Here is a 72,089-nt window from a genome sequence, read left to right as displayed (position 1 = left end):
ACCCAGTTCTAGATCAGGACTAGAGCATGTCCCTGATGGATCAGTTCTCGGATGTGAGAATCGGAGAAATGTTCAGAACTCTGAGCCTGACCTTTCTACTGTGGATGTGGAGGAAGTTGATCGTGACACAGAAGAGGCCATGCCGCCTGATGGAGTCTCTGGAGAGATTGTTCAGCCTGTAACCGAAACAACCCACCAAGTCAGAACTAGGGCTGGCAGATTTGTAAATCCAGTTAATAGACTGATTCAAATTATGACCCAGAAAACCCTCCTACGTAGCCCTTCGCTCAGCCTTCTCAGGTTCAAAGCTTCCTAAGTGTGAGATGAAAATTTCCTATCTGTTGTTATTCATCTGGGGTATAATATAAGTGGTGATCAATTCAAGTATCTATTTAGTAGTGTTTATGGCACTTCTTTTGCGGGCAGACACTTGAGAGTCTGGCCAACTTTCTTTTGTCGCTCTGCCAGTTTGTTGGGTAACATGTATGTTTTAGACTAGTTTTGTGAAGTTCAGGGGGGTGAATGTAGCCTGTTGAGAAAATATTATTTTATTTTATTTGATCATATTTTATTTTTAAAATTTTTTATATTTTAACTTCCCAAAACTATTTTTCTAATTATTTTAAGTCAATTAATTTCACTGAGTGTTGGATTACTGCACGGGTCATGTATTGTTGTGAGTGGGAACCATGCATTGTAGTGTTTGTTCGTATGGGACGCTTGTCTGTGTTGCGCACTATTCCTATTGGGAATATGTGAGTTGCGTCAGCCTCAGAGCGCGAGTGGACGCTGACGAGGCCAAAGTTCATGAAATATGAAAACGAAATGTGTTCTGCGTTTGTTTTACAAATGTATTTTTGTGCATTGATCAATTTTTGCGAGTTTTATGCAACTCTTGCCTGACGCACATGGAGCTAATTAACTCCACAGGTTTGTGCACAGTGTTAATGGAAGAATTTAGCGCAACTGATGTTTCACTGGTCAAGTGTCCCATGTTTTTCCAGGTATGTTAACTCATAAAACTCTTAACTTATAAAATTATAAAATTTGTGTAATTTGGTTTATAATGTTATGGACTAAATTTGAATATATTATAAATACTATTTTTCTATCCCCTTTTTCTATAATGCATTTAATTGCTTTGCATTTGTGTAATGCACTGATTTCACTTCTATAGTGTCATTGTGAATGTGTGTGATGCTTTGGGAGAATGTTTACATTAATTTTATGCATCATTCATTGTAAATAATACAAATTGAGACAACAATTGACACAGTGATATATTATGTCATTTTATTATGAATTTTTATTTTATGGGTTTAAATGCATTACTCAATGTTAAACATTGTTGTAACATCAGCCTCAGAGCGCGAGTGGACGCTGACGAGGCAGGACGCATTTTTTTTCTCTCTCCCTTCTTCCAGTCATAGTTGTGTTAATGGAAGAATTTAGCGCAACTGATGTTTCACTGATCAAGTGTCCCATGTTTTTCCAGATCAATAAATACTGTTTCGGAGCTGGCCTGTTGTTTTCAGAGTAACTTCCTTATGTACAGAATGAGATCTGCTACACATACTAACCTGAATGCTACCCTTATGGACTCTTTACCTGTCTCCAGTGTATCTCCTAGTCTCTGTGTTCTCCAGTCCTCTGTGAGTGTGTCTGTGCAGTCTCTGTTCCAAGTCTCCTGGTCTTTGTTGAATCTGGTGTAAAGATCAAGTTCAGTAATCCTGTCTTGATATATCCTCTGTCTGGTAACCTCCTCTGTTCAACGTCTCTCTTGATCTTCACACCAGGTTTGATGAAGGCAGTCAAGTATCACTGTCTTGATATATTCTGTCCCTCTATGTTCAATAGTATGGTATTAGTTTGCCAGTGCATTTCTTTATTTTCCCACTAGGGGTCAGTATCTCCTTTTAGTGTTTTTTTGGGGGGTTTTGCATGCGCTATGACGGCGCTCTGTTGGTGATGTGTTGAGCCAGCAGGCAAAAAGTTTGTTACACGCAGTGTGAGAAAATGTCTGGAGGTGTTGACACGCTACACTCCTCTCAGACCCCTTATATCTTTGGGAAGCTTTGACATGCCATAATCTGTAAGTAATAAATGGCCAATTTTGTTTTTCTAAATGTTCTGTTACTTAAGAGGTTATTTTGACTCTTACAAGCAAAAAGATGTTTGTTATCGATCTAATGTTGCTAGCTTCTGTTTGGCATGTGGTTGCACAGTTTCTTATAAGTCAATGTCAGCATTGCTTTTAACACAACCTAGGTCGTCAGGTTGTTCATACGGGTTGTCAAAGTAAAACAAAGTAACGTTAGCTTTTGTTTTCCTGTGTAGCTTTAACCAAGGCTTGCTGAGTTCACGTTCTACTAAATTTAGCTAAAAAGAAACCAATGCATAACTTTCTTTTACAGTAGCAGTAAATGCATTTTCGGATTATAAATGTCAAACAGTATTTTGAACTGCCTGTTAACTTTGTGTACTAAAACTGCAATTGAGTGCAGCATATTCTGCAACCTCATGGTGGCAAACAAGTATTTAAAATGTAATCTTGTGATTCTTATATCTTGAATTCTCATCACTTCCAGCATTTAAATCCGCAGCAATGTGTCTTGGTTTGTTAAATAAATTTTCCTTGTATGTTTACAGTTTTACAAAATCAGAAAAGAGAGGTCTTCAGTAAAGGCTCTAAGAAGAAAACTGTGTCCTGTCATTCATGGAGCCACACCTTCTCTTACTGCATCTTTAGCTCGCTGCATAGGCTGAGTAGCCACACACTCAACCGAGGGCAGAAGATGATATATACTCTGTCTGGAAACTTCATCTAAATACTCACCTGTTCACTGCTCTGGTTTTCTCAATAAACATCGTAATCTTTACCTGTGTCTCCGACCTCCTGTGTAACGTAACAATATGTGACCCAGAAGGGCGATATGTTGTCAACATATCCTTTAATAATAAAATGCTGACCGTCGCTAATATATATATGGACCAAACACCGATGACCCCCAATTTTTTCATAACTTCTCAATAGCCAACCTTTCTCATTCAGGTATAATAATCGGAGGAGATTTTAATACAGTTATCGATCCAACTCAAGACAAATCAAATACACCATCGCATTTTAAACCATGGCAATCCACAGAAATCATAAAACAGTACATGGCTGACCTAGGTCTTGGCGATAGCTGGAGACTTACAAACCCAACCTCACAAGAATACACATTTTTCAGCAGTTCACAAGTCATACTCGCATATTGATTATTTTTCAACATGTAACTCCCTCGTGCCAGACATTTTAAATACAACAATTTAATCCTATTATTAATTCTGACCATGCTCCAATCATTATAACTATCAATAATACGGTGGTTACAAAAAATCATTTATATCTCGAATATATCTCTACTCAAAGATAAAGAGTTTAATGAATATTTTGACAACGAATGGGCAATTTTCATGGAAACAAATAATATACCAGGCACCTCTGCAGTAATTCTCTGGGAGACAGCTAAAGTTGCATTAAGAGGAAAGATTAAATCATATTCTGCATATAAACACAAAAAGGAACAAAAAATAGAAAAAGACCTAGAAAATAAAATACATATGTTACACAATAGTTACTTTCATAATCCTAATGGACAGATTTTAAAGGAGATTAATAAAACAAAAGTTGATTATGAAAATATAAATAAACGGATAGAATTTCAAAAACAATGTCTAAGATATACACACTTTGAACATAATAAATCAGGTAAATACTTAGCCAACTTATATGTAATAGAGAAAAAACAACAATTATGAACACAGAAGGGAAGGCACTTCACACCTTACAAGACATCAACAACACCTTTCGAACATTCTATAAACATTTGTACAGTAATAATAAAAACCCAAAAATCAATACTAATTTATTCCTTAACAACATAACTCTACCCAGTTTAACCTCGACACAAAGAGAAGCATTAGATAAATCTCTATCAGAAATTGAATATAAGCAGGCTCTTGAATCATTATCAAACAATAAAGCTCCAGGTTTAGATGGATACCCACCAGAATTTTATAAACACTTTTGGTCAACTATATCACCACTTTTCATGCAAAAGACAGCAGAAATTAAAAAAAAAAACATTTTCTATTCCGGCTCTTATGAATACAGCACTAATTACAGTACTACTCAAACCAAATAAAGACCTGACTCAATGTTCTAGTTATTGCCCGTTATCTCTTATCAATACAGATTTAAAAATAATAAGTAAAGCTTTGGCCAATCGTATGGAATCAGTAATTTCATCCCTTATCCATCCCCGACCAAACCGGTTTCATTAAAGGACGGCAATCATCAAACAATACTTGACGATTATTCAATATAATGCATCTATGTGTTATGACAGAGACACCGGAGGCAGAAATAAAAGCAATGTTGCAGTTTATTGAAATGATCAGCAGAGAAACAGGTGAGTAGACTGATGAATACGATGATCTTGAAGGAGAATGAGAGTTAATACTGTCCTTTACTTTATGATGCAGGAGACACTGGGAGGAGACGCTGGAGCTGGCAGACGAACACACTCACACACAGGCAGGTAAGCACACGAGGACACCAGGAGACGATGGAGACGAGGGAGATAATGGAGACAGGTAAGTATCACTTTGGAGTCCTTGAAGGTAAGCGTACAACAGGTTGTATCACAAACGAGACCGGACGATGAGTGTGTGTGAGTGTGTGGTATTTATCCTGTAGCTGATGACTGCGGTGATGATGTGCAGGTGGCGGTGATTAGTAGGCTGGTGATTGAGTGCGTGGGTAAGGGAGTAAGGTGGAACCTGACGTGTCTGTGACAGTACCCCCCCTCCCACGGCCCGCTCCAGAGGGCCTGGACCCCGACGTCGTGGTGGTCGTCCTCGAGGTCGTGGGGCAGGTCTGTCTGGGTGGTTGGTGTGGAAGGTCTGTAACAGAGCAGGATCAAGGATATCATTCTTGGGAACCCATGAGCGTTCTTCGGGACCGTAGCCCTCCCAGTCCACCAGATACTCTAAAAGACCACCACGGCGCCTGGAGTCCAGAATCTCACGTACAACGTAGGCTGTTCCATCATCCAGAATGAGTGGAAGGGGGGGCTCGACGGCTGCCACGTCAGGTTCTGTGGAAGGAAGAACAGAAGGGTGGTGAGGTTTTAATAGTGAAACATGGAAAGTTGGGTGAATTCTCTTGTATTGTGCTGGGAGTTGTAACCGGTAAGTGACAGGGTTGATCTGTTGAAGGATGGTGAACGGGCCAATGAAGCGGGGACTCAGCTTCTTGCAGGGCAGGCGCATCTTGATGTCTCTGGTGGACAGCCAGACCTTCTGCCCTGGTTGGTAGTTTGGAGCGTGGGAGCGCCGAAGGTCAGCTGTCGTCTTGCGCCTGCGCAGGGCTCTCTGCAGCTGGTGGTGAGCTGAGTCCCATACCCTCTCGCTCTCCCGGAACCAGTAGTCGACAGCCGGAACGTTGGAGGGTTCCCCGTCCCAGGGGAACAGTGGGGGCTGGAAGCCGAGCACGCATTGGAAAGATGTTAATCCTGTTGTGGCTTGACGGAGGGAGTTTTGGGCGTACTCGGCCCAGCCCAGGTACTGGTTCCAGGAGTCCTGGTGGCCGTGACAGAAGGTACGCAGGAAGCGGCCAATCTCCTGGATCTTCCGTTCCGTCTGACCATTCGACTGAGGATGGTATCCAGACGACAGACTGACGGTCACACCCAGGAGGGAGAAGAAAGCCTTCCAGACCCGCGAGACGAATTGTGGTCCTCTGTCTGAGACTATGTCTTCGGGGATTCCGTAGTGACGGAAGACATGGTTGAACATTAACTCTGCTGTGGCCATAGCTGTTGGTAGACCCTCCAGGGGAATAAGACGGCAGGCTTTAGAGAAGCGGTCTACGACGACCAGAATGCAGGTGTTACCATCAGACTCGGGGAGATCAGTGACAAAATCTACTCCCAGGTGTGACCAGGATCTCTCAGGAACGGGCAGAGGATGGAGCTTGCCGGTGGGAAGATGGCGTGGGCTCTTGGAGATGGTGCACTCCCTGCAGCCCTGCGCGTACCTCCTGACATCGTTGGCCATGTTTGGCCACCAGAAGCGCTGTTTGAGCAGCGAGAGGGTTTCATTGACCCCCGGGTGACCAGTGCTAAGTGAAGTGTGAACGGAGTGCAGAAATGGAGTGCGTCGTGTCCTGGTGATGTAGCGCAAGCCCTGGGACAACCCGGCGGAGTGCGTGAGGAGGCATTGGAGGAGGGTACGGTCTCTTCTGACCATTCGATGGGGTTGACGAAAATAGATTCAGGCAGGATGGTTTCGGGTTCTTCGTTCTTTTCTTCTGGAGCGTGGAGACGAGAGAGAGCATCGGCTTTCAGGTTCTTTGAGCCAGGTCGGTATGAGATGGTGAAATGGAATCTTGAGAAGAACATCGCCCAGCGGGCTTGGCGAGGGCTGAGTCGTTTGGCGGCTTTCAGATATTCGAGGTTCTTGTGGTCGGTGAGAACTTGAAAAGGATGATTGGCCCCCTCCAACCAATGCCTCCATTCCTCAAGGGCGAGTTTCACAGCCAGGAGTTCACGGTCCCCAATGTCATAGTTCACCTCCGCCGGGTTGAGCTTGCGGGAGAAGGCGCATGGATGGAGCATACTTGGATTCCCCTGCTGCTGCGACAGGACCGCTCCCACTCCTGTGGTGGAGGCATCCACCTCCACGACGAATGGTAGGTCCGGGTTGGGGTGGACGAGGAGGGGAGCGGTGGTGAAGGCTTTCTTGAGGGTTTCAAAAGCTTCTGTGGCAGGTTGGGACCAGGACAGAGACTTGGGCTGCTTACGGAGGAGGTTGGTGAGTGGGCTGACGATAGTACTGTAGTTCTTGATGAATCGACGGTAGAAATTGGAGAAACCAAGGAATCGTTGGAGTTCTTTTACGGTGCTTGGAGCTGGCCAGTTCTGGATGGCCGATACCTTCCCCTCGTCCATCCGGATGCCACTGTGATCAATCACATATCCCAGGAAGTGAACAGAGGGCTGGTGGAAAGAGCACTTCTCTGCTTTCAGGAACAGATGGTATTGCCGTAAGCGTTGGAGGACCTCCGCAACGTGGTGGCGATGTTCGGCCAAGCTCCGGGAGTAAATAAGGATGTCATCGATATATACCAACACGAACTTGTGGAGAAACTCCCGGAGAACCTCATAGATGAAATCCTGGAATACGGAGGGGACGTTGACCAGGCCATACGGCATCACGAGGTATTCGTATTCGCAAGCCTCCGTCCTTCTTGGCCACGAAGAAGCTTGAAGCAGCAGGGGAAGTAGACGGGCAGATGTATCCTTGGTTAAGGGCCTCTTTGATGTATTCCTCCATGGCCTTCTCCTCCGGCACAGATAGGGGGTAGATGCGTCCCCTAGGCACTGGCTCACCCGGTAACAGATCAATAGCGCAGTCCCATGGCCGGTGTGGAGGAAGCTTGGAGGCGCGTTGCGGGCAGAAGACGTCGCTGAAGGGGGCGTAGTCGGGAGGTATGTCGACGGAGCGTTTTTCCACAGGGCTCTCGATGGAGGTAGCGTTGATGGAGAGGTTCTTGGAGGGAGGAGATCTTGGAACAGGAAGGTCTGGAAAACAGCTGGAGAAACAGTGGTCGCCCCACTTCAGGACTTCGCCCGTGCGCCAGGAGATGGTGGGATTATGGAGCTCCAGCCACGGGCGCCCTAGAACCATGTCAGCGGTGGACTCCTCCAGAACCAGCAGATGGATGAGTTCTTGATGGAAGATACCCACTTGTAGTTGAAGGGGTCCAGCGACATGGCGAACCGTCTTACGGCTCAGGGGTTTGCCCGTGATGGAGTTGATCTGATAGTGAGTCGGGGACGGCGAGGTCTTGAGCCCGAGGTGTCGACAGAGGGCGCCGGAGATGAAGTTTCCTGCTGACCCTGAATCGAGGAGTGCCACCACTGGAATGGAAACATCAGCAGCAGTAAGGTTTACGATTGTAGTGAGTGGTTTCCTTGTTTTAAATTATACAATTTCTCACCAGTTGTTGAATCAGTTAGGGGTTTTCCGAAAACTTCTCTGAAGTGAGAAACGAAAGCAGCATAGGATTTTATAACTGGTCCTTTCTGAGCCCAGAGAGAATCCGCCCATTGGAGGGCCTTACCTTGCAGTTGGGAAATCACGAACGCTATTTTCGCCGTGTCGGTAGGATAGAAGTGCGGCTGCATCTCCAGGACCGACTCACACTGAAGGAGGAATCCACTGCAGTCCTCCGCCGATCCTGAGAAGGGCGCCGGTTTGGCCATGGGACTGGCGGTGAACACAGGAGAAGCAACGGTGGTGGTGGATGCGGAAGCAGCCGCGGCGGTGGATACAGGTGACGGTGACGGTGGTTGTGGAGTGAGTGCTCGTCGTAATGCGTCCACGAGCTCTTGGAACGGGTCGTGATGGCTCATGCTGATCGATAGTTGTTATGGTCCGGTCTTCTGTTATGACAGAGACACCGGAGGCAGAGATAAAAGCAATGTTGCAGTTTATTTAAATGATCAGCAGAGAAACAGGTGAGTAGACTGATGAATACAATGATCTTGAAGGAGAATGAGAGTTAATACTGTCCTTTACTTTATGATGCAGGAGACACTGGGAGGAGACGCTGGAGCTAGCAGACGAACACACTCACACACAGGCAGGTAAGCACACGAGGAGACCAGGAGACGATGGAGACGAGGGAGATAATGGAGACAGGTAAGTATCACTTTGGAGTCCTTGAAGGTAAGCGTACAACAGGTTGTATCACAAACGAGACCGGACGATGAGTGTGTGTGAGTGTGTGGTATTTATCCTGTAGCTGATGACTGCGGTGATGATGTGCAGGTGGCGGTGATTAGTAGGCTGGTGATTGAGTGCGTGGGTAAGGGAGTGAGGTGGAACCTGACGTGTATGTGACACTATGTAAACAAAATAGGAAAAAAAACAATAATTGTATCATTGGACACAGGATATGTTTTTGATAAAGTCAACTTGTACTTCCTTCAAACAACACTTAAAAAATTTGGGTTCGGAGAATCCTTTATACACTGGATTAAAACATTATATAATATACCTTTAGCATCTGTCATAACAAACGGTATAATATCACCACCATTCCAGCTTCAGCGCAGGACTTGACAAGGGTGTCCCTTATCTCCATTACTTTTCGCTTTATTTATAGAACCTCTGGCCACTGCAATAAGACAGAATGACAATATCTCCGGAGTTTTATCAAACAACACGAATCATAAAATCTCCTTATATGCGGATGACAAATTATTTTTTCTTCAAAATCCCAAAACATCACTTTCAGAAATAATTAACATCATCAATAAATACTCTAACATTTCAGACTATTCCATAAACTGGACTAAATCAACAATTTTACGACTGAACATGAATTCACAGGACACCAGTATACAGGACACATCATTTACAATAAACAATATTACATATTTAGGAATAAACATTTCTCCAAACCTCGCAGACTTATTTAACCTTAATTTTACCTCACTGTTAAAAACAATAGAAGATGACTTAACTCGATGGACCACTTTCCATTTTAGGTCGAATCGCAACAGTTAAAATGTGTATACTACCTAAAGTCCATTATTTATTCACCATGACTCCTGTACAACCAAACAAAAAATGGTTTACATAATTAAATCAAATAATAAGTAAATTTTACTGGAAAAACAAGAATCCGAAAATAAGCTTACAAAAACTTAAAAAAAATAAAGCTCAAGGCAGTCTAGCAGCACCAAATTTTCAACAGTATTATTTAGCTTCACAATTACAATATATTTGTAAATGAATCAAAAACGATACTACCCAAAACCCATGGCTAGAGTTAGAACAAGCAGAATGTAAGGAAATACTCATCTCAGATCTTCCATCACTCACAAGTAAAATCAAACAACAAAATCTCCTCAAGAATTTGATGATTAAAACAACTCTCACTGCTTGGTGGAAAATTAATACATTGATAAATCACAAGCTAGTACCACACATCAACTCACCTATATGGAATAATCCAGATTTTACAATGAATCATATGCCATTTTACAATACCAAATGGAAAGAGAAAGGCATCACATATATACATCACTTGTTCTCTGGTAACACCTTTATCACTTTTTCAGAATTAATGCGATCTTATATTATGAATATATGATACCTGACTATATAGTTGTATTGTATGCGATAATATATCTTATGTGTATATCTATATGTATGTGTGTGTGTATGTTGTTAGATTTTGCTGTATTTGGCCGTGCAGTTGTTTGGGTGGCTCGCCAATGTATTAGATTTCTCTAATACATAAAATAAGTAAGCTTGACCAGAGTTCTTGTGGGGAGAAGAATTTATTGAAGGTAGTAGTGTAGCACAGTTCTTCAGCAGCGATGTTAGCATGTCAGCCTTCAAAACATCTTAACCCAAAGTTCTGTCTGTGGGACAGAACTTTATACATGACATCAAAACGGCTACAAACAATAGAACACTGTTAGGACCTCCCACAGGAGATCGATCTACCCTGCGATCTACAGCAATGCTGTTTGTTTGTCATTCACACCCATCAGTTTCTGTGGGCCATACGTCTGTATGGGCCATTTGGTTCACACCTTTACAAACTTTACAAACAGTTGATTGCATCTGAGGCGTGGTCCCAATGTAAATGCATCTAAAATAAGATAAGGAAAATACACAATCTATCAATTTGTATGTGTGTATATATATATATGTATGTGTGTGGGGGGTTTATGTACATATACTATGTGTATATATTAAAGGGATAGTTCACCTAAAAATGAAAATTTGATGTTTATCTGCTTACCCCCAGGGCATCCAAGATGTAGGTGACTTTTTTTCTTCAGTCGAACGCAAATTATGATTTTTAACTGCAACCGCTGCCGTCTGTCAGTCAAATAATAGGAGTGATTGGGAACTTGAACAATAAGAGTCGAAAAAACTTCCATAGACAAATCCAAATTAAACCCTGCGGCTCGTGACGACACATTGATGTCCTAAGACACGAAACGATCGGTTTGTGCAAGAAACCGAACAGTATTTATATCATTTTTTACCTCTAATACACCACTATGTCCAACTCCGTTCAGCTTCCGGTTTGTGAGGTCTGATCATGCTCTGACAACGGAAGTGATGTCTCGCACTCATTGAAGTATATGGGCGAGACATCACTTCCGTCAGCAAAGCGGGTTTTTTGACCTCACTAACAGGATGCTGAACGGAGTTGGACATAGTGGTGTATTAGAGGTAAAAAATGATATAAATACTGTTCGTTTTCTCACACATATATATATATGTATGTGTGTGTGTATGTATGTATATGTATATATATATATATATATATATATATATATATATATATATATATATATATATATATATATAATATATATCTATATATATGTGTGTATGTAGGTATCTGTATATGTATGTATATATATATATATATATATATATATATATATATATATATATATATTTTAAAGTACTTTAGTACTTTAATTACTATGATTAAGATAATTGGTCTTAGTTGTGGCAGATAGTTGGTCGAACTATCGATACTTTAATTTTTTATAGAATAATTGGGCCTCTTCGATATCTTCATCAATAATGAAAACAATTCCATAATCATTATGAATTTTTAATAATTTACATAACATATAAGCAAACTCTGGGTTTGGCGGCCACTCTGTTTCTGTCAGTGGGCCTGACTGGCACATCCGGTTGACACAGGCACTATCAATTTATGGCTTGTTTTTTTTTTTCTTTCTTTTTTTTTACATTGCCTGCCTCCTCCTTTCGCCACCTGCCAGTGTTCTGGGTCCTGGCTAGGGCACACCGCAGTTATACCCAAAGAATATAATTTAAAATGGCTCAACTGATACATTGAACACCAGGAATTCACATAAGAATAGTCAGTTGTTGGGTCACACCCAGACTAGGTGAGCCTTGTCTGGAGGTGCCCGACACTGGCACGAGAGTCTGGTATGTCCAGGGGTATGAAGGAGAGAAGGCGAATCAGAGGCGGTTCTGATGGTTGTATGGACGGGCCTAGCGATTTTGCTTGCCGCCGGGGATGGAGTGGCTTCTGAACCTAGCAGGGTATGGATTCGTCTGTAATCATTTCACAGACTAGTCCAGTCATTATTATTATCATTAATATTATTGTCATTATTATTATTATTATTATCATCATCACTACCAATGCTACTGCCATTACTTCCAATCCAGCACCGACGGCTACTGCAACGACTATTATTATTATTATTATTATTTAGTTATTTATTATTAATACTTTCTTCCTCCCTACAACAATACATGGAAAGCTAAACAGTAATTACTAATACAGTTCATGAAATTGACTTAACTGATCTTTGTACATGTACCTGCTGAAACTACTACAACCATATATCTGTAGCCTACTCTTTGTCTCTCTCTTCCTGTCTTCTTCTGTATTTGTATATGTATAGAACTGTCACTGCTTTTTTCTTCTGTAACTGTCTTCTTGCTTAATAAAAAAAAAAAAAAAAGTAACAAATTTGCATCGGTAAAAAACGATTTGTTTATATATAATTATTAGTACTATACACTATGCACTATACTTTTATTATTTAGAAAGTGATCAATAATTTGTGACCAATATTTTATATGTAGATTGATTTCTCCTCTCTAAACTGTTTATAAAACTTACATACATACTGTTACAAAACTTTAATACTCTAACATGAAATGCTAAATAAAAGATAAAGTTTCCTCAGCATGCTTTTGGATGAAAGATTAATGTGTTTATATTAATATGGTTTCTATCATAAAGAATAAACACAGTAATGTAAAGGATTAAACTGAATGTGTTCTCTGTTACAGTTCAGTCCAGCAGAAGAGATCAAACCTAGAGTCCAGCTGTGTGTCTATGAAGAGTGACAGATCTATGGATCACCCAGAAACAAAGTTTAAGAGTGGAGACAAACAGCCTGATCTCAGGTACTCAGAATAACATTTCTATAAAAGATGTGATAAAGATTGATATTCAATTTAATTCAATTCAGTTTTATTTATAAAGCACATTTAAAATCAGCCTGAGCTGGCCAAAGTGCTTGTAGTAATGTTCGTTGTAAGGAAGGAAGAGGACAGGGTCGGCTTGACTACTGACTGCTTTTATTATAAAGTGACAACAAAACAAAAGGTGTGCAGACAGGCACAATGCAGTCATATAAAGCAAAAAAAGTAAATCCACAGGCAGAGCCTCAGGCATCCAGACGTGTAGCAGCCAGTAGTCCTTCTCTCTCTCCCACGCTCCTGTTTCTTCTGGCGTTAAATACTCTCTCCACGCCAATTACTGAAACAAGAGACAGGTGTTTGTTATTTGCGCTTAATCCACTCACTCACCATGCAAGGCAAGGCAATTTTATTTGTATAGCACATTTCATACACAATGGTAATTCAAAGTGCTTTACATAAAGAAGAAGAATAAAAATAGAACATAAGGAATAGAAATAACAGTAAAAACAGATAATTTTGCTATTTGGATTTAAAATGCATTAAAAGTCAGAATCATGATGATACATAAAAGATATAAAAATACATTAAAAATGAAATAAAAACAGGAAAAGAATTTAAAGACTAAAAAGATAATACGTATAAAATAAAGTGCATACAGTTCGGACATAGCACAGTGCTCAATCAGTAAATGCATAGGTAAAAAGATGTGTTTTGAGTCTGGATTTGAATGTGGCTACTGTTGGAGCACACCTGATCTCTTCTGGAAGCTGGTTCCAGCTGCGGCTGGCGTAACAGCTAAAAGCAGACTCTCCCTGCTTTGAGTGAGCCCTTGGTATTTTTAAGTGAGTTGATCCTGATGATCTGAGTGATCTGTTAGGTTTATATTCTATGAGCATATCTGCAATGTATTGAGGTCCTAGGCCATTGAGTGATTTATAAACGAGCAACAGTACTTTAAAATCAATTCTAAATGCAACTGGAAGCCAGTGCAAGGACCTGAGGACCGGTGTGATGTGTTCATGTTTTCGGGTTCTGCTCAGAATCCTGGCAGCAGCATTCTGTACGAGCTGCAGCTGTCTTATGGTCTTTTTGGGAAGACCAGTGAGGAGTCCATTACAATAATCCACCCTGCTGGTGATGAAAGCATGAACAAGTTTCTCTAAGTCTTGACTGGAGACAAAGCATCTAATTCTTGCAATATTTTTGAGATGATAATATGCTGATTTAGTTATTGTCTTTACATGGCTACTGAAACTCAGGTCTGACTCCAAAATCACACCAAGATTCCTGACTTGATTTTTAGTTGTTTGACCCCTAGAGTGAAGGTACATGTTCACTTTGAGAACTTCATCTTTGTTTCCAAACACAATGACTTCAGTTTTGTCTTTGTTTAACTGAAGGAAGTTTAGGCACATCCCATTTTTAATTTCATCAATGCATTGACACAGGGAGTCAATGGGGCTGTAGTCGTTAGGTGATAGGGCTAGGTAAATCTGGGTGTCATCTGCATAGCTGTGATATGCAATTTGGTTCTTTCTCATTATTTGGCTCAGTGGCAGCATATATAGGTTGAACAGGAGGGGTGCAAGTATTGAACCTTGAGGGACTCCGCATGTCATGGATGTCCACTCAGACTTATGGTCACCGATACTCACATAATAACCTCTCCCTTCTAAGTATGACCTGAACCATTTAAGGACCATCCCAGAAAGCCCAACCCAGTTTTCGAGCCTGTCAAGAAGAATGTTGTGATCGACAGTGTCAAACGCAGCACTGAGGTCGAGTAGAACCAGCACTGATAATTTACCTGTATCTGTGTTTAGGCGAATATCATTTATTATCTTTATGAGTGCTGTTTCTGTGCTGTGATGCGGTCGGAAACCAGATTGAAAGTTTCAAAGTATCCATTCAAGCTTAAGAACTTGTTCAGCTGATTGAAAACAACTTTTTCAATGATCTTGCCTATGAAAGGAAGATTTGAGATTGGCCTGTAGTTGCTCAATATGGTGTTATCCAGATTGCTCTTTTTCAGGAGGGGCTTGACAACTGCAGTTTTCAGGGATTTTGGAAAAGTCCCAGAGAGAAGTGAGGCATTTACCACTTCTAGGAGATCTGCTTCTAAACAGTTTAATACTCTTTTGAAAAAAGATGTGGGAAGTGTGTCAAGGGCGCAGGTTGATGTTTTAAGGTGCTGTACTGTTTCTTCCAAAATATTACCATCAATTGCTTCGAAATCAGACATAATAGCTGCTTTCTGAGGTTGTGATCTGATCTGTTTTACCCCAGTGCAGCTCAAGGATGTGCTGATCGCCTTTCTGATATTATTAATTTTCTCAGAGAAGAAGGAAGCAAACTCACTACATTTGCTGTCTGAGAGCATTTCACTGGGAATCTGACTTGGGGGGGTTTGTTAGTCTCTCTACTGTAGCAAAAAGAGTGCGGGTGTTGTTTAAGTTTCTGTTTATAATATTTGAGAAGAAGGTCTGTCTAGCTTTGCCTAATTCCACATTGAAAGCGTGAAGAATATCTTTATAGATGTTATAATGGATTTCAAGTTTTGTCTTTCGCCACATGCGCTCAGCTTTTCTGCCTGCCGCGTCTCCTGCCACTCTCTCCTGCTGCAGACTTCGCTGACCCACGCCCCCTTTCAACATTGCTGTACATAGAGTTAAACGAAAAGGAGAAAGAAGAACATAAATATAAAAGAACACATACAAATTATCAACAATTAAAAGCACAAGAAAAGAGATGTGTTTTAAGCAAAAATTCAGCAAACATAGAGGCAGTTCTGACTGATGGTGGCAAGCTATTCCACAGCTTAGGGCCCGCTACTGCGAAAGCTCGGTCTCCCCTGCGTTGCAGACGAGATCGTGGTACCAACAAACGATGACCATTTTGGGATCTAAGTGATCTTGAAGGATTGTACATAATAATCAAATCAGATAGATATTTAGGAGCTAAATTATTGAGAGCTTTGTAAACGAATAGCAAAATCTTGTAGTCTATACGGTATCGTACTGGCAGCCAGTGTAGAGAACGTAGGATTGGTGTAATATGGTCATGTTTGTGGCTACCTGTGAGTAGATGGGCTGCCGCATTTTGGACCATTTGAAGGCAAGAGATGGAAGAGAGAGGTAACCCAGAATACAGAGAGTTACAGTAATAGAGTCAAGTTGAGATAAAAGCGTGAATAACTGTTTCCAAACTTTTCCTGCTTAAGAAAGGTTTGACTTTAGCTAATTTGCGAATATGATAAAAACTAGTACTAACTATAGTGTTGATTTGTTTGTCTAATTAAATACCATTATCTAGGTGAAATCCTAGATCTTTAACATCAGAGGTAAAATAAGATGTGAGGGTACCAAGGTTGATAGAGTTTTCATCTGGGTGCTCTTTTGGCCCAAATTGAATGATTTGGGTCTTGTCATCATTAAGTAACATAAAATTATTTGTAAGCCATAATTTGAGTTCATGCAGGCAAGCTTCTAATCTCTTGTATGCCGAGTTATCTTTACGTTTATTAGGTATATAAAGTTGTGTATCGTCCGCATAGCAGTGATACGAGACCCCAAATTTATGCATAATTGATCCCAGGGGTAACATATACAGCAAAATTAATAACGGTGCTAAGATCGATCCTTGGGGTACACCACAGGTGACGTGAGCCACTGAGTACTTGAAAAACAGTGGACACCTAAATTGACTGTGAATCTTCTGTTTGACAAAAAAGATTGGAACCATTTCAACACTGTACCAGTGATACCAATCGAGTATTCAAGCCGAGATAAAAGAATCTTGTGGTCTACAAAATCAAAAGCAGAGCTCAAATCTAAAAGCACTAAGGCCATGGTATCACCAGCATCTGTGGCCATTAAAATATCATTAAGAACTTTTAAAAGAGCCGACTCAGTGCTATGAAGGGTTTTAAAGCTGGATTGTAAAATATCAGGGATGGAGTTGATTTACAGTTAGGTCCTCAATCTTCCTCTACATCTTTTTCAAGAATTTTGGATAAAAATGGCTGTAGTAAACTTAAGTTCGTAGTGGGGAAGGAAGTGGTCAGGGACGACGAACAACTGCTGACTGAGTCTTTATTGAATGTCAACAGAAGGACTGTGCAACGCACAACAAACGAAAATAAACAATCCACAAAGGGCTTCACTCCAGGTTCGGCATACGCTATCCACAAGGGCTTCACTCCACGAACCTCGACTCGACTCAGTCAACAGTTCCCCTCTCTCTCACACCCTCCTGCTTCTCACGGCGTTTTGTCCTGTCTCCGCGCCAATCACTGGAATGAGAAACAGGTGTTCGTGATTTGTATTCAACCCACTCACTTACCACGCGTCTCCCGCTATTCTCTCCAGTTGCAGACCTCGCTGAACCATGCCCCCCTCGCCACAATGGCAAATTAGAGATGGGTCTATAATTTGCATATATTGCAGAGTCAAGTACTGTTTTTTTTTGAGGATAGGAGTCACAGCAGCTAGTTTAAAACATGCTGGAACTGTTTCGGTGACTAAACAATTATTAATGATGCGCAAGATGTCTGGGACGACTATATCGAAGATCTGTTTTAAGAAGCGAGAAGGGAGAATGTCATGAGGGGAAAAAGTAGGTTTCAATTTTGAAGTGATTTCACTACATGTCTGAAGGGAGATCAATTCAAATTCACTCCACTGTGAACTGGAAAAGGAGGGATCAGGTAGGCCTGCAGGCAGTATCGAAGTAAAAACTTGTGCTCTAGTAGTGTTGGTTTTGTCTAAGAAGAAGTTAAGAATTTTCACAATCAAAAGAAGAGATCACAGATGGAGTCTTATAGGGCTGTGTATCACCAACAATGTCACGATACAATACGCATCACGATACTAAAGCCACGATACGATACGTATCACGATATGGTTCAATTTGGAATTTAAATTTCTTTTGAGCAGAGTTTAGTAACAGTAATATGTGTTTATTGAATAACCAGTGTTATAACAGTTGTGATAACTGAAAAACAATTTTGTTTCTGTCATTAAAAAAAAAACAATGTTTTAAATGAAATATAAAAAAAATTGTCACAAAAAAAGCTTAGAATGACTTTTCCTTTTGCTTTTAAAGTCACTGCCTCAGTAACTGATATGACAATTATAGTGACACTGAAGCATATCAACAAAGCTCAATGACTAAATAAAATTTAAAAAATATTCCATAAATATTCCTTTTAAACACCTATTTAACAATTTGGTCTTAAATGCTGGAATGTGCACCAAACAAAGTCATAACGATTACATCTTCAGATTTTTATGCAGAAACAACAATTGATCGACATGCACACTTTCTAACCACTGTAAACAATTACTTAGAGCGAGACCAAAAGCACGATCAATGTTGCGCGCGTTCACCTGCTTGTAAACGAAGTTTAGCTTGGCTATGCCAGCACTTCATCTTGAACACTAGGTGGCGGTAATACTCCTAAGGAGTGAGCAGCCAGTAACAAGTAGTAGTAGAAGAAGACCGTCGTCAGTTTAGTTCTCGCGCATGCGTCATGGAGCTACGTCAGAGGCCTACAAGAGAGAAAATGAATAGTTGAATAAAGTGTTTTTTTCGCACGAAAAGTATTATCGTCGCTTGAGAAACGTACTGTTGACTATTTAAACATTTTCTTCACTGACTTTCTGGACGGACAAGTTTGGGCCCCCTTAAAGCCAATGGAGGAGTATTCCACCGCTCATATTTAATCACAAAAATATTAATTTGTGATCCGAAGATGAAAGAAAGACTTACATGGTTGTATCAACATGAGGGTGAGTAATTACTGACAGAATTTTCATTTTTGGGTGAACTAACCCTTTAAGGTCAAATCTTCAATCCATACCAGTTAAAAACAAATCTGTGTACACACCTGTGATTCAACCACAATACTTTAATGAAAGCATGAATTCTTGTTTCAGGTAAAATGTAGGACTTTTTTTGTTGTTTAATTTTAGGTGCTGCACATCACACATCACTCAAACACATGATTAATCACTGAAACATTTCAGAACCTAATTATCTGTCCCATAATATAAATAGCAAACAAATAGTCAATTTTGTAATTTATGGCAATTTACTTCTCGAAGTTTTATAATAATCTGTTATTTTAATTTTACAGCCATGACTCTAAGCCTGCTGAAGTCCTCAACACATTGAGATCAAATCTGAGGAAGAAGTTTGAGTGTTTGTATGAGGGAATATCAAAGCAGGAAAACCCAACACTCCTGAATGAGATCTACACAGAGCTCTACATCACAGAGAGTGAAAGTGGAGAGATCAGTAATGAGCATGAGGTGAGACAGATTGAGACACAGTCCAGGAGAGCAGAAACAGAGGACACACCGATCAAATGCAGTGACATCTTTAGACCTTTACCTGGACAAGACAAACCCATCAGAACTGTGCTGACAAAGGGAGTCGCTGGCTTTGGAAAAACAGTCTCTGTGCAGAAGTTCATCCTGGACTGGGCTGAAGGGAAAGTGAATCAGGACGTCCAGCTCATATTTCCACTTCCTTTCAGAGAGCTCAACTTGATGAAGGACAAAACACTCAGTCTTTCAGATCTTCTTCATGTCTTTTTCCCTGAAACAAAAGAAATGGAAATATCCAGTGACAAATATAAAGTGTTGTTCATCTTTGATGGTCTGGATGAGTGTCGTCTGTCTCTGGATTTTCAGAGCGATGTGAGGTTGTGTGATGTGACTGAATCAGCCTCAGTGGTTGTGCTGCTGACGAACCTCTTTGTGGGGAATCTGCTTCCCTCTGCTCTCATCTGGATCACCTCCAGACCAGCAGCAGCTGATCTCGTCCCCTCTGAGTGTGTCCATCGAGTGACAGAGGTACGAGGCTTCAGTGACCCACAGAAGGAGGAATACTTCAGGAAGAGAATCAGTGATCAGCGTCTGGCCAAAAGGATCATCTCACACCTGAAGTCATCAAGGAGCCTCTTTATTATGTGTCACATCCCAGTGTTCTGCTGGATCTCAGCCACTGTTCTAGAGAAGATGTTGAGTGAAGCAGAGAGTGGAGAGATTCCCAAGACTCTCACTCAAATGTACACACACTTCCTGCTCATTCAGACCAACATCAAACACGAGAAGGACTTTGAGAAGAAAGTGAAAGATGAAGACATGATCCTCAAACTGGGGGAACTGGCTTATCAGCAGCTTGTGAAAGGAAACCTGATCTTCTATGAGGAAGACCTGAGAGAGTGTGGCATTGATGTGACAGAAGCATCAGTGTACTCAGGATTGTGCACTCAGATCTTCAGAGAGGAGTTGGGCTTGTATCAGGAGAAAGTCTTCTGCTTTGTTCATCTGAGCATTCAGGAACATCTAGCAGCTCTATATGTGCACCTCTTTTTTATAAAGAACTATTCACAGGTTTTGACTAGTGTGTCCTCTGACCTCTTTTTCACATATACTTTATCTGACTTACATCAGAAGGCTGTGAATGAGGCTCTACAGAGTAAAAATGGACATCTGGATCTTTTCCTGCGGTTTCTTCTGGGTCTGTCAGTAAAATCTCATCAGATTCTCCTACAAGGACTAATTAAACAGACAAGAAGCCGATCTGACAGCAATGAGGAAACCATTGAGTTCATCAAGATGAAGATCAGGACCATTGACTCTCCAGAGAAATCCATCAATCTGTTCCACTGTCTGAATGAACTGGGTGATCATTCACTAGTGGAGGAAATACAACAGTATCTGAAATCTGGAAGAATAAAGGAAGCCAAACTCTCTTCATCTCAGTGGTCAGCTGTAGTTTTTGTGTTGTTGACATCAGAGAAGATGCTGGATGTGTTTGATCTTAATGATTTTGTTGAAAGAAACAATAAAACTGAAAAACTAAAGGTTTTTCAGAAGCTGCTGCCTGTGATGAAAGAATCCAGATCAGTTCAGTAAGTATCACTGAGAACAATCACTTCACTGTTTAAACATTAAGAAAATAAAAGTTCATAAATCTTCAGTGCTGCAGAAGTTGTCCAGAGTTTAGTGGTCAGTATTTTGATGTGTTTTCTAAACCGTGACAATGTAAAATTCCTTCAGACATTCAAACAATGTCCGAGAATTTGCATATGTATAAATGATTAATGATTAAATATGAAGAGCCAATCAAGCCAAAATTCATTCTGGCACTCTCACACACATACATTCTCCTTTCAGACACATACATTCTACTCTCACATATATATATATATATATATATATATATATATATATATATATATATATATATATATATATATATATATATATATATATATTCTCCTCTCACACACATACATTCTCCTTTCACATACATATATATATATATTCTCCTCTCACATACATATACATATTCTACTCTCACACATGCATGTCTGAAGAAAATATGTATGTGTGAGAGTTGAATGTATGTGTGTGAGAGAGAGTATGATGGAAACGGAAGGCAGGTCAGGCGCGATCCTCACGTGATGTTCAGCTTCTCAGCGCTGCCCCGCCCCGCCGACTTGATGCATTTTGTCTAAGAAATACAGGTTTGTGTATGTTTTATTTCATCTATAAAATCGTTGCTGTGCTGTAAATCATTTTATTTAATGCAAAGCAAACTACAGGGATGCGATGTCAGTTAACGAGTGTCGCATCCGTCTTTCGGATGAAGGAAACACTTGATGCCTTGCGTAAAATTATCAATTTATTCCCAAAGATACTGAATAAATACTTTGGATATTGAAATATGTTCTCAGAACTGTGCACTGATTGTTTATGGGCAGGTTATGGAAGCAGCCAAAGCATCTTTCGGCAACGAGTGAGACGGAGGGCGGTGGTCTGAAATGAGTTCCGCCGCCGAACGCAAGCCCATCTCCGGCAGGAGAAGCAGCATCGTTACGGTGGAAACGGGACGCGACTTTTGATTACACATGAATAACCTTTAGACCTAAATGTATAATTTTTACTTCTAATACTCTAATGTTTGTTAAATATATTTTTAGGCATGGTACAAACTATATAAAATAAGCTGTATTAAGAACTGTATCGAAAATAAAGCTGTCATAAACCAGTGGTTGTGTGACCGCAGTATTTTACACATGTTTAGATCAGTGATTCCAAACCGGGGGTACGAAAAAGATTTAGATTTTGCTTGGTTTGTTTATTCCTGTCGCTGGGACATTCTAAAACACATAACTTGTACAGAAAAGCAGATGAGCCTAGAATATGAACGCAACACGTTTAATTACATGTTAAGCATTTTCCTCCCATAAAGAAAACGCTTAACGAGAATTAGACAGTGGATGTTAGACAGTGACAATAAAAGACCAAACTTAGTCAACACTATACTAATAAAGAATACTATATAGAATAATTGTTTTGTGCAGAATTTGATCTTTGATCACTCAGTAAGCTACATTAAGCGACATTAAGCTTTTTCTTTATAACGGTTTTCTATGGGAGGAAAACGTGTAATTTAACGAATTGCGATCTATAATCTGCTTTGCTGTACATGTATGGTATATTAGTATGATGTTTACTTGGTTTGGTCATTTAATATCACTGTCTTAGTACAATAAGCCATGTTCTAAGGGAGGAAAATTCAAATTCTGGGCTCAACTGCTTTTCTGTAGTAGACTTTATTAGTATGATGTTTAGCTACTAAGTTTGGTCTGTTAATATCACTTAGTACATTGAGCGTTTTAATGTCCCCTGTCGCTTAAGTGTAGACTTGCTGAGTGCATTCAGTCGCCCCAGCTTCACCCCAACCTGGCGCGTTAATCGCTGTAAATGTGTCTATTTACAACATGATTTTGCAGCATTGAGTATTGTAGCCAAGCACATGCTTTACTGTTGAAAATAATGGCCAATCAGAATTGTTTGTTAAACTCAGCTCAATATCCCTCAAAACATTTAATAAGTTTCTTTTTAGTGCCAGTTTAATAAGTCCTATGCTCACAAATCCTCTCATAAAAAGCATAGTAGACACATTGTAATTTAAAGATTTGAAAGACTTTGACTTTTCCTACTTTAGTGCATAAAGTGCTTAACTTTATAAGCCAATAAGTGCTTATCTACCGCCATCTACTGGTTATAGTGGCAGCCTATTTTTCGTGTCTTTATTTTAAAATAAAAGTGTTTGTTTTCAATCAAATGTTGGGTTTCCTACATCTTGAAACTTTCAGTTTTACAAATGGGGACAATCTCTGAAGGATGAATAAATATTTTTTTTTTTTTTGTCATCATATTCAAAATAACATTTGAAGTGCTGGTATGTCCAATTACATTTACAATTACATTGTGTTTCTTATTTAAAATTTCCCAATATCTTCAAGTCTGAATTGTAATCAATAAAACTGGTTCATTGGTAAATTAGGTAATTGTTACAACTGCATTAAAATATAAACGCCGCATTTTTGTTTAGTGTCAATAAAGGGGTACTTGAGCCTTATTGATGGAGTTGTGGGGGTATTTGAGGCTAAAAAGGTTGGGAACCACTGGTTTAGATAATTTAATCTGTAAGTATGCTACTAAATAAACTATATCATAGAAAAAAATAATTAATAAAATCAACCCTTTATGCTGGGTAGAATTAGCCCAACCTGTGTTCTGTCCTATGTTTACCCAGCCCTTGGGCAAAAAACAACCCAAAATTTACACATGAAAATGTGAAAGGAGAATGTAAGTGTGTAAGAGAGTAGAAATGTATGTATGTGAAAGGAGAATATATGTATGTGAGAGTAGAAATGTATGTGTGTGAAAGAAGAATGTATGTATGTGAGAATAAAAGTGTATGTGTGTGTGTGAAAGGAGAATGTATGTGTGTGAGAGTGCCAGAATGAATTATGGCTTGTACGGCCCCTCATAATTAAACATTTACCTGAACTTTAGCTTCAAGTTTATTAAAAATTTACATTTTAATTTTACTGTGAGATGAACAATTAAGTTGCTAAGAATTGAAAGTTGTTGGACAGCTATTTGATAGTGTAAACTTTTTATTATGCTATTTGATTTTCATCTCTCTTCAGGTTGAGTGATTGTGGCATCACAGATGAAGGTTGTGCTGCTCTGACTTCAGCTCTGAGATCAAACCCCTCACACCTGAGAGAACTGGATCTGACTGGGAATAAAATAGGAGAATCAGTGAATCTGCTGTCTGACGTACTACAGGATCCTCACTGTAAACTGAAGATACTGTGGTAAGATCATATTTGACTCTCACATGATTTACAATGTAAAGTATATTTGAAGAGTTCAGCTTCTTTTTGCTCTGCTCCTCAGTAACATGATACCACAGGACTGAGAGTCGCACTGAAATACACACTTTTTACACACAATCAATGTTTCAATCACATGACTTTAAACAGATTCAGGCTCAATACAAATGAGAAGTGAAGAACATGCTGGACTCATTCTCACTGTTCATCATGTTCATCTTTCTGCACTGACTTTCTAAAGTATTGTTTTAATTTTGTAAAATCAGACACACACACAGCTTTGTGACATTTTAGAGCTCAGTGATTTCTCACAAATATTGACTTGTGCTTTAAGTTTGTACTTTCTCTTTAATAAAGGATTCACTGCTAAACTGATCTGAGAGTGAAGAGTGTGTCATTGTTCTCTACAGGTTGAGTAAGTGTGGTGTCACAGATGAAGGTTGTGCTGCTCTGACTTCAGCTCTGAGATCAAACCCCTCACACCTGAGAGGACTGGATCTGTCTGGGAATAAAATAGGAAAATCAGTGAATCTGCTGTCTGATGTACTACAGGATCCTCACTGTAAACTGGAGATACTGAGGTAAGATCATCTCTCTGATATTCACACGTCTTTGTCCTCAGTAAAACATGTCCTTTAATGTAAATTCTAAAACTAAATTCAATTTGTAAAATAAATCCTCACTAAACACACTAAATCTCAGCACTGATGATTAATACTCCTTCACCTGCTCTTCTCTTTTAATTTTCATCTTATGTTCTTCTTGTTCTGAAATCATCTGAGCTCATTGTGTTCTCATAGATGTTATAAAGCACAGTATGAATTTAACTGTGAAATACAGTGTAGAGCTGTAGCCTGGAGGTAAATGGGTGATGATCTGGAGGAACATGATCTCAATGCATGTGAAGGCAATAGTTCTTACTTTGTACATTAAGACACAAGACATGACACAATTATGCGTTTGATCACAAGAGTTAATAAATGATATGTAATGGAAATACATGGATCCTGCGAAACAAATGTCCTCCTGTATGAGTGTATTAGAGGAGGAAGAGACTGTTTCTCCAGTCAGAACCGTCCTTATATCACTATAACAATATCTCACATTTAGCTCTTTGTGTTTGTTCAGTCCTGAAGCACATGACAGTTTCAGTATGTGGCAATGCTTGTCATCATATCTCCTCTCCTGATCTGAGACCAGAGTGAATAACAAACTACAGACACTTGAACTACAATTCAAACTGTGTCATTGTTCTCTACAGGTTGAACGATTGTGGTGTCACAGATGAAGGTTGTGCTGCTCTGGCTTCAGCTCTGAGATCAAACCCCTCACACCTGAGACTACTAGATCTGTTATGGAATAAACTGGGAGAATCAGAAGTGAAGTTGCTCTCTGATCTGAAGAATGATCCACATTATAAACTCAAGACATTATACTTTTGTGAGTATTTTTTAATTTAAAAGCCTTTAAACTGACCCAAGTTCAGTAACAGCCTCTTACAGTGTCTCTGTGTGTAAGTGATTAAAAGTTGTTTATCATTTACTGTTATTAATCTATTAGCAGTTTTTCATTCATATCTCTGGCTGTAATATGAATAAATTAATATCTCTGTTGTGTTTTTTCTGAAATGATCTCGTGATGTGATGTGACACAGTAATGTCTCATACTCACATGTGACTGTCTGTGTGTTTTATTGTAGGACTCTCAGTATTTAGACGTCAGTTCAGTTTCCTCAGGATCAGCTGATGGTAGATAAGGAGCCGCTACAGAGATGAAGAAACAGAGACACACAGCGATCACACTGACATGTGTGTGACTTCACACCGGTTTCTTGTTTTTTTTTAGATAATGGCCCAAGAATATGAGTGCTGAAAATAGCAATTGATTACAATGTAGATGGTGTAACACTTAATTTAAACTGCAAACAAGTAATGCATTCTCTGTAAAGCTGCTTTGAAACGATACGTATTGTGAAAAGCGCTATACAAATAAATGTAATTTGAATTGAATTAATGCAAAGTGACAAAACTGAATCATTCCATTTTCATCAAGCCATAGACATGCTGTAAATAAGAGATGTATTGTGCAGTACTTTATTAAAATGGTAGAATATGATTTATTAATATACTGTAACTGAACTTTATTTCACCTTGAGTAATTTTAAGAACACTTTTACGAGTTTTCCTTTGAGAAAATCAAGAGTCTTTCTAAGAGACAGATGTGTAAATGTGTCTACCAGCAGAAGGTCACAAAGATTATGCAAATAATTTCACTGAAAATGTTTGTCTGTAAAATAATTGTATTTACCTATTCTTGTATGCGATAATCTATTAAAGTTTCCATATAAATCTTATTGTTTTACTGCCTCTGAACACATTTAATTACTGATTGCAATGTTGAATCATATTTCTCTTGATGGAAAGTGTTTCTGAAGTGAACATCAGAAATCAGTGATGAGAGTTACTTTCAGTTCCACACTTTATATTAAAACGAGAAGAACTGCCTTCTGTCAAAGAATCTGAACCAGAATATTTCTGATAAAGAGTATTAATAATGTTCTTAAACTGCTCACCACAACCATAAAGATTCAAATCACAGGATGGACTGTCAAATGCTTTATAAAAGTCGAGGAAAAAATGGAATTGATTAGAATAGATGTGATCAGGTACCAAATAAGAGCTTTACAGGGTTTTTCTAAAGCTTCTGGGAAATATGTATTAATGACTTTAAGTGATTGATGTCACTAATGTCCCTTTAGTGCGAAACATCTTTTAGATGCAGATTAATTAGTTTATTGTATTTTTTCTGCAGTATAAGAGTTCAGCAGAAGGTGTTCTTACATGTTTTCCAAAGCATGTTGTTCTTAGGTCAGGGCCTGATATAAGACTGATGTTCCTCATTTACCAGCAACAGAAAAAAACAATATTTTGCAGATGATACTTTTCAAGCAATTTTTTTTTTTTTTTTTTTGAGAAATGACACACAAGAAGATGGAAGATATTTATTTTATTTTAGTAAAATTTTTCATTAATAAGTGTCTGAAGTGAAAAACACGGTTATCTGTGTTCGGTTTAAATTAATAGAAGATCCTTAATTTAAAGCTGCAGTAGGGAGTTTTTAGAAAACGTTGACTTAGCCTGAAAATTTGAACAAGCACAACTCACAGGTCACTCCCCCTTGCTCTCTGCTGCACTACAGCCCTCCCTCCACAGCTCCTCCCCCATCACAACGGAGCCTGCCGTGAACGCGCAAGCTAGTAAGCAAGCAGGGCCACGGATGACGGCGGATAAACAGTTATGGCACATTCACTGATACGGACGAAACATCAACAATATGATTTACATTGACTATGGCCTGCCAATACTTTGACTACAAACTTGGTCCTCAAAACATTACGTATTTTGCAATACATGTAATGTAACTATATGACGTTGCACTATTTCTATAAGTAATAAATAGCTAGTAAGATAATATAACGGTAACTAAACGTTACAGTATTCAAGTAATTATTCTATCGATATGTAATGCTAAATAAGGTTTGCTAGTACATTATTTTTTCAGCAACATGACAAGCCAGTGAATTAGTAGGTTTCAATAGTTGCTTTGCACAGTGCATGACATTTTATCTGTACGTTATGCGGCTAGAGTTTTGACACCGAGTCAATGGGCTCCGACGAGGAATTCACACCCACAGCGACTTCGAGGAGTCAACAGGCGGGGAGAAGAGGAAGCATCAGGCAGGGGACGGGCAGGCCTGTTTTGAAATTATCTTAGTTGTGTAGTTCTTAAAAAATGAAACAAATCAAGCAGGGATACTTACTTGTCAAGCAGAAATGTGGCTGACTCTGCATCAGTTTTTAATCCTTTCAGGACATGTAGCTCCCTCCACCTCGGAAAAGCCGCTCCGTTATTTACCCTCGTTTTATTTCGGGCTCTATCTAATTCTTTCTTTTTGGCTTTTTTATCATCGTCATCTGTCTTTATCCGTTTACCCGTCTTTATTTTATGAGCAGGTGCCTCTCGAGGAATTGGCAGTTTAGATTGTTTTTCCGCCATAAGCAAACCTGCAGCACACCGGTAATCTTGAATTTGAATGCCTGTACGCGCTCTGCATGAGAGGGGTGTGATCAGCGCGCACGAGAGCTTGATTGACACTGCTAAGACACTCCTCCTGGATCTGATTGGTTGTTTCTTACCAGGAGCGGTGTATTTCTGCAAATGGCAATAGGACCACTGGGAGGAGCCAGAGGAGCTTGATTTTTTCACAGATTATCTGTCTCATATTCTACTGTCAGGACATAATGACAGGTTTAACAAATATGTAAAAAAAATACATTTTTACAAAAGTTATCTACTGCAGCTTTAATACAACACACCTTTGGCTCTTGACAAAACACTTTCATTTTCCTTTTTTTATCTACACCAACTTTTGGAACAAACCATTCCAGCTTCAGATCATGTAATTTTTAATCACTCAAAAGCATTGTTTTGTATGAAGGTAAAACAGTATAAGAGCATCTAACAAATAAACTAAAAATAAAGCCTAATTATTTTAATTATAATACTATGAATGCAAATATCATAATAAAATAATAATGGCTGACCATGGAGTATGTGTCCTTTGTATGTATATTTATATATATTTTTATTTAAATATGTATCATCCAGAGGTGATGGACTCTTCCTGATACATTTAGACAGGGAAAGTTGAGAAAAGTGTGCACTGCTGTTGCTGAAGGGTTTTAGATGTTTTTAAAGCAGATTGATAAAGATTGATTACTTGGATGACCGTAATTCTGTTTACATAGTTTTAAACTATTTTGGTGGCTTCGTAAATTGACTACATTAATCTGAAAATAGCAGTTATCACACTTTATTTGTATTTTCAATGATTTAAAAAGGGAAATATTCATCACTTATTCACTTTATCTTTAAAATGATGTCACTTGAATGAGCATTGGAGCTCGTGTCAAGACTGTGAGTTGGACAAACCTGTTGAAAACCAGATCTTAGACAGAGGCAGAGAAACTCCAGCTGTTTGGATGTGCCTGAAATGCGGCCACAGATTAAGTGATCAGGTGACTAAAGACACATTGCTACTGGCCAGCCACACATAAACATTGTTCTGATCCTCATCAGGGCTGCTGGAGATCAGAGAATCATGAGAAGCAGAAGATCAGCTCCAAACATGATGACAGTCTCAAACGACAGAAAGCAGCAGCGCAGGAAGATCTGGTGTCGTGTGCATCAGGATCTCAGTAATCTGAACATGTTTCTTCAATGCAGTCGTGCAGCTACAGAGTCAGAGTTTGAGACGCTAGTCAAGTCAAGTCAAGTCAAATTTATTTATATAGCGCTTTTACAATTGGTAATTGTTCAAAACAGCTTTACATATTAGAAGCACAGAAAAAAGAGAAGTGGTTAAAAATAAGCTGTACACACAAGCGTGGTAATATGTAACATATACAAGATGGTGCTACATTAAGCCAATGTCGGCTGACTCCCAGGGGTGGAAAAAACCCCCTAGGAGAAAAACCCAGCGTGCGAACACTGGGAAAAAAGTCCTAGGAGGGAAATAACCCCTTGGAAGATATATATAATATATGTAAATGGATATGGAGATCAAAATCTGAATTATACATTTTGTTATAGAGATTAAAATAGATTATATCTAAATATATGTAAGCGGATACGGGGATTAAAAATCTGAATTATAGATGCAGCCAGAACTGGATCTGTAGGCCCATTGTCTCCTGGGCTACGTTGTAGTCAGGTCCAGACACAGGTTCTCCATCTGATCTGGATCCAGCACCCGGCAAACCTCAGGATAAGCAGAGAGCATGATATTAGCGTAGATGCCATTCTTATTCTGATGTACAGGTATATCTAGTGTTATAGGAAATGTTCTCGGTTCCGGCCGACCTAATTATTGCAGCGTAACAATCCTTTAACGGATTTGAAAAATGTTAATGTATTGATAATGTGTTATGTGTATGCAAGAGCAAAGAGATGTGTTTTTAGTCTAGATTTAAACTGACAGAGTGTGTCTGCTTCCCGAACAATGCTAGGAAGATTGTTCCAGAGTTTAGGTGCTAAATAGGAAAAGGATCTGCCGCCTTCAGTTGATTTTGATATTCTGGGTATTATCAACTGGCCTGAATTCTGAGATCGCAATAAACGCTCACTTAGGTACTGGGGAGCTAAACCATTTAGAGCTTTATAAGTAAGTAGCAAGATTTTAAAATCTATACAATGTTTAATAGGGAGCCAATGTAATGTTGACAGAACTGGGCTAATATGGTCATACTTTCTGGTTCTAGTAAGAACTCTAGCTGCCACATTTTGGACCAACTGTAGTCTGTTTAAAAGCCGAGCAGAACAACCACCCAGTAGAGCGTTACAATAATCTAGTCTTGAGGTCATGAATGCATGAACCAACTGTTCCGCATTTGCTACACATGAGAAACAGAAACACGCTGTTGTTGCTGCATGTAAGCTCTGCAAACCCTGATGTTCTCGTCTCCCTCTCAGAATTGATCACTGACACGAGAACTGCTGAAGCAGATTTCAGATGAGAAGAGCTGCTTCACCATCACACCTGCACTGTCATCTGAGCTGATACTAATGCTGAGCCACATTATGATCTTCTCTGGCTCTTTTTATGCACAAATCTTCATCTAACAGGACGTTTTCACATTATGTTTTCAGGAACCTCTTCAGATCCAGCTGGAAAGGCTCGGGTCGCTCACGCTGGCTTTGTGTGAGTTACTGAATGAAATCCAGGAGACCAAGAAAGGTGTCATGAGCCCTATTTTTCTACCCTACTGTTCAAAATGTGGGGTCAGTGACATTTTTAAAAAAGAAATTAATACTTTCATTCAATAAGGATGCTTTAAATTGATCAAAAGTGACAGTAAATATATATATATATATATATATGTTTCCAAATATTTCTGTTATAAATAAATGCTGTTCTTTGGAACTTTATATTAATCAAATAATCCTAAAAAAAATGTTTCATGGTTTCCACAAAATATTAAGCAGCACAACTGTTTTGAATGTTGATAATAATGAGAAAGCAGCAGGACAGACAGGAGCTTCTGGAAGGCATGAGGGCAGAAGAAGTGAAAGTATGAAAGTATGAATCCTTGAAGCTTTGAAAAACTCAGGCAAAAGCTTCAAGGCTGAGCAGATGATAAATGTTATATTTTAAAGTAATAATTAAGGCATGATTAAACTCAAAATGTTTGGCTCTTTATTCTGGAAAAATGTTTATAGCTTCCTTGCTAAAGCGTGTTTTGAGGAAGTAAACTGAAGTGTCTCCTCCAAGCCTATAGAATCAGAAGAAAGCCGCAGTACCGCAGCAGTATCAGTGTGTGTTCCACTTCACATTTCCACTTTGTTCCTCACACACTCGTGAACTTCCCTAAGCACTTCCCCTAATTCCCTTTTGGCTACCTTAAGATGAATGACTTTGTTACACAGTTAAAGTTTATTCTTTTGCTATTTTAATTGTTTGTGTAATTTTATATATTTTCTCCAACAGCCCAAGCATACCTATAGGCATATATAGCATGATGCATCAAACAAATTCATTAGGGGAAAAATGTAAATAATAAATCAGCATCGTAGCAGATTCCAAGTGCAAGTGTTCCCCCAGTAGTGTGCACTTGTGCAGTATAAGTAAGGAAATACATCAGAGTTAACATAACTTAGGGAAGTTAGCGAGGGAAGACCAAAATGACATCTCTGGCCAATGGGAATGAAGACACGCCCACAGGAACAAGGAGCAAGTACCAGCAGAAACAAGCCAAGGTAAAGACACACCCTATTTCAGATGGTCAATAAATTTGAATAATTAGGGGTCCAAGCACTGATGGAGCTGTGTTTGCCATTTATTTATTTTTTCTCTCTAATAGCAGTTTATAAATGAGCAGCCATTTATATCAACAGGAATGAGAGATGAAGGCCGTAATACTAATGTTGTCTTAATAGGAGACACAGGATAAAAAATGGACATTGCTAACATTTATCCACTGTGATTGGAGTTTTCAGACGGCCCCTTACGCTTCATAGTAGAATCTCCAGCGAATATTGACCTAAAACTAACTTTACCGCTCAAGAAATGTGCTATACTGTATGCTAACATTATACGAAGCGAATGCATGTAATAATTTATTTAAGGACAAATTCACTAAAACGTGCAGATCGAGCGCGTGACGTGACGTCATCATCACCTGTGTCACAATATAAAGTGGAAGTAAAATGTTCAGAGTTGATGTTTATCCATTTTAACAACAGAAATCGTTTCTACTGGAATATCAGTTTTTATACGAACCTTTATAAAAAAAAAAAAAACTAAGTGATGAATTCACGTGTAGGTATTTGGTAGAAAAGGTGGAGAAGGTTTTTTTAATCGATATGTAATTAAATGTTGATCAAGGTGAGTGTTCAGGTCTCGAGACTTACACGTGATTTCTGCATTAATGTTTTCTCTGAAGGACGTAAATAGTTCTTTGAAATGCGTTTGATATTTTTTATTTTGAAGCAAATTAACATGGTTTCATTGTTTCGTGTTTTCTGTGGTTTATTTTAGCATTTGTGTTAACATGCAACTAACTTTTAGTATTTGAGTGAACGCGTCACTTGATCCTGAGAGTCGGAGAAGAAGATGAATTATTGTGTTTGATTGTAATTTCTATCCAAAGTCAGTGTTGGAGATCAGATTCTGTTTCAGCTGTTCAGATTCATCATGGATGAAACACAAACATCCAGAGATGAAGATTTTTCTCCAGGATGCAGGTACTTTCAATAAACACTACATTAAATCACTTTATATGATGATTTAAAGGTCTGAAGATGGCAAGATGATATTTTGTTAGGATACAAAAAGATGTTTGATGATAGGCCTAAATGCTTTTAAGACCTTATCTTAAAATAATTATCATTATAAAGGATTAAACCTGTCTGTTTTAGTTCTGTTCATCAGAAGAGATCAGAACCAGACTCCAGCTGTGTGTCTATGAGGAGTGACAAGTCTATGGATTGGCCGATAAAGTTTAAGAGTGGAGATACACAGACTGATCTCAGGTATAACATAGGCCTATCTATAATAATATAATTACAGTATGGCATTTTGTTTTATTAGAATAGTATTCTGATAATGAATAATTATTCTTGTGAATTATTTATAGTTGTTTTTATCTTTATCTGATATTTTAACATGACATTTTAACTGTGTTGCTCACACAGAGACACATCCGTAAGAGTGCTTAGTTAAATGTAAAGTTTTTATGTCAACAGTGTAAATAAATAACTTTAAATTGTTTCTATACTCTATAGATAAAATAATTTAAGTAAAGCATCCACTTCTATCTCTCTCTCTGTTTTAGTTCAGTTCATCAGAAGAGATCAGAATCAGAGTCCAGCTGTGTGTCTATGAGGAGAGATGAGTCTATGGATCATATAATAGATTTTAAGAGTGCAGATACACAGACTGATCTGAGGTATAACATTTCTGTAAAAGATATGATTTGATTATGATACTGAATATATAAAAGACTTTGTGCTGATTAACTGATGTAATGATTTGTCATTCTAATTTTAAAGCCATGAAGTCCTCATCATGTTTAGATCAAATCTGAAGAAGAAGTTTGAGTGTTTGTATGAGGGAATATCAAAGCAGGGAAACCCAACACTCCTGAATGAGATCTACACAGAGCTCTACATCACAGAGAGTGAGATCAGTAATGAGCATGAGGTGAGACAGATTGAGACACAGTCCAGGAGAGCAGAAACAGAGGACACACCGATCAAATGCAGTGACATCTTTAGACCTTTACCTGGACAAGACAAGCCCATCAGAACTGTGCTGACAAAGGGAGTCGCTGGCATTGGAAAAACAGTCTCTGTGCAGAAGTTCATCCTGGACTGGGCTGAAGGGAAAGAGAATCAGGACGTCCAGCTCATATTTCCACTTCCTTTCAGAGAGCTCAACTTGATGAAGGACAAAACACTCAGTCTTTCAGATCTTCTTCATGTCTTTTTCCCTGAAACAAAAGAAATGGAAATATCCAGTGATGAATATAAAGTGTTGTTCATCTTCGATGGTCTGGATGAGTATCGTCTGTCTTTGGATTTTCAGAGCGATGTGAGGTTGTGTGATGTGACTGAATCAGCCTCAGTGGATGTGCTGCTGATGAACCTCATTGTGGGGAATCTGCTTCCCTCTGCTCTCATCTGGATCACCTCCAGACCAGCAGCAGCTGATCTCGTCCCCTCTGAGTGTGTCCATCGAGTGACAGAGGTACGAGGCTTCAGTGACCCACAGAAGGAGGAATACTTCAGGAAGAGAATCAGTGATCAGCGTCTGGCCAAAAGGATCATCTCACACCTGAAGTCATCAAGGAGCCTCTTTATTATGTGTCAAATCCCAGTGTTCTGCTGGATCTCAGCCACTGTTCTAGAGAAGATGTTGAGTGAAGCAGAGAGTGGAGAGATTCCCAAGACTCTCACTCAAATGTACACACACTTCCTGCTCATTCAGACCAACATCAAACATGAGAAGGACTATGAGAAGAACGTGACAGATGAAGACATGATCCTCAAACTGGGGAAACTGGCTTTTCAGCAGCTTGTGAAAGGAAACCTGATCTTCTATGAGGAAGACCTGAGAGAGTGTGGCATTGATGTGACAGAAGCATCAGTGTACTCAGGATTGTGCACTCAGATCTTCAGAGAGGAGTTGGGCTTGTATCAGGGGAAAGTCTTCTGCTTTGGTCATCTGAGCATTCAGGAACATCTAGCAGCTCTATATGTGCACCTCTTTTTTATAAAGAACTATTCACAGTTTTTGTTTAGTGTATCCTCTGACCTCTCAATGTTTTTCACATATACTTTATCTGACTTACATCAGAAGGCTGTGAATGAGGCTCTACAGAGTAAAAATGGTCATCTGGATCTTTTCCTGCGGTTTCTTCTGGGTCTGTCAGTAAAGTCTCATCAGATTCTCCTACAAGAACTAGTGAAACAGACAAGAAGCCGATCTGACAGCAATGAGGAAACCATTGAGTTCATCAAGATGAAGATCAGCACCATTGACTCTCCAGAGAAATCCATCAATCTGTTCCACTGTCTGAATGAACTGGGTGATCTTTCACTAGTGGAGGAAATACAACAGTATCTGAAATCTGGAAGAATAAAGGAAGCCAAACTCTCTTCATCTCAGTGGTCAGCTGTAGTTTTTGTGTTGTTGACATCAGAGAAGATGCTGGATGTGTTTGATCTCAGGGAGTTTGTTGGAGGAAACGATAAAGCTGAAGAACTAAAGGTTCTTCAGAAGCTGTTGCCCGTGATGAAAGAATCCAGATCAGTTCAGTAAGTATCACTGAGAACAATCACTTCACTGTTAAAACATTAAGAAAATAAAAGTTCATTAATCTTCAGTGCTGCAGATGTTGTCCAGAGTTTAGTGTTCAGTATTTTGATGCGTTTTCTAAACCGTGACAATGTAAAATTCAGACATTCAAACAAAGTCAGAGAATTTGAGTATGAATAAATAATTCAGGTTTACCAGTTGAATGTTTTTTCACATAAAGAAGGAATTTAAATATTTCAATATTGTGTTTTTAAATAAATGACATAAGAAATGAAAACCAAACAGAATTGGAGAAACAGCTCAATTATCAAGTAACTCAAATCTCCTAAAACATTTGATGTGTGGTTAACATTGCAGAGTCATACGTTTTAATTTTACTGTCAGATGGACGATTAAACATTTACCTGAACTTTAGCTTAAAGTTTATTAAAAATTCACATTTTAATTTTACTGTGAGTTGAACAATTAAGTTGCTAAGAATTGAAAGTTTTTGGATAGCTATTTGATAGTGTTTAACTATTTATTATGCTATTGTAAGGACGAGGCTGAGGCGGTGTTAGAATCCATTTGCAGAGTTTTATTAGTAGTGAGTTTTAAAGGCAGGAACGTTCAGCCAGGCAATAGGTCACAACCAGAATAGCAGTCCAAACGAGCAACAGACACAAGGGTAATCCAAGAGGCAGAGGTGAGTAAACAGGCAAAAGGTCCAAACACAATCATCAGTCCAAATCAGGCTACCAAGGTAAAGGGATAATCCAACAGACGTAATCAGGGAAACCAGGCAGAATCATACACTAGGCAAACAGGCAGAAAATGAGAAAACGCTCGGTAAGGCAGATGAACTGGCAATACTTTGCAGGGGGCAAGTGCACAACCACAGCCTGAAATACTGAACAAACAGGAAGTGTGAGTAGAAGCAGAGGGAGTGAGACACAGTCAGTACTCAGGCGAGGGCTTCCTCTGCTGGTGTTGCGTTATTTGATTTTCATCTCTCTTCAGGTTGAAGGATTGTGGCATCACAGATGAAGGTTGTGCTGCTCTGACTTCAGCTCTGAGATCAAACCCCTCAGACCTGAGAGAACTGGATCTGACTGGGAATAAAATAGGAGAATCAGTGAATCTGCTGTCTGATGTACTACAGGATCCTCACTGTAAACTGGAGAAACTGTGGTAAGATCATATTTGACTCTCACACAATGTAAAGTATATTTGAAGTGTTTAGTCTCTTTCTGCTGCTGATTGAGCTGTAAATGATTGAACGCATGAGCTGCTCCTTATTAATGTGTTGCATCACAGAGCGTAATTGTTTTTATTTTGCAATGTTTTGGTGTTGGTTTTTTTTGTGTGTGTTTTTTTTTGTTCTCTCTTTTTCTATCTCCTCAATGCAAAGCTTAGGGGCCCCTGGTGGTTCAGGTGCTCCTCACAACTTGTGTAGTTTGTGTATAGGGAGGATCGGCTCTATTCCTCAGTAACATGATACCACAGAGACTCACACAGATATACACACTTTTTACACACAATCAATGTTTCAATCATTTGACTTTAAACAGACTTGAGCTCAAAACATTCTGAGAAAAAAAGATCATTCTGGATTCATTCTCACTGTTCATCACAATCATCTCTCTGCATTTCAGACACATTCTAAAATGTTTTCAAACACACACACACATTGATAGTCTATACATATTACAGATGTAAGTAACAGTAAAACTAACCTATGTAGTGAGTAGTGTCATTTATTAAAACTATTTTTAGATGTTTTATGATCATGTTTTTTTTTTTTTTTTTTTGACATTTTAGATCACAGTTTAATGATCCATCAAACATTAATTTGTGCTTTAAGTTTGTACTTTCTCTTTAATAATGGATTCACTGCTAAACTGATCTGATCTGAACTGAGAGAGTGAAGAGTGTGTCATTGTTCTCTACAGGTTGAGATATTGTGGTGTCACAGATGAAGGTTGTGCTGCTCTAGCTTCAGCTCTGAGATCAAACCCCTCCTCACGCCTGAGACATCTGAGTCTGTCTGAGAATAAAATATGAAAATCAGTGAATCTGCTGTCTGATGTACTACAGCATCCTCACTGTAAACTGGAGATACTGAGGTAAGATCATCTCTCTGATATTCACATTTCTTTCTTTATGTGTTTGATCACTAGAGATAATAAATTATATGTATTGGAAACATGTGGATCCTGTGAAACAAATGTCCTCCTGTAGGAGTGTATTAGAGGAGCAAGAGACTGTTTCTCCAGTCAGAACCGTCCTTATATCACTATAACAATATCTCACATTTAGCTCTGTGTGTCTGTTCAGTCCTGAAGCACATGACAGTTTCAGTATGTGACAATGCTTGTCATTATATCGCCTCTCCTGATCTGAGACCAGAGTGAATAACAAACTACAGACACTTGAACTACAATTCAAACTGTGTCATTGTTCTCTACAGGTTGAGTAAGTGTGATATCACAGAAGAAGGTTGTGCTGCTCTGGCTTCAGCTCTGAGATCAAACCCCTCACACCTGAGACAACGGAGTCTGTCTGGAAATAATCTAGGAAAATCAGTGAATCTTCTGTCTGATGTACTGGAGGATCCTCACTGTAAACTGGAGATACTGAGGTAAGATCATCTCTCTGATATTCACATTTCTTTGTCCTCAGTAAAACATGTCCTTTAATGTTCATTCTAAAACTAAAATCAACTTGTAAAATAAATGCTCACTAAACACACTAAATCTCAGCACAAATGATGATTAATACTCCTTCACCTGCTCTTCTCTTTTAATTTTCATCTTATTTTCTTCTTGTTCTGAAATCATCTGAGCTCATTGTGTTCCATAGATTATGTGTTTGATCACTAGAGATAATAAATGATATGTAATGGAAACACGTGGATCCTGTGAAACAAATGTCCTCCTGTAGGAGTGTATTAGAGGTGCAAGAGACTGTTTCTCCAGTCAGAACCGTCCTTATATCACTATAGATTATATTCCAAGATGGCGCCGCGCATGGCAGCCACAGTGCTTAGCTCTTCAGTGTTTGTTCTGTTTTTGTTAGTTTTTCCTGTTTTCTGTTTTTCAAACACCATCAGTTTTACCAGGGATGAACTGCTGAACATTCGGCAGTACACACCACAAAATCTATTACCGGATTTCGATTATTCAGATGTTTTGTTGATTGTTGTAGTCGGCGGAGCGGCAGCGCTGTTTGACTTCGCTGCATGCGGGGAAAGCGCGCCGGCGCCTTCGTGAAGCTCAGACAGTGCGGATTAAGGACGCCGCTGCCTAGCATCCATCTGGCGAATCTCCGCTCCCTGCCCAACAAAACGGACGAACTCCTTCTGCTCTCCCGGACAAATAAGGATTTTTCGAACTCAGCTGCTCTGTGCTTCAGGGAAACCTGGCTGAATGACGCCATTCCGGACAGCATGTTAAGTCTGCCAGGCTTTCGGCTGTTTAGATCAGATCGCGACGCAGAATCAACGGGGAAATCGCGCGGCGGCGGGACATGCTTTTAGTTTTGCTCGTTCATTCTGGTGAGCGTCTACATTCCTCCGCAAGCGCACGTGAGCTCGGCTTTACAGATACTCGCTGATATGATCACAGAGAGCGAGCAACAACACCGGACTCTGTTCTAATCATTCTCGGGGACTTTAATAAAGCGATTCTCTCACGTGAACTGCCCAAATACAGACAGCATGTTACCTGTCCCACCAGAGACAGTAATATACTCAACCATTGTTACACAGCAATAAAGGATGCAGCAGAAAAGACTGTAAAGAGATGGACCACCGAAACAGAGCGGGCTTTACAAGCCTGTTTCGAATAGACTGATTGGAGTGTTTTTGAAGCTGCTGCCACCGATCTGGACGAGCTCACAGAGACTGTAACTTCATATATCAGTTTCTGTGAGGATCTGTGCATTCCTACAAAGTATTTATTTTACAAAAACGACAAACCCTGGTTCACTACAAAGCTCAGCCAGCTCTGTCAGGCCAATGTAGATGCTCGCAGAAAAGGGGACAGAGTCTTTTACAAACAGGCCAAATACACACTGGAAAAGGAGATCAGAGTGGCAAAGAGGAATTATTCTGATAAACTTCGGAATCAGTTCTCTTCTAATGACACAGCTTCAGTGTGGAAAGGTCTGAAAGTTATCACCAACTACAAGACACCATCCCCCAGCTCTGTGGAGAATCAACAACTGGCAGACGATCTGAATGGGTTTTATTGCAGGTTTGAAAAAACACCATTCACACCTCCAACAACCCCCGTCTCCCCCACACCTGCAATTCAGTTCAGTGAAGATGACGTGCGCCAGGTCTTCAGAAAGAACAAGAGAAGAAAGGCACCAGGCCCAGACAGCGTCTCACCAGCCTGTCTGAAAACCTGCGCTGACCAGCTGGCCCCCATCTTCACACAGATCTTCAACAGATCACTGGAGCTGTGCGAAGTCCCCTCATGCTTCAAACGCTCCACCATCATCCCTGTCCCAAAGAAACCCAAAATTACTGGACTAAATGACTACAGACCTGTGGCTCTAACGTCTGTGGCCATGAAGTCATTTGAAAGACTGGTTCTGGCTTTTCTGAAGGACATCACTGGACCCTTACTGGACCCCCTGCAGTTTGCTTACCGAGCAAACAGGTCTGTGGATGATGCAGTCAATATGGGACTGCATTATGTTCTCCAGCATCTGGACAGACCAGGGCCTTATGTGAGGATCCTGTTTGTGGACTTCAGCTCTGCTTTTAACACCATCGTCCCATCACTCCTCCAACCTAAACTAACTCAGCTCTCCGTGCCCACCTCTGTCTGTTAGTGGATCACCAGCTTCCTGACAGACAGGCAGCAGCTAGTGAGGCTGGGAAAATTCTCATCCAGCACCCTCACCATCAGCACCGGCACCCCTCAGGGCTGTGTCCTCTCCCCACTGCTCTTCTCCCTGTACACCAATGACTGCACCTCTAAAGACCCCTCTGTCAAGCTGCTGAAGTTTGCGGATGACATCACACTGATCGGCCTCATCCGGGACGGTGACGAGTCTGCTTACAGACTGGAGGTTGAACAGCTGGCTGTCTGATGCAGTCTTAACAACCTGGAGCTCAACACGCTCAAGACAGTGGAGATGACCGTGGACTTCAGGAGAAAACCCGCTGCTCTTCCCCCACTCACCATCATGAACAGTACTGTGGCAGCAGTGGAGTCATTCAGGTTCCTGGGCACCACCATCTCCCAGGACCTGAAGTGGGACAACCACATCGAGTCCATTATGAAAAAGGCCCAGCAGAGGTTGTACTTCCTTCGCCAGCTGAGGAAGTTCAACCTACCACAGGAGCTGCTGAAACAGTTCTACTCTGCCATCATCGAATCCATCCTCTGCACTTCAATTACCGTCTGGTTCAGCTCAGCTACCAAATCTGACCTCAGAAGACTACAGAGGGTAGTCCGGTCTGCTCAGCGAATCATTGGCACAACCCTCCCCACTCTCCAAGAACTGTACTTATCCAGAGTGAGGAAAAGGGCAAAGAAGATCACTCTGGACCCCTCACATCCAGCACACTCCCTCTTTGAACTGTTGCCATCCGGTCGGCGCTACAGAGCCCTGAGCACCAGAACGACCAGACACAGGAACAGTTTCTTCCCTCAAACAATCCATCTCATGAACACTTGACAAACACGAAACACACAACACTATTACACATTATTTACTTAAAACACTTATTTATATCTCAATCTGCACACATAATTTTAAATACAATTGTCTATAATATATATTGTCTTTTGCTTTTTTTGCACTTTGTCTACCTTGTAAATTTGTATATTATTATTTTATTCTTTTTACTATGTGTCTTGTCTTGTCGCTGCTAATCTGTTGCACTGTGGAGCTTCTGTCACTAAAACAAATTCCTAGTATGTGTAAACAACATACCTGGCAATCAAGCTCTTTCTGATTCTGATTCTATGAAACAATATCTCACATTCAAATCTGTGTCTGTTCAGTCCTGAAGCACATGACAGTTTCAGTATGTGGCAATGCTTGTCATCATATCTCCTCTCCTGATCTGAGACCAGAGTGAATAACAAACTACATACACTTGAACTACAATTCAAACTGTGTCATTGTTCTCTACAGGTTGAAGGATTGTGGCGTCACAGATGAAGGTTGTGCTGCTCTGGCTTCAGCTCTGAGATCAAACCCCTCAGACCTGAGAGAACTGGATCTGTCTGAGAATAAACTGGGACAATCAGGAAAGAAGTTGCTTTCTGATCTGAAGAATGATCCACATTATAAACTGGATGCATTATACTATTGTGAGTATTTTTTATTTAATGTCTTTAAATTGAAGTTCAGTAACAGCATCATATGTGTGTAACTGGAGAATATATAATTCAGCTCCACTTTAGTCTCTGTAAACTTTTAATAAGTTTATTTCTGTGATGTGACTATGATCTATGAATATATGAGTGTTTTTATCTCTTACAGTGTCTCTGTGTGTAAGTGATTAAGATTTGTTTATCATTTACTGTTATTAATCTATTAGCAGTTTTTCTTTCACATCTCTGGCTATAATATGAATATATAATATCTCTGCTGTGTTTTTTCTGAAATTATCTCGTGATGTGATGTGACACAGTAATGTCTCATACTCACATGTGACTGTCTGTGTGTTTTATTGTAGGACTTTCTGTATTTTAACGTCAGTTAAGTTTCCTCAGGATCAGCTGGTGGTGGAAAAGGAGCTACATTACAATACTGACAGTGAAAAAAAGATTTATTAAAGAGTCTGACTACAGAGGAGACAGATGTTGTAAATTTGTCTACCAGCAGAGCGGTGACAAAGATTAAGCAAATAATTTCACTGAACATTTATTTCTGTAAAATATTTTGAATGGTTTATTTTTGTATATGATGATCTATTAAAGTTCACATCAAAATCTTCACATTCTTTTACTGGTTTCTTGTTTTTTTCCTCCTGCCTCTGAACAGTTAATTACTGCTATATGAACTTAATCCTCTTGATGGAAAGTATTTCTAAAGCCAACATCAAACAGCAGTGATACGACAGTGACTCTTATTTAATTCCTCACTTTATATTAAAAGGAAAAGAACTGCCTTCTGTAAAAGAAACTGAACACGAATTATGAAATGAAATATATTTATTGTCCATTTTCATGACAATACCTCAGGACATTCTCATTAAGATCTGTATAAGCACGTCTTAATTTCCTCAAAATATATGGTCTCTGCATAGATTTCTTATAGATACAGTCCATATTTAGAGTTAAGTTCAAATGATTCTCCACAAACAATCTAAATAGTTAAATTTCCATATATTGTCTGGTATATATTGTATTGTTGTATCTGGCTATGTTGGTGTACAGTTACATGAGAACCAAATGACACTGGAAAGAAAAATCTAAAGCATATTATTTTCACTGCATTCACAGCATAATATCTGACTTTTTTAACTGAAGATATCGACACCTTCTCAGAGACCTAATAGCAAAATACGCTACGATTCCTGAACTAATATTTTTCCGTGCGTTATTGATGGCTCTTTGGGCGACATAAAATAATTAATTTGCTCATCATCATTCAATGCTCTGACCTACACAAACTACGAGCACATGACTGAAAGATGACGAGCTTATGAGAGTAGTTGTGGGCGGAGCGATGCATGTAGCCACGCCTTGAAAGCGGTGCAAGAGGCGACAGGAGTCAGTGCTGAGATTCTGACCGGTTCAAGCTGAAAATGGTCGTTAATATTGACACTGATGAGGCTGTAAAGAGTGTGAATTGTGGAGCGTCGTCGACAAATGGCGGATGCAGATTCACACGTGGAGGTAAATTTTCTGTTCAGTTAATCAATTTCGCAGTTTTCACGTGCCACTCTGTCCAAAGCCCGCTAGTCCCGTTCCCTTTTGATACTTCACTTGTACTGCGTATGGGGAAAGTCCTCCTTTTTCTCCGTTACTGAAGCCTTTTTCAATAACGCAGTGTAACTGCACCGTCATTGGTTCACTCATAGACAAGTTGTTGAACCAATGACGGCGCGGCATAGCTGCGCGACCTATGGCGACAGAGCGCGCGAATATTCCCGCCGAAATGGGGGATTTTAGGGCTATATAAGCAGCTGTTTCGCCATAGGATTTCAGTTCTCTCTCCTTCAGCGATGACTTCACATCGCTCCTCGCTGATCTCCGGCTGAAGCCTTCGCCGCCTGGAAGAAGCTCACCTGGAAAGAAGCTCTCGCCGCCATCGAAGAGGCTCCCGCAGCGGACTGCTGAGCTCGCCGAGGAAGAAGCGCCGGCGCCCTCGTCGACTGCCGCCTCGAGCCGTTTAATTGCCGCTCTAAAAGAGCTTTCCAACAGCGGTTTTCACCGCTCTAGCGGCCCTCGTCGCTCTAAAATAGCCCCTCAAACACTGTTTTCACGCCGGCGGCATTGTTACAAATGCCGCGCCACTCGTGTGGCACATGCAGAGCCCCTCTGCATGACGACGACGGACACGGTGAGTGCGTCGGCTGCCTGGGCAGACCCCATGCAGAGGCCGCGCTCACCGGGACCTCGTGTTCTCACTGTGAGAACATGAGTCTCGCCTCTCTGCGCTCGCGGATCGCCTTCTTCAGTGAAGGCGGTCTCACCGCTCGCGCCTTCCCGTCTTCTTCCTCCCACGAGCCGGCTAGGAAGAGACAGCGGGGCAGAGCGGCCCAGTGCACGGAGTTGGATGACGTCACGCCGGCTTCCCCGCGTGCCTCACCCTCTCCCCCGAGAGAGCAGTCCCCCACCCTGAGCTGCGTCCCTCGGCAGATTCGAGCGACCGCATCTCTTTTGGCGGTTCTGAGGACGAGCCGCTTGATGACTTCATGTCTCTCGCGGCCTCTGAAACCGAAGGTTGGGCCGGTGATTCTGACCCCGCCTGCCTTCCCTCGCTGGAGCCCATTGACTGCAAGCCGGGTATGGATGCCGAGCTCTTCCGCATCCTCTCGAAAGCAGTAGAGTTTTGGACCTCAAATGGGCTCCGCCAGAGGAGCCATCACGGAGCAGGCTCAATGAGTGTTTCCTGCCGGGTTTCCGCCAGGCCCCTCATCAACGCGCCGCACCGTTTTTCCCAGAGGTTCACTACGAGCTGACGAAGTCGTGGCGCGCCCCGTATTCTGCCCGCCTATGTACTACGTATTATTCAGCTCTCACCTCTGTGGATGGCTCTGAAGAGAAGGGTTACGAGCATCTACCGCCCCTGGACGAAGGTGGTGGCTCACCTCTGTCCCCCCACGGCTGTGGGTTGGAAAACTAAGACGGCCCTTCCATCCAAGCCCTGCAGGACCACTTCCGCCCTGGCTGGCAGAGCATATACGTCCGCGGGCCAGGCTGCCTCAGCGCTGCACGCCATGGCTATTCTCAAGGTGTTTCAAGCGAAGCTCCTCCGTTCTCTGGATGAGTCCGGCGTCGATGCACCTGCCTTCCGTGACCTACGCAGTGCTACTGACTTAGCCCTGCGTGCCACAAAGGCCACAGCTCAGGCCATTGGACGATCCATGGCCAGCCTGGTCGTGCTTGAGCGCCATTTGTGGCTCAACCTGACCGAGATTAAGGAGATGGACAAGACGGCCTTTTTGGATGCCCCGGTCTCTCCTTCTGGTCTCTTCGGGCCAGCAGTAGAGGGCTTTACGGAGCGTTTTACTGCAGCAAAAAAGTCGTCTCAGGCTATGCGACACTTCCTGCCTAAACGCTCTAGCTCCACGTCTGCTTCCAGCCGCCCCAAGTCTGCGCCGGCTCAGCAGAACAAACCTGCCCCCTCTACCTCTCAGGCAGCACCACCGAAGGAACAGCGCCATCGTAAGTGCTCCTCCTTCCCGAGGCGACACCTCCTAAGCCCTCCTGATGTTTCAGTAAGGAAGAGGATGGGGCAAAGTCTCGCCACTGCCGGACCACCCCAAAAGCATTTTCGTTCCACCCCCCCCTCCGCCTCGTTCAGCTCCGGCCGTGGAAGATATGTTCAGTGTTGTGCGAACTGGGCCCAGTGCTGTGTCCATGCAAAACGCTATTCTTATGGCGAACACTATGAATATTCTACCTTCTCTAAGAAAGAGCAAAGTTCCTCTTCCACTCTCTCCGGTGCACGGGTCCCCGATTGGCGGCCCGTCACCCGATACCATTCAACCCCTTGTCACGCGGGCCGAGGCCTGGCAGGCCATCCCCGGAGTGTCAAGCTGGGTTCTGAACCATAAGTTGAGGCTACTCGCTTCAGTTCGCCCGAAGGCCCCCGCGCTTCAGCGGGGTGCTTCAGACTTCAGTCAACACGGACGACATGTCCTCCGAGCTGAAGTCATGTCTCTTCTGAGGAAAGGAGCTATAGAAATAGTTTCCCCCTCAGAGAGCAATTTGGGGTTCTACAGCCGTTATTTTCTAGTTCCCAAAAAAGATGGCGGTCTCAGACCCATCTTAGATCTCAGGCTCTTGAACCTCTCCCTCATGAGACGGAAGTTCAAGATACTAACGCTGAAGCAGATCCTTGCGCAGGTTTGCCCCGGGGACTGGTTCTGCTTGCTGGACCTGAAAGATGCATACTTTCACATCCAGATAGCCCCCCATCACAGGCGATTCTTGAGATTCGCGTTCGAGGGTGTGGCTTACCAATATACGGTCCTTCCATTTGAACTGTCCCTAGCTCCTCGCACTTTTACCAAGTGCATGAACGCGGCGCTTTCCCCACTGAGACAGATGGGAATCCAGGTTCTCAATTACCTCGACGACTGGCTCATTCTAGCCCAGTCACGAGCTGAGCTGGAGCATCACAGATCCGTGTTACTCAGCCACTTGGAGTGCCTGGGTCTCAGGGTCAACTTTGCCAAGAGCTCACTGCTCCCCAGCCAGTGTATAACGTTCCTGGGTGTGGTTTTCGACTCAGTCCGTATGACGGCTATAGTCTCTCCGGAGCGTGCTCTGGCCATTCAGCAGCTTGCGGCATCGGTCAGGAACAGAGCCATGTCTTAGTCCAGTCGGACAGCATGACAGTGGTGTCATACATAAATCACCAGGGCGGTCTTTCGTCCAGCCGCTTATGCGCTCTGGCGAAGCATCTTCTGGAATGGGCATCACCGAGGTTTCAGTCCCTCAGGGCGACTCACATACCCGGAAGAACAAACTTGGGAGCAGACATGCTATCTCGGAGCAATGTCCCCTCAGACGAGTGGATGCTCCACCCCCAGATGGTTCTCATGATCTGGGAGTTCTTCGGAAAGGCAGAGGTAGACCTCTTCGCTTCAGAAGGCAACTCTCACTGCCCAATTTATTTCTCGAAGGAGGAAGATGCGCTGGCCCACGTCTGGCCCAGCACCCTCCTTTACGCTTTTCCCCCGATCGCTCTGATCCCACAGGTCATCAGACGAATCAGGGAAGACAAGCACAGAGTCCTCCTGGTGGCCCCGCTCTGGAGGAGCCAAGTTTGGTCCTCAGAACTGTTCAGGCTTTCCACAAAAGCTCTGTGGCCGATCCCCCTGAGACGGGACCTCCTCTCTCAGGTGAACAGGACGATTTGGCATCCCCATCCAGAACTCTGGGCTCTGCACCTCTGGTCCCTCGACGGGAGCCTGCTAACCTCCCCGGGGACGTGCTGAATACCATTTCTCAGGCGAGAGCCCCGTCCACGAGACGCCTCTACGCCCAGAAATGGTCGGTCTTTGTTGACTGGTGTCCTACACGCAACATAGACCCAGTGGAGTGTGACATATCTCCGATACTGTCTTTCCTCCAGGAGCGTTTGGATCTGGGTCGCACCCCTTCAACGCTCAAAGTTTACGTAGCAGCCATTGCAGCGTTTCACGCTCCTGTTGCTGGCCAGTCAGTGGGACGAAACAACCTTGTGGTGTGTTTCTTGAGAGGTTCTAGGCGATTAAATCCTCCTCGTCCTCTCACTGTTCCCACCTGGGACCTCTCTTTGGTCCTCAGAGCTCTTAAAGGGCCTCCCTTTGAGCCACTGCTTTCAGCTGACCTCAGGCCCCTGACGCTCAAAACCGCTCTGCTACTTCCACTAGCGTCGGTTAAGCGAGTTGGTGACTTGCAGGCCCTCTCCGTGCCTTGAGGCCCGAACTCAAGGCCCTGCATGCCTTGAGTTCGGGCCTAACGACTCCAAAGTTGTTTTGAAACCTAGGCATGGCTACGTCCCTAAGGTGCTCTCGACTCCATTCAGAGCACAGGTTATTTCCCTCTCAGCGCTTCCTCCCTCGTCGGACGAGCGAGAGTTGGAACTACTCTGCCCTGTCAGGGCATTAAGGACCTACGTTGATCGATCACAGCCTTTTCGGCAATCTGATCAGCTCTTTATCTGCTTTGGTGGCCGCACCAAGGGGTCTCAAAGCAACGTCTTTCGCGTTGGTTAGTTGACGCTATTGCTCTTTGTTACTCCTCTATGGGCCTCAACTGCCCCATAGGAGTTAGAGCTCACTCTACTAGAGGAATGGCTTCCTCTTGGGCCTGGTCTAGTGGAGTTTTGATTAAAGACATCTGTGAGGCGGCCGGCTGGTCCTCGCCGTCCACTTTTGTCAGATTTTATCATTTGGACATCCCGACCTTACAAGCTCGGGTCCTCTCGGTATGATCCAGCGGCCTCTATCGAGCTCCGCTTCATGCCACTCCGGGAGTTAACTCCCGTTTTGTAGTGTAACGAGGGTTCGACGGCTCCGGCCTTCTCACTTGTCCTCTGGTTCCCTCACGGTGCCCAAGACAAGTCCAGTCGTTCCCTGCCGTGGCACGGCGCGGTTGAATTCGTTCCCCATAAACAGTACAAGTGAAGTATCGAAAGGGAACGTACTCGGTTACTAACGTAACCTCGGTTCCCTGAGATATGGAACGAGTACTGCATTACATGCCGTGCCACGAGGCTGCGGCTTCAGTTTCGTCGCTTCATTCGAATGACCTGAAATCCTATGGCGAAACGCCCGCTTATATAGCCCTAAACCCCGCCCATTTCGGCGGGAATATTCGCGCGCTCTGTCGCCATAGGTCGCGCGCAGCTATGCCGCGCCGTCATTGGTTCAACAACTTGTCTATGAGTGAACCAATGACGATGCAGTTACACTGCGTTATTGAAAAAGGCTTCAGTAACGGGGAAAAAGGAGACCTTTCCCCATACGCAGTACTCGTTCCGTATCTCAGGGAACCGAGGTTACGTTAGTAACCGAGTACGTTATCGTGTCATGTTCTGATAAAAAACGGACAATTCTAGCGTTTTATGCCTTGAGAGATAACTTTACACTATATTTTGTAAATTAATTTAACGTCATGCAAATATTTTCATTTCACAAACGTTTATCATAACAGTAATCTACTGACTGAGCTCAATAAATACGCATTTTAATAAATATTCGTTGTTGAACAACCAGATTTTGCACATTAATTTATTTTTTATGGGATTTTAAAGAGTCAGGAAAAATAAATGACAGTAACATGTTCCTGCAGAACATTCTGACCTGTTTACACTTAGATTGTGCTTTTGTTTTTCTTCACTATCTATATTTATCTTTATTATCCAATGATTTTATCCTCTTCTGCTTTACAATTGTGAACTAACTATATGCCGTTTATAGAATATCATATATTAAAACTTTTTGCAAAGACAATGTGGATCATACAATATTAGTAATATTAATATAGAAAATAAAAAGTGTTATTATTTAGCACATGCATTTATCAAAGTAAACACACAAATGACCTAATAAAATACTATGTGTTTCTATTTAGATTTTGCCAGATCTGATGCTTTTAGCCACATTATTTCACACCAGCAGTGAAGCCACAGACTCCGACATCAATTTTAGGGATCCCAAAATTCCCAGCAGATGCTGTCCAGTCCAACACAACTGAATGACCTGACTAGAGGTATAATAAAAAATATATTTAATTTTTTAAATATATTTTTTACAAGCATACTGAACAAGTGCAAGGTTAAAAACAGACCAGTGAGCAAATGTTTCACTCAATGCATATTGGAATGATTAAATAACACATTACAGATAATACATCTAAATGATTAGTGATGCACTAAAATGAAAAGGCTGGGTATTTTATGTTTACAGTGTTGATGTTATTATCATGTCTGTGGTTCTGGTTCACTAGGTTACCCATTGTATCGCAGCTGATATCCAGATTTGATTGTATTAACAAGGTAATGGCAGACCTGATACTTGATGCTCAAACAAATACTTGACCTCTGTTGCTTTCTTTTGATCTTTTTAACTGATTCAAAATTCTCAATCTGTTTATTTTAGACCAAATGGATGTCCAAGTGCTAAGTCAAGAGCTGAATGAAGAGAAGAACCATGATAATGTCACAAAAAAGGATTTATCAAAAAACAGAAGAACTACAAAGAGCAACAAGTATTTCACTTGCTGCGAGTGTGGAAAGAGTTTCACACTAAATGGAAGCTTTAAAACGCACCAACTAATTCATACTGGCGAGAAGCTTCACACGTGTCCTCGGTGTGGAAAGAGTTTCATGCTCAAAAGCCACCTTAACAGACACATGAGAATACACACTGGAGAGAAACCTCATGCATGTCAACAGTGTGGAAAGAGTTTTTCATAAAAAGATTCATCTCAGTCGTCATCTGCGCTGTCATGAAAAACCATTCGTTGAACAATCCATGAACAATCCATGTCGTTGATCAGTGTGGCAAGGAGTTTAGATCCTCATCATATCTCAACAAACACCTGACAGTTCATGCAGTCGAGAGGCTGTACTTGTGTCCAGTGTGTGGAAAGAGTTTTTCACGGCTGGGCAATTGCAGAAAGCACCAGAAGATCCATTCTTCTGTGAAAACTCATGCTTGTGTGGAGTGTGGCAAGACCTTCATTACACATGAAAATCTCAGAAAGCATCTGAAAAGTCACTCTGAAGAAAGACCGTTCACTGTGCGCTCAGTGTGAGTGTGGATATGGATTCAAAGAGAAAGTCCACCTGGACAAACACATGAGGATTCACACTGGAGAGAAGCCGCACACATGCCATCAGTGTGGGAAGAGCTTCATACAGTCGTTGGGTCTCTGACATTGTGATCAGTGTGGTAAGAAATTTACATCGTCATCAATTCTAAAAAGGCACCTGATGGTGCATACGGATGAGGGGCTCCATAAGTGCTCTTTGCGTGAAAAGAGTTTTTCACGACCGGACAATCTGAAACAGCACCAAAAACTGCATGATGTTTTACGGGATCACATGTGTTTCGAGTGTGGGAAGAGCTTTACATCAGTGAGTCAACTGACTAATCACCAAAGAATTCACACTGGAGACAACATTACCAACATTACCAAATCGTCTACATGAGCCTTTGGTGCTTGAATCCCGGTGAAGTCCTCTCGCAGCTATTTTGTATGTTAAAACATACAAAGTGATTTGAATGAATGATTGGACATCGCTATTGTTTTTGCACTGTGTGTGGAGTTTTCAGACAGTCCCTCATGCACCATAAGTGAATGTTGAACCTAAAATAACTTTACTGCACTTGAAATTTGCCCTGCTCTACTCTATATCTTAACATTATATGAAGCGAATGACTAATCATTAACAGGCTTGAGATTGAGCACTTCACAAATAAAAGTAAATGTTCAGAGTTCATGTTTCGCCATTTAAACAGCCAGAATCGATTCTATATGGAGAATCAAATGTTTATAGTAACCTTTAGAAAAGCTAAGCCATGATTTTACCTGCAGCTACTTGAAAGAAAAGTTGGAGGAGATTTTTTAATCTTTATGTTGATCAAGGTGAGTGTTCAGGTCTCGAGACGCTTTACAGGTGACTTTCGTGTTCCGTATTAATATTTTCTCTGAAGGACATAATTAATTCTTTGAAATATATTTGATATTTACTCTTTGTCTTAATAATATATGCAACTAACTTTGTGTGTTTGAGTGAACGCCGCATCTCATGATTCTGTGACTCTCAGGATCCGTTCAGCTGAATTATTGTTTGTTTGTCATTTCCATCCAGAATCAGTGAAGATCAGATTCTGTTTCAGCTGTTCAGATTCATCATGGAGGACAAACAAACATCAAGAGATGAAGATTTTTATCCAGGATGCAGGTACTTTGAGATTAAAGTCTCCAGAGAAACAGTTAGATATTAAGAGACACATGAAATGCTGTAAATGTAAATATCGTAAATATTTTTAATGATAAATGAATATTAATACAGTAATTCAAAGGATTGACTTTAATCTGTCTCTGTTATAGTTCAGTTCATAAGAAGAGATCAGAACCAGAGTCCAGCTGTGTGTCTATGAGGAGTGACGCGTCTATGCATCATCCACTAAAGTTTAGGTTACACATTTCTTTATATTAAAATTTAAATTATTTAGTTATTAGTTAGTTTTAACCTTTAGAAAGTGCACTGTTAAAAAGTTAATTAACAAATGTTGCCAGAATTATTACAGTAATATGAAAGTGTCTGATTCCTGATTTTCTGATATTCATGATGTTAAAGATCAATCCTGCCACCCAGATCAGCCGTAACAAAACCCGTCTGTAAGAAGAATGACCAGTCTATGAATAAACAACAGGACTTTGATGAAAGCAGGCATCCTGGTGTCAGGTAAATTGTAGGATTTTTATTGTTGATTTTGTTGCAGAGCATCATCACATGTTCCTCAAATATATTATTAATAACGTCCCGGTTACGTATGTAACTCTGTTCCCTGAAGGAGGGAACGGAGATGTACGTCAGTAGTGACCGACGAATTGGGATATCGCTAGAGAGCCCTATCAGCTTCGAGTGAACTAAAACAAGCCAATGGAATTGGCGTGCGATATTTGCATAATGTGCAATGCCTCCGACAGGTGTATATAAATAGGAAGCAGATGCAATCGCACTCTGTTTTTCGCTGAGGAGACAACTGGTGTCCGCACAACAGCGAGGGTACTGAAACTGTGGCAACGGGACATATGTCTCCATTCCCTCCTTCAGGGAACAAGGGTTACATACGTAAACGAGACGTTCCCTTTCAGTCGGTCACGTTCGATGTATGTCAGTAGTGACCGACGAATTGGGATCCCAAATAAAGTGCCACAGTTACGAAACCCCTTCCAGTGCCCAGCGCAAGCTCTAGCCACCCGTTGCACCAATTGGGACGGGGAAGGGGGCGAGCTTACGCCGAGAGAGTCTACTGCTGTTCCGACATACCCACTAAGTAATCTAGACTACATTGGGGAAGCGAATCCGTAGGGGACGCTGCGGAGGCCACTACCTACTCAATGGGGAAGGAGTTTACGTGGAGAATAAACATATGGACTGGCCCGTGGGGCAGTACGCATATGGAGTCCCTGGGATGGCTCCACCTGGGTAGGGGGAGACTCATCTGACAGGTTACACCAGAGCTGGCTCTGCTAAGGCAAAGACACGGACTCATGGTAGGGAGTTTTAGACCATGGACAATTACACATATGGGACCACTCACGTAGAGGGATCGCAACATATGGAACCCAGCCAACAGACAACATCAGTGATGGATGTTGGCCTGGGATCAGACACTCCGCAATGTCCGAGCCGAAGGGGGAGGCAGAGGAACTCGACAGGGTTCGCCAAGCGGGGAACGCGACTGGAGTCAAAGATGCACGTATCTGGCCCAGGGGGTGGGAGACAGCCTTCGCTCCAAGCCCTCTTGCAGGAAGGAAAGCACAGATCTGACCGAGCATGATCGGGGGTCCTCTCAGTGCGGGTGCCATAGGGTGCCCCGTCTCTGAGTCTGGAGGTCCTTCCTCAGAGGAATCGGCCAAGGAAGGGCTGTCGTGAGGAGCATTAGGTCCGAAAACCAGGTCCAAGTGGGCCAGTATGGAGCCACTAACAAGACCTGCTCCCCGTTCTCCCTGACCTTGCACAGGAGCTGTGCGAAAAGGCTCACTGGGGGAAACGCATATTTGCGTAGGCCCTGGGGCCAGCTGTGTGCCAGGGCATCCATGCCAAGCGTGCCGCTGGTCAGGGAATAGAACCACTGGCAGTGGGCAGTTTCTGGGGAGGCAAACAGATATTCCTGTGGAGGCAAACAGATCAGCTGGACCACCTGGGGATGGAGCCACCACTTGCCTGCAAGTGGAGGCTGCTGTGAGAGCTCGTTGGCGGCATGGTTGAGCACACCTGGGACATGAATGGCAAAAAGTCCCAGACAAAAGTACGCGTCCTTCAGGTCAATCGCTGCAAACCAATCCTGGGGACGGACACATTCGAGAATGCGCTTCTGCGTGAGCATCTTGAGCGGCAGCCTGTGAAGGTACTGGTTCAAGACGCGCAGATCCAGGATTGGCCGTAGCCCACCACCTTTTTTGGGTACAATGAAGTAGGGGCTGTAGAACCCCGACTTCATATTGGCTGGAGGGGCCGGCTCAATTGCATCCTTCACCAGGAGGACAGCAATCTCCGACCGGAGAACAGGTGCATTGTCCAGTGACACCTGAGTGTAGTGGACACCCCTGAAAACTGGGGGATGCCAGGCGAACTGAATCGCATAGCCGAGTCTGATAGTACGAATGAGCCAGCGGGACGGGCTGGAAAGCACTGTCCATGCTTCCAGACACCGAGCCAGCAAGACCAAAGGCACCACAGACGTACCGGGGGTGGGGCAGCGAGGCAGAGTACGGAGACCCAACTCGGACGGCAGGGAAGCGGCCTGGAGTGTGGTCAGACTCTGCGAGGTAGCAGTGTGAATGGGAGATGTCACACGGGCGCGGCCTAAACCATCACACTGGCACCTGCTGGCGATGTGAGAGGGGGCTACGCGTGGCAAGGTAGGGCCTCGCATGCTGACAGCCGCAAGCAGAATATGGGGACCCGACTCGGACGACATGGTTGGGGCCCAGAGTGTGGTCAGACTCTGCGAGGTAGCAGTGTGAATGGGAGACGGCACATGGGGTGCGGCCTGAACCATCACACTGGAACCTGCTGGTGAAGTGAGAGGGGGCTGAGAGTGACGAGGCGGGGCCTTGCACACTGCCAGCCACACCCTCTTGGGACCTGGAGGATCAGAAAACAGTTGTACTTCGTGGGTACTGCTGGACTCCGGAGAGCCAGCGGCGGAATAGACCAAAATTCTCCACCCGGCCCTCCTCCAGGGAGGGAGCGATGCGAGCATCACCCCGTAAAGAACTGTTTACCTCAGCTCCAGGTCGCCATTTCTCCAGGACCACTTCTCGCTTGCCAAGTGGGTTGGCTGCGCTGAGCGGGCTGTGTTTTAGGCCAGCTTGTGAGATGAGAGCATCGAGAAAGCGTACTTTGATGATGACACACCTCTGCCAGGGGTGTTTCCGGACCACCATGGTGGACATTGTCTGGCCAGGGGCCTGCGCTATGACTTGCATCATGCATAGCTCAACCCCGACTCAGAACTACCCATATGCAATGAGTGCTTTGGCCTTCCACGGACTTGCCGGGGGCCAAAACCCATGCAGGGCAGAGGTGGTGTGCCTGTAGCACTGCCACCCCACCACAGAGGGTAGTGAGAGAGAAAAAACTTAATGCAGATTATGGCCCTTTTGGCGTTCCATATTTGACAACAAAAAAGGCTTCCAAACTGCCAAGTTTTTAATGCACATACGGGCTAAGGACTGGGGGCGGGAAAGGCAAGCACGCATTGCACGACGCCCCCAGGGGCCCGGGAAGCATGGTTGTTAAGTCTGAATCTGATTCAGCATGAGCACATCACAACCATGGAACGCTCAGCCTCATCTTCATGTCTAGAGCCCATCAACCCTCTCTCCAATGTAGCAGTCGACATCTGATCCTCTGCTGGAGCACTGACTAGACGCTAGGTCCCCCATGAGAAGGACCAGCAATCCAGCCAGAAGCTACCAGCCATGTGGGACAGTGAACGTGGCTGTCTAACTGGACGACACACGGCACACTGGGCTCCGACATGGCCATATTATTAAACATGAACCACCCACGAACACAGTCACAACATGTTTGTGATGCACTAGAGGAGTGGGGGGCCCACGGAGAATGGCTCGGTGGGTATTGCCTCACTGGGATCCTCTGGTCACCCAGGCTTATTCGCCTGGTACTTTTCTGATTCAGAAAAATAAACTAGATCGGGGAATAAGTAAGGGGACTCCACCTCAATTAAGGCAATCGAGTCTCGACCGAGCATCTAGAGCGCTGGACAACGCACTGGGTTGCCATGGCAACAAGCGCTGTCAGCCGGCAGCTCGACAGCACACGGTGCACTGAGCGCTCAAGCCCTTACGAGAAAGGCGAGACGAACAGCGTGCCGACGTGGGCATACTCTCACAAGAGAGTATGAACCACCCACAAACACAGTCTCAGCACGCTAAGCAGACATGAGAGAAAGTGATTGTGGCCGTCAGTGAGGATAGGAAATGACCGCCTCCAGAAACGCACAGACAGAATGACGTCTTGAAAAAGACGCAGTGTCTGTCTGTGAAGCTCTTTTAGAAGGGGAAGAGTCAGCTCTCTCATGCTAAAGCACACAGGGAGTGACGCGATATGTTCGGGTAAACCACTCCCTGAACACACCGGGAGGAACCAGCCCAAATCGCAACAGACAACTGCGTTTTATATGGGAAATTCAGTTGCTGTTAAAACAGCAGTTGAGAGCTTAAGCTCAGGCTCCCCGGGAAGCTCACGACGTTGCTGTTGTGCCTTAACACCAACACAAACAGATGCTGAATCTTCAAGAAGGCTGTTTAGTTTTACTCTTGTGAAGTCTGAAAGCTGGACACCAACTGTTGGCTCCGAAGCAAAAGACAGAGTGCGATTGCATCTGCTTCCTATTTATATACACCTGTAGGAGGCGGTGCGCATTATGCAAATATCGCACGCCAATTCCATTGGCTTGTTTTAGTTCACTCGAAGCTGATAGGGCTCTCTAGTGATATCCCAATTCGTCGGTCACTACTGACGTACATCGAACGTGACCGACTGAAAGGGAACTGACACATTTCATAAACAGAATCATATGCTTAGGGTCTCATAATATGGAAAACAAGACATTCTGCTCTGTACATTTACCTTTTTAACAGATGTAATAATGTGGTATTCTAATTTTACAGACATGAAGTCCTCAACATGTTTAGATCAAATCTGATGAAGAAGTTTGAGTGTTTGTATGAGGGAATATCAAAGCAGGGAAACCCAACACTCCTGAATGAGATCTACACAGAGCTCTACATCACAGAGAGTGAGAGTGGAGAGATCAGTAATGAGCATGAGGTGAGACAGATTGAGAGACAGTCCAGGAGAGCAGAAACAGAGGACACACCGATCAAATGCAGTGACATCTTTAGACCTTTACCTGGACAAGACAAACCCATCAGAACTGTGCTGACAAAGGGAGTCGCTGGCATCGGAAAAACAGTCTCTGTGCAGAAGTTCATCCTGGACTGGGCTGAAGGGAAAGAGAATCAGGACGTCCAGCTCATATTTCCACTTCCTTTCAGAGAGCTCAACTTGATGAAGGACAAAACACTCAGTCTTTCAGATCTTCTTCATGTCTTTTTCCCTGAAACAAAAGAAATGGAAATATCCAGTGACAAATATAAAGTGTTGTTCATCTTTGATGGTCTGGATGAGTGTCGTCTGTCTCTGGATTTTCAGAGCGATGTGAGGTTGTGTGATGTGACTGAATCAGCCTCAGTGGATGTGCTGCTGATGAACCTCATTGTGGGGAATCTGCTTCCCTCTGCTCTCATCTGGATCACCTCCAGACCAGCAGCAGCTGATCTCGTCCCCTCTGAGTGTGTCCATCGAGTGACAGAGGTACGAGGCTTCAGTGAGCCACAGAAGGAGGAATACTTCAGGAAGAGAATCAGTGATCAGAGTCTGGCCAATAAAATCATCTCACACCTGAAGTCATCAAGGAGCCTCTCTATTATGTGTCACATCCCAGTGTTCTGCTGGATTTCAGCCACTGTTCTAGAGAAGAAGTTGAGTGAAGCAGAGAGAGGAGAGATTCCCAAGACTCTCACTCAAATGTACACACACTTCCTGATCATTCAGACCAACATCAAACATGACAAGGACTATGAGAAGAACGTGAAAGATGAAGACATGATCCTCAAACTGGGAAAAGTGGCTTTTCAGCAGCTTGTGAAAGGAAACCTGATCTTCTATGAGGAAGACCTGAGAGAGTGTGGCATTGATGTGACAGAAGCTTTGGTGTACTCAGGATTGTGCACTCAGATCTTCAGAGAGGAGTTGGGTTTGTATCAGGGGAAAGTCTTCTGCTTTGTTCATTTGAGCATCCAGGAACACCTAGCAGCTCTATATGTGCATCTCTCGTTTATAAACAACAACAAAATTGTGTTTGACCCAATCACAAAACAGAGTTTGTGGTCTAAAGTTAAGGACTGGTTTAGACATGTGTCATTATCTGAGCTGCATCAGAGAGCTGTGAATGAGGCTCTACAGAGTAAAAATGGGCATCTGGATCTTTTCCTGCAGTTTCTTCTGGGCCTGTCAGTGGAGTCTCATCAGATTCTCCTACAAGGACTAATGAAACAGACAAGAAGCAGATCTGACATCAACGCGGAAACCATTGAGTTCATCAAGAAGAAGATCAGCACCATTGACTCTCCAGAGAAATCCATCAATCTGTTCCACTGTCTGAATGAACTGGGTGATCTTTCACTAGTGGAGGAAATACAACAGTATCTGAAATCTGGAAGAATAAAGGAAGCCAAACTCTCTTCATCTCAGTGGTCAGCTGTAGTGTTTGTGTTGTTGACATCAGAGGAGAAGCTGGATGAGTTTGATCTCAGGAAGTTTGTTGGAGGAAACAATAAAGTTGAAAAACTAAAGGTTCTTCAGAAGTTGCTGCCCGTGATGAAAGAATCCAGATCAGTTCAGTAAGTATCACTGAAAACAATCACTTCACTGTTAAAACATTAAGAAAATAAAAGTTCATAAATCTTCAGTCCTGCAGATGTTGTCCAGAGTTTAGTGGTCAGTATTTTGATGTGTTTTCTAAACCGTGACCATGTAAAATTCCTTCAGACATTCAAACAAAGTCAGAGAGTTTGTGTATGAATAAATAATTCAGGTTTACCAGTTGAATGTTTTTGCACATAAAGAAGGAATTTAAATATTTAAATATTTGTTTTTAAATAAATGACATAAGAAATGAAAACCAAACAGAATTGGAGAAACAGCTCATTTATCAAGTAACTCAAATCTCCTAAAACATTTGATGTGTGGTTAACATTGAAGAGTCATACATGTTAATATTACTAGTCAGATGGACGATTAAACATTTACTTGATCTTTAGTCTAAATTTGACTAAAATTTAACATTTCAATTTTACTGTGAGATGAACAACAAGTTGTTGGATAGCTATTTGATTGTGTTTAACTATTTATTATGCTATTTGATTTTCATTTCTCTTCAGGTTGAGTGATTGTGGTGTCACAGATGAAGGTTGTGCTGCTCTGACTTCAGCTCTGAGATCAAACCCCTCACACCTGAGAGAACTGGATCTGACTGGGAATAAAATAGGAAAATCAGTGAATCTGCTGTCTGATGTACTACAGGATCCTCACTGTAAACTGCAGATACTGCGGTAAGAACATATTAGACTCTCACATATGAATCGCAATGTAAAGTATATTTGAAGTGTTCATCCTCTTTCTGCTGCTGATTGAGCTGTAAATGATTGAACACATGATCTACACATTCTCAGGTGAAAAAAAGGACATTTAAATAATGTACTTAAAGTGCTCTATTAATATACTAAAAAGTCATCTTTAGTACTTCTTAAGATCATCTTAAGAACATCTGAGTTTACTCAACTGTGCTATTTTGAGACAGCACGAAATATGAACTAAAATGTGCTTTAAATATACTATCTCTGTATTTAAAAAATATATTTAGTTACCACTTGTAGTACACTATGGGTTCAAAATGTTCTATAAGTAGTATCTAAATACATTTTTTGAATACTGAGATAGTATATTAAAAGCATTATAGTATATTAAAGCATTATTGTATATTAAATATACTATATACTATATAGTATAGTATATTAAAATTTAGTTCATATTTAATGCTGTCTCAAAATAGCACAGTTGGGTATACTTAGATGTTCTTAAGATGATCTTAAGAAGTACTAAAGATGACTTTTTAGTATATTAATAGAGCACTTTAACTCTTTCCCCGCCAAACACAGAATTTTCCGGGTTTTATGATAAAACGCTTCCCCGCCAAACACAGAATTTTCCGGGTATCTGTGTTTTAGGTGGTATACGGTAAGGAAGACCCGTGCGCATGCTCTGAAAGAATACGGAACTTTTTGATCAAATAAATTCACTGCGATCGGCTCAAACATGAATGGAGTAGTGAGAATGTAGGTCAAAATATCTGACGGACAAATGAAGAGGTATACGGCTGATCAAGTACTGGAGGTGTTGATGGACTCGGAGTCCGATCACTTCTTATTTGATCATTCTGAATCTGATCGGGACGAAGTAGTCAGTGAGAGAGTTGCACATGTTGTCACAGAAAGTTCTGGTCATGGACGAGCAGCAGATAGATTGTTCACCCGTCAATCTGGACGAAGACAAAGTTCACCTATGTGTCGAAGAGTGGACAGTGACAGTTCAGACTGTGATACTTCGGACAGTGAGTGGACGCATTCAAGGCCAAGATCTCATTCGTCGTTCCCAGGTTGCAGAACGCGTAGAGGTAAGACAAGATAAGAAAATATATGAGAAATATATGAGAAATCTTTATGCACATGTAATGCACAATGTTGGATAATATAAATATTTTATATATATATATATATATATATATATATATATATAAACACTATAATGTTTGTGTGTGCGTGCATTTATGTGTGGCTGTGTGCATAAATATGAGCGTGTAATGGCCAAATTGTTTCTCTCTTTGTGCACATTTACCACATTGTAATATGTATTTACAGGTGAAACTCGAAAAATTAGAATATTGTGCAAAAGTATATATGTGTGTGTATCTATGTCTTTTTATTGAAAGTAATTCCAATTATTCATATAATTATTTACAGGTAGAACACAGCGAGGCAGAGGCCGGATGTGTCAGGTACATCAACATGGTGCTGCTGGTGACCAAACAAGGCCCACTGTGAACCATCCAGCTGAAGATACTGAACCTGATGATCCTGAGTGGCACGAAATTAACTGGCAGCCAAAAAACATTCCCTTCACTGAGAATCCTGGGCCTATTGGTGATGCTGCTGCTCTTGAGTCAGAACAACCTGTAGACTTTACTGAGTTGTTCATTTCTGATGTCCTTTTTCAGAACATTGTTGATCAGACCAACCTATATGCTGATCAGTATATTCAGGCTATGGATGACACTTCAAAACATGCTAGATGTCATGCATGGAAGCCTGTCACAGTTTCATAAATGAAAACTTTCATGGGCCTCCTTTTTCTCACTGGTATCATTCATAAGCCTGAACTTGAAATGTACTGGTGTACAGATGACATGTTAGCTACCCCCTACTTCAACAAGTTCATGCCTCGCAACAGGTTTGAAATCATATGGAGATTTTTTCACTTCAATGATAATACAACAAGGCCAGACAATTGTACTGACAGGCTGTACAAAATCCGCCCTGTCTTGGATCACCTTGTGTCCAAATTCCGCGAAATGTATCAGCCCAAGTCAAACATTTGCATTGATGAGGGGATGTTTCTGTGGCATGGGCGCCTAGCTTTCAGAGTGTACAATCCCCAGAAACCCATCAAATATGGAGTAAAATCCTACATCTTGTGCGATTCTGATACAGGCTACTGTTTTAACATGAAGCCATATTGTGGGGAAAGCGCAACCCTGGGAGACACAGTTGTCTCTCTTCTTGATAGCCTAGCAGGTCATGGCTACAGATTGTTTATGGACAACCTATAAAACTCTGTACGACTGTGTGAGCGCCTACTTGATGTGAATACTCATGTATGTGGTACAATTAGAAAAAACAGAGGTGAACCGCCGGTCATTCGAGATGTCAGAAATGCTGACCTTAGGATTGGGGAAACAATCATGCGTCACAACAAAAATGTGATGGTCTTGGCATGGAGAGACAAACAAACAGTGAAAATGGTTACAACATTCCATCAGAACAACATGGAACGTGTTGAGGTATGGCAGAGAGGCCACCAAGAAAAAGTTGCAAAGCAAAAACTAGCATGCATTGTGGAATACAATCATGAAATGAATGGCGTTGACAAACTAGACCAAAACATTGTGTACTACCCTTTTATGAGGAAGTCACACAAGTGGACGAAGAAATTTGTCATGTATCTGTTTCAGATCAGTTTGTTCAATGCTTTTGTCCTTTACAAAGCGAAAAATCCACAGGGTAATTGTAACACTCTTCTCTCATTTATCCAGAGTGTTATAAAATCATGGACTAGCCAAGAGTATGCTAGTGGTGGGGAGAAAAGTGCTACTGAAAACACTCCAAGAGCACCATACAACACTGACCCAAAAAACAGGCTGAATGTCAGTTTTGCTGTTCATGAACTTGTTCCAATCCTGCCCACTCCCAAAAAGCAACACCCAACCAGAGGATGCAGAGTTTGTGTACGTAAGGGGTTGCGGAAGGAGACCTCGTTCTACTGCAAAAGTTGTGGCGTCCCCTTACATCCTGGGAAATGTTACTCTGTGTACCACTCAAAAGCAAATTACAGTGCCTAAATTTATTATATTTTAGATTTATTTATAATTGTAATTTATTTTGGAAAGTTTTATATATGATGGAAACGACATCTGAATGTATTCTGCTTGAAAATGCACTTGTTTGATAAAAATGCCTTTTTCTCAGCTTTTTGTCCAGAATGTTGTGTTTTTGACAAAACCTGTCTATGTTCAGGTGGCAATAAAAAAAGAAAAAATGAAGATAAAATAAAACTGTTTTTTTTTTTTTGTTTTGTTTAAAAACAGGCTTAGATCTTTATTTTGATATGTGGCATGTTCATATATTCATAGAAGAAAATATTTTGTGGGCCATTAAAATTTAGTGAAAATCGTCAAAAACCCTGGCGGTGGCTGGCAACTTTTTTAAAAAAAATGCTGGCGGGGAAAGAGTTAAGTACATTATTGAAATGTACTTTTTTCACCTGGGTTAATGTGTTAAATTACAGAGCATAATAATTTTTATTTTGCAATGTTTTAGTGTTTTTTTTTTGTTTTGTTTTTTGTTCTCTCTTTTTCTTTCTCCTCAATGCAAAGCTTAGGGGGCCCTGGTGGTTCAGACGCCCTACACAACTTGTGTAGTTTGTGTATAGGGAGGATTGGCTCTGCTCCTCAGTAACATGATACCACAGGACTGAGAGTCACACTGAAATACACATTTTTACACACAATCAATGTTTCAATCACATGACTTGAGCTCAAAACATTCTGAGAAACAAAGAACATGCTGTATTCATTCTCACTGTTCATCACATTCATTTCTCTGGATTTCAGACACTTTCTAAAAAGTTTTCAAACACACACACAAATTGATATTCTATACATATTACAGATCTAAGTAACAGTAAAACTAACCTATGCAGTGGGTAGTGTAATTTATTAAAACTATTTTAGATGTTTTATGATCATGTTTTTTTGTTTGTTGACATTTTAGATCATAGTCTAATGATCCATCAAACATTAATTTGTTCTTTAAGTTTGTATTTTCTATTTAATAATGGATTCACTGCTAATCTGATCTGATCTGATCTAATGAAGAGTGTGTCATTATTCTCTACAGGTTGAGTGATTGTGGTGTCACAGAAGAAGGTTGTGCTGCTCTGACTTCAGCTCTGAGATCAAACCCCTCACACCTGAGAGATCTGCATCTGTCTAAGAATAAATTAGGAAAATCAGTGAATCTGCTGTCTGATGTACTACAGGATCCTCACTGTAAACTGGAGATACTACGGTAAGATCATCTCTCTGATATTCACACGTCTTAGTGTTCTTTAATGTAAAATCTAAAACTAAATTCAGCTTAAATCAACCTAAAATCAAATAAATGCTCACTAAACATGCTAAATCTCAGCACAAATATTGATAATTACTCCTTCACCTGCTCCTCTCTTTTAATTTCCATTTTATTTTCTTCTTGTTTGGAAATCATCTGAGCTCACTGTGTTCTCATAGATGTCATAAAGCATGACACAATTATGTGTTTGATCACTAGAGATAATAAATGATATGTAATGGAAACACGTGGATCCTGTGAAACAAATGTCCTCCTGTAGGAGTGTATTAGAGGAGCAAGAGACTGTTTCTCCAGTCAGAACCGTCCTTATATCACTATGAAACAATATCTCACATTCAACTCTGTGTCTGTTCAGTTCTGGAGCACATGAAAGTTTCAGTATGTGGCAATGCTTGTCATTATATCTCCTCTCCTGATCTGAGACCAGAGTGAATAACAAAATACATACACTTGAACTACAATTCAAACTGTGTCATTGTTCTCTACAGGTTGAGTTATTGTGGTGTCACAGAAGAAGGTTGTGCTGCTCTGGCTTCAGCTCTGAGATCAAACCCCTCCTCACACCTGAGAGAACTGAATCTGTCTGAGAATAAAATAGGAAAATCAGTGAATCTGCTGTCTGCTGTACTACAGGATCCTCACTGTAAATTGGAGATACTAAGGTAAGATCATCGCTCTGATATTCACACGTCTTTGTCCTCAATAAAATGTGTTCTTTAATGTAAAATCTAAAACTAAAATCAACTTAAATCAACCTAAAATCAAATAAATGCTCACTAAACGTGCTAAATCTCAGCACAAATATTGATTATTACTCCTTCACCTGCTCTTCTCTTTTAATTTCCATTTTATTTTCTTCTTGTTTGGAAATCATCTGAGCTCACTGTGTTCTCATAGATGCCATAAAGCATGACACAATTATGTGTTTGATCACTAGAGATAATAAATGATATGTAATGGAAACACGTGGATCCTGTGAAACAAATGTCCTCCTGAAGGATTGTATTAGAGGTGCAAGAGACTGTTTCTCCAGTCAGAACCGTCCTTATATCACTATAACAATATCTCACATTCAACTCTGTTTCTGTTCAGTCCTGAAGCACATGACAGTTTCAGTATGTGGCAATGCTTGTCATTATATCGCCTCTCCTGATCTGAGACCAGAGTGAATAACAAACTACAGACACTTGAACTACAATTCAAACTGTGTCATTGTTCTCTACAGGTTGAAGGATTGTGGCGTCACAGATGAAGGTTGTGCTGCTCTGGCTTCAGCTCTGAGATCAAACCCCTCAGACCTGAGAGAACTGGATCTGTCTGAGAATAAACTGGGACAATCAGGAAAGAAGTTGCTTTCTGATCTGAAGAATGATCCACATTATAAACTGGAGACATTATATTTTGTGAGTATATTTTTTTTTAAATTAACAGCCTCATATGTGTGTAACTGGAGAATATAAGATAATAATTCAGCTCCACTTTAGTCTCTAAACTGTTTTAGTAAGTTTATTTCTGTGATGTGAATATGATCTATGAATATATCAGTGTTTTTATCTCTTACAGTGTCTCTGTGTGTAAGTGATTAAGAGTTGTTTATCATGTACTGTTATTAATCTATTAGCAGTTTTTCATTCATATCTCTGGCTGTAATATGAATATATAATATCTCTGCTGTGTTTCCTCTGAAATGATCTCGTGATGTGATGTGACACAGTAATGTCTCATACTCATATGTGACTGTCTGTGTGTTTTATTGTAGGACTCTCAGTATTTAGACATCAGTTCAGTTTGCTTAGGATCAGCTGGTGTTGGAAAAGGAGCTACATTACAATTATGTTGAAAAAAAGATTTATTAAAGAGTCTGACTACAGAGGAGACAGATGTTGTAAATTTGTCTACCAGCAGAGCGGCGACAAAGATTACACAAACAATTTCACTGAACATTTATTTCTGTAAAATATTTTGTATGGTTTATTTTTGTATATGATGATTTAATAGATTAAAGTTTACATCTAAATCTTCACATTTTACTTTTTTCCTGTGTTTCTCCTCCTGCCTCTGAACAGTTAATTACTGCTATATGAACTTAATCCTCTTGATGGAAAGTATTTCTAAAGCCAACATCAAACAGCAGTGATACGACAGTGACTCTTATTTAATTCCTCACTTTATATTAAAAGGAAAAGAACTGCCTTCTGTAAAAGAAACTGAACACGAATTATGAAATGAAATGTATTTATTGTCCATTTTCATGACAATACCTCAGGACATTCTCATTAAGATCTGTAAGCACGTCTTTGCTCAAACCAAAACTACTTAATTTCCTCAAAATATATGGTCTCTGCATATATTTATTATAGATACAGTCCATATTTAGAGTAAAGTTCAAATGATTATCCAGAAACAATCTAAATGGTTAAATTTCCATACATTGTCTGGTATATATTGCATTGTTGTATCTGGCTCTGTTGGTGTACAGTTACATGAGAACCAAATGACACTGGAAAGAAAAATCGAAAGAATCTTATTATTTTCACTGCATCCACAGCATAATATCCGACTTTTTACTCCGCTAGGGCCTACATTATAGAAAAAAACAGTCTGTCATTATGTTTTAACTGAAGATATCGACACCTTCTCAAAGACCTAATAGCAAAATAGGCTACGATTCCTGAACTAATATTTTTCCGTGCGTTATTGATGGCTCTATGGGCGACATAAAAGAATTAATTTGCTCATCATCATTCAATGCTCTGACCTACACAAACTACGAGCACATGACTGAAAGATGACGAGCTTATGAGAGTAGTTGTGGGCGGAGCGATTCATGTAGCCACGCCTCGAAAGCGGTGCAAGAGGCGACAGGAGTCAGTGCTGAGATTCTGACCGGTTCAAGCTGAAAATGGTCGTCAATATTGACGCTGATGAGGCTGTAAAGAGTGTGAATTGTGGAGCGTCGTCGATAAATGGCGGATGCAGATTCACACGTGGAGGTAAATTTTCTGTTCAGTAGATCAATTTCGCAGTTTTCACGTGCCACTCTGTCCAAAGCCCGCTAGTCCCGTTATCGTGTCATGTTCTGATAAAAAAACAGACAATTCTAGCGTTTTATGCCTTGAGAGATAACTTTACACTATATTTTGTAAATTAAATTAACGTCATGCGAATATTTTCATTTCACAAACTTTTATCATAACAGTAATCTACTGACTGAGCGTAATAAATACGCATTTTAATAAATATTCGTTGTTGAACAACCAGATTTTGCACATTAATTTATTTATGGGATTTTACAGAGTCAGGAAAAATAAATGACAGTAACATGTTCCTGCAGAACATACTGACCTGTTTACACTTAGATTGTGCTTTTGTTTTTCTTCACTATCTATATTTATCTTTATTATCCAATGATTTTATCCTGTTCTGCTTTACAATTGTGAACTAACTATATGCCGTTTATAGAGTATCATATATTTAAACTTTTTGCATAGACAATGTGGATCATACAATTTTAGTAATATTAATATAGAAAATAAAAAGTGTTATTATTTAGCACATAGCACAAATGACCTAATAAAATACTATGTGTTTCTATTTAGATTTTGCCAGATCTGATGCTTTTAGCCACATTATTTCACACCTGCAGTGAAGCCACAGACTCCAACATCAATTTTAGGGATCCCAAAATTCCCAGCAGATGCTGTCCAGTCCAACACAACTGAATGACCCGACTAGAGGTATAATAAAAAATATATTTAATTTTTCAAATATATTTTTTTACAAGCATACTGAACAAGTGCAAGGTTAAAAACAGACCAGTGAGCAAATGTTTCATTCAATGCATATTGGAATGATTAAATAACACATTACAGATAATACATCTAAATGATTAGTGATGCACTAAAATGAAAAGGCTGGGTATTTTATGTTTACAGTGTCGATGTTATTATCATGTCTGTGGTTCTGGTTCACAGGTTACCCATTGTATCGCAGCTAATATCCAGAATTTGATTGTATTAACAAGGTAATGGCAGACCTGATACTTGATGCTCAAACAAATACTTGACCTATGTTGCTTTCTCTTAATCTTTTTAACTGATTCAAAATTCTTAATCTGTTTATTTTAGACCAAATGGATGTCCTAGTGCAAAGTCAAGAGCTGAATGAAGAGAAGAACCATGATAATGTCACAAAAAAGAATTTATCAAAAAACAGAAGAACTACAAAGACCAACAAGTCTTTCACTTGCTGCGAGTGTGGAAAGAGTTTCACACTAAAAGGAAGCTTTAAAAAGCACCAACTAATTCATACTGGCGAGAAGCTTCACACGTGTCCTCAGTTTGGAAAGAGTTTCATGCTCAAAAGCCACCTTAACAGACACATGAGAATACACACTGGAGAGAAACCTTACGCATGTCAACAGTGTGGAAAGAGTTTTTCACAAAAGATTCATCTCAGTCGTCATCTGCGCTGTCATGAAAAACCATTCAGCTGTGATGAGTGTGGCAAGGAGTTTAGATCTTCATCATATCTCAACAAACACCTGACAGTTCACGCAGTCGAGAAGCCGTACTTGTGTCCAGTGTGTGGAAAGAGTTTTTCACGGCTGGCCAATTGCAAAAAGCACCAGAAGATCCATTCTGTGAAAACTTATGCTTGTGTGGAGTGTGGCAAGACCTTTGTTACACATGAAAATCTCAGAAAGCATCTGAAAAGTCATTCTGAAGAAAGACCGTTCACATGCGCTCAGTGTAGATATGGATTCAAAGAGAAAGTCCACCTGGGCAAACACTTGAGGATTCACACTGGAGAGAAGCCGCACACATGCCATCAGTGTGGGAAGAGCTTCATACAGTTGTCGGGTCTCCGTTATCATATGCATCATCACTCTGGAGTAAAAACATATAATTGTGATCAATGTGGGAAGACATTTACATCGTCATCAATTCTAAAAAGGCACCTGATGGTGCATAAGGACGAGAGGCTCCACAAGTGCTCTTTGTGTGAAAAGAGTTTTGCACGACCGGACAATCTGAAACAGCACCAAAATCTGCATGATGTTGTACGGGATCACATGTGTTTCGAGTGTGGGAAGAGCTTTACAGCAGCGAGTCAATTGACAAATCCCCAAAGAATTCACACTGGAGAAAAAACGTTCAGCTGCTCGCAGAAAGAGTTTCACACAAAAGAGCCACTTAAACAAACACATACATATTCATAGTGATGAGGAGCTGCAAACATCAAGTTACTATCATTGATCAAATACATAATCTGAGATTCTGAAAATGAAAAATGTTTTTAATTTATGTTTGGAAAAGATGTTTTCACTCTGTTTTTCAGATAAAGTTGTTTTTACTTTACTGTTCAGATAAAGTTGTTTTTACGTTATTGTTCAAATACAGTTTCTATGAAATATCAGAATTTGTAGAGATGTTTTCCTTTAATTTTGGGGAGCAGCAGAACAGAAGTATTGCATTACATTCATAGATTTGTTTTTTTATCCTTGAGTTTATTCTACATATTTCTTTAACCGAAAAGCCTCATTGTTAAGATGTGAACGAATAAATGCATAAATAATCTGTGAGAAATCTGTGCACTGCCAATTTTAAAACTTTATTTTAGTCTGATAAATAGTAATTGATGTAAACTATAAACTACCAAACTAAAAACAAATAAACCAAAGGTGAGCTAAATAAAGACAAATCTTCATCATGTTTCATAAAGGGGGGTTCAAAAACATACATTAAAGGAAGAGAGAAAGTGAGAAGATCTGTTTGAGATGCATACATCTTTTTGAAGTAATATCAGTACACCCCCACAGCACTCAAAAAGAAGCCTCACACATGTCCTCATGTGGAGAAAAAAAAAACATGAACAAAATATTTTCTTTTATCATTCAAGGTGTGGAAAGAGTATTGCAGACAGGATAAATCCTCATCTGCACTGTCATGAAAAACCATTCAGCTGTGATCAGTGTGGCAAGAAGACAAACAATTTCTATGCATTTTTAATAAACTTTTTATTTTTGTGATATCTGGACTTTGTACACAGATATATGTAGTTGTGTCACAAAAAACTACATAAATGCATAGAAATTCATTAGGCCAATATTGTTTCACAAAATTTAATTGGTTTGCACAGAAATCTGTGATCTCCAAAATACTTAAAGATTATTAAATGTTTGGCCTACCTTCATTTTCTTACACCATAATGAGATTGAACAACATGATTGAATGTACTGCTTTGCTGTCCAAAATAAAATTAAGAGACAACATTGTCTCAATTAATAGCCCACCAAGAATATTTCCATAAAGAAGCACTTAATAACCAATATTACATTACAACAATATTACCGTATCATGCACATGAGCCTTTGGTGCTTGAAACCAGGTAAAAGAGGTTTGCAGCTATTCTCTATGTTAAAACTTATAAGTCATTTGAATGATTGATTGGCCATCGCTACTGTTTTTGCACTGTGTGTGGAGTTTTCAGATGGTCCCTTACAGACCATAAGTGAATGCTGAACCTAAAATAACTTTACTGCACTTGAAGTTTGCCCTCTGTATATCCTAATATTATATAAAGCGAATGACTGTAATCATTAACAGGCTTGAGATCGAGTGCTTTACAAATAAAAGTAAATGTTTAGAGATCATGGTTCGCCATTTAAACAGCCAGAATCAATTCAATATGGAGAATTAAATGTTTATAGTAACCTTTAGAAAAGCTAAGCAATGATTTAACTTGTAGCTACTTGAAAGAAAAGGTGGAGGAGATTCTTTATTCTTTATGTTAATCAAAGTGAGTGTTCAGGTCTCAAGATGCTTTACAGGTGACTTTCGTATTAATATTTTATTTGAGGGACGTAAATAATTCTTTGAAATATATTTTATATTTTTCATTTTATTTCAAATTAACGTGGTTTCATTGGTGTTTCATGTTGTATGTTTTCTCTTTGTGTTAATAATATACGACTAACATTGTGTGTTTGAGGGAACGCCACGTCTCATGATCCTGTTACTCTGACTCTCTGGATCTGTTCAGCTGAATTATTGTTTGTTTGTCATTTCCATCCAGAGTCAGTGAAGATCAGATTATGTTTCAGATGTTCAGATTCATCATGGATGACAAAAAAACATCCAGAGATGAAGATTTTTCTCCAGGATGCAGGTACTTTGAGACGAAAGTGTCTAGAGAAGCAGATATGTGTGTTAAAAAGTGAGAATTTTATTAAAACAGTAAAACCATAAAGGATCTTCATTAAGGTTTTTTTTTTTTCATGAACAATTTTTAGGACATTATAAAAAAATGATCTTCATAAAGGATTAAATTTTCAGGAACATTCAGGAACATCTAGCAGCTCTATATGTGCATCTCTCCTTCATAAACAAGAACATCAATGTGTTTGACCAAATCACGAAACAGAGTTTGAGATCTAAAGTTAAGGACTGGTTTAAACACAATTCATCAGAAACTGTTTCATTATCTGAGCTGCATCAGAGAGCTGTGAATGAGGCTTTACAAGGGTTTAGTGGATGAGCCGTGCTTTCTGATATTGAAAGAGGAAGACCAGGAAAAAGCCCTTCTTCAACTTTCACAGGCTGAAATGGATGATGACAGACAACTGGCCAAAGAGCCTTTAGTGTTTTGCTTCCAAATTAAGGATGATACGGACTTGATACGGATTTTCTTAATGAGTGTCTGGACAAAAAGAGTCTTGTAATTAACTTTTTTTTTTAAGATTTAATTTGTAATAAGATTGAATTTTTCTTGTACCTGCTGTTCAATGTACACACTTTGGTTTGATTTTGTAATTTAGAGCAAAGCACAGCTAATATATGATGCTTTTGCTACTTAGGTGGAAAAGTACATTTTATTAAAATTAAATAACTTTTGTGTTTTGTTTTTGGGTTTGATAGATCTGAATTTGCTTAATTCATGCAATCTAGTGTACAACCGTGTAATGTGTATTATATATTATGAAAAACAATGGTTAATTCTGAAATGCTTGAGTAAAATATACATTTTATGATAAATTAATAAATGTTTATCATTTTTAGTGTTTAAGCTTTGTGTTCAATATAATATAATATAATATAATATAATATAATATAATATAATATATAACTTTTTTATTTAAAAGGTTACAAGGGGGTTTTAATCATTTCAGTTAGATCGTTTTCACCGCCGATCACCGCCGCCGGTGTTATGAAATATTCGGTGTCTGAGATTTTCGGTGACACTGGGCGGAGCTTACATGAATATTCACAAGTTTCCTGTTTTGAGTTAAAGCGCCACTGAAAATGTTAGTGCACACACTTTGGCTTACATTAAAGGTAATTAACATATGGTTCAGCGTTAAACGAAGTCAAGCTTATATTCTAACTGCACAAGATTTTATATATAAGCTATATTGTGTTATGTCGTGTCATGTGTTAGCTATGTTTGCTAAACGAGCCAATAG

General features: G+C 40.7%; 3 protein-coding genes across 4 annotated transcripts; all 3 read left to right on the top strand.

Annotated features, from left to right (window-relative positions):
- Positions 1-32,036: 32,036 nt before the first annotated feature.
- Positions 32,037-42,690, top strand: LOC137005412 (NLR family CARD domain-containing protein 3-like). The gene is made up of 9 exons (XM_067366296.1): positions 32,037-32,717; positions 33,012-33,076; positions 33,251-33,364; positions 33,667-33,780; positions 33,884-35,650; positions 36,651-36,821; positions 37,583-37,756; positions 38,101-38,271; positions 41,787-42,690. The coding sequence occupies exons 1-7, from the start codon at positions 32,706-32,708 to the stop codon at positions 37,692-37,694; spliced, it is 2,355 nt and encodes a 784-aa protein (XP_067222397.1). The 5' UTR covers positions 32,037-32,705; the 3' UTR covers positions 37,695-37,756; positions 38,101-38,271; positions 41,787-42,690.
- Positions 42,691-50,479: 7,789 nt separating this feature from the next.
- On the top strand, positions 50,480-67,842 carry LOC137005408 (NLR family CARD domain-containing protein 3-like). Of its 2 annotated transcripts, XM_067366284.1 has the most exons (12): positions 50,480-51,415; positions 51,642-51,734; positions 51,884-51,970; positions 52,134-52,241; positions 56,708-58,501; positions 59,042-59,212; positions 63,392-63,562; positions 64,114-64,287; positions 64,851-65,028; positions 67,225-67,362; positions 67,600-67,649; positions 67,753-67,842. In XM_067366284.1, exons 2-10 carry the CDS (start codon positions 51,685-51,687, stop codon positions 67,345-67,347), a joined length of 2,856 nt encoding a protein of 951 aa, XP_067222385.1. In that variant the 5' UTR covers positions 50,480-51,415; positions 51,642-51,684; the 3' UTR covers positions 67,348-67,362; positions 67,600-67,649; positions 67,753-67,842. The 2 variants fall into 2 exon arrangements, with proteins under 2 accessions (XP_067222385.1, XP_067222386.1); XM_067366285.1 differs by lacking the exons at positions 67,600-67,649; positions 67,753-67,842 and adding an exon at positions 65,385-66,618 and having other exon boundaries at positions 67,225-67,363.
- On the top strand, positions 67,758-68,846 carry LOC137005172 (oocyte zinc finger protein XlCOF6-like). Its single transcript, XM_067365993.1, has one exon. It carries the CDS (start codon positions 67,758-67,760, stop codon positions 68,844-68,846), a length of 1,089 nt encoding a protein of 362 aa, XP_067222094.1.
- The last annotated feature ends 3,243 nt before the right edge of the window (positions 68,847-72,089 follow it).

This window comes from Chanodichthys erythropterus, chromosome 17 (genome assembly GCF_024489055.1).
Source record: "Chanodichthys erythropterus isolate Z2021 chromosome 17, ASM2448905v1, whole genome shotgun sequence".
In the NCBI taxonomy this organism is placed as follows: domain Eukaryota; kingdom Metazoa; phylum Chordata; class Actinopteri; order Cypriniformes; family Xenocyprididae; genus Chanodichthys; species Chanodichthys erythropterus.
This window is presented reverse-complemented; position numbering and strand designations above follow the sequence as displayed.

Excerpts from the sequence above, each read along its gene's own strand:
- LOC137005412 (XM_067366296.1), top strand. Across the intron at positions 33,077-33,250 it reads GATTTTTCTCCAGGATGCAG|TTCTGTTCATCAGAAGAGAT; the intron begins GTACTTTCAATA and ends TGTCTGTTTTAG. Across the intron at positions 35,651-36,650 it reads AAAGAATCCAGATCAGTTCA|GTTGAAGGATTGTGGCATCA; the intron begins GTAAGTATCACT and ends ATCTCTCTTCAG.
- LOC137005408 (XM_067366284.1), top strand. The coding sequence starts at position 51,685 with ATGGAGGACAAACAAACATCAAGAGATGAAGATTTTTATCCAGGATGC. Across the intron at positions 51,735-51,883 it reads GATTTTTATCCAGGATGCAG|TTCAGTTCATAAGAAGAGAT; the intron begins GTACTTTGAGAT and ends TCTCTGTTATAG. Across the intron at positions 63,563-64,113 it reads TGTAAACTGGAGATACTACG|GTTGAGTTATTGTGGTGTCA; the intron begins GTAAGATCATCT and ends TGTTCTCTACAG.
- LOC137005172 (XM_067365993.1), top strand. The coding sequence starts at position 67,758 with ATGGATGTCCTAGTGCAAAGTCAAGAGCTGAATGAAGAGAAGAACCAT.